At 41.2% G+C, this 62,334-nt stretch overlaps 3 protein-coding genes across 3 annotated transcripts; 2 read left to right on the top strand and 1 right to left on the bottom strand.

Annotated features, from left to right (window-relative positions):
• Positions 1-1,726: 1,726 nt before the first annotated feature.
• cdk2 (cyclin dependent kinase 2) lies at positions 1,727-18,468 on the bottom strand. Its single transcript, XM_083971876.1, has 7 exons — positions 18,060-18,468; positions 15,765-15,842; positions 14,979-15,099; positions 12,475-12,645; positions 4,283-4,384; positions 3,448-3,651; positions 1,727-2,005 (listed from the first exon to the last, which is right to left on the bottom strand). Exons 1-7 carry the CDS (start codon positions 18,173-18,175, stop codon positions 1,901-1,903), a joined length of 897 nt encoding a protein of 298 aa, XP_083828002.1. The 5' UTR covers positions 18,176-18,468; the 3' UTR covers positions 1,727-1,900.
• A 7,616-nt stretch (positions 18,469-26,084) lies between these two features.
• pmela (premelanosome protein a) lies at positions 26,085-46,171 on the top strand (the record flags this gene model as incomplete). Its single annotated transcript, XM_083971218.1, has 14 exons — positions 26,085-26,093; positions 26,205-26,326; positions 27,964-27,977; positions 29,292-29,534; positions 31,046-31,180; positions 31,683-31,844; positions 33,154-33,438; positions 34,889-35,010; positions 35,251-35,740; positions 36,377-36,562; positions 36,667-36,769; positions 43,477-43,682; positions 43,787-43,877; positions 46,015-46,171. The coding sequence occupies 14 exons, from the start codon at positions 26,085-26,087 to the stop codon at positions 46,169-46,171; spliced, it is 2,325 nt and encodes a 774-aa protein (XP_083827344.1).
• A 7,727-nt stretch (positions 46,172-53,898) lies between these two features.
• Positions 53,899-61,606, top strand: LOC310985699 (plasticin-like; the record flags this gene model as incomplete). Its single annotated transcript, XM_083971320.1, has 9 exons — positions 53,899-54,476; positions 57,666-57,726; positions 58,353-58,448; positions 58,674-58,838; positions 58,941-59,066; positions 59,917-60,137; positions 61,030-61,082; positions 61,286-61,359; positions 61,520-61,606. 9 exons carry the CDS (start codon positions 53,899-53,901, stop codon positions 61,604-61,606), a joined length of 1,461 nt encoding a protein of 486 aa, XP_083827446.1.
• Between the last annotated feature and the right edge of the window lie 728 nt (positions 61,607-62,334).

Genomic DNA, 62,334 nt, shown 5'->3' with positions numbered 1-62,334 from the left:
TCATGCTTCATCTTTGTTCTTTCCCCCCTACAAGCTGAGTTCAGTGTATTTTGTCGTGTTTTTACCAAAATAAAAAGCACCAAATGTAACAAAAAGCACCACTAAGTCGTTAATGTGTCAAATATAAAGCAGCTGTTCAATTCTTAATTTATGTCTCTAACATCTGTTTTACTGTCGTTGGCTTATAAGATGCTCATTTTCCTACTTACAATGTCCATCTCTTCTCGTAACTGTTCATAATGAAAATAAAAGGAAAAATCAGACTTTTTTTTATTCTTTCTCTTTCTGCATCGCTGTTTCATTCAAAGTTAAACTTTTGTTTTGTTTGACATGGCGTCTAATTATGATGCCATGAATAAAAACTTACTTCACTCAACACTTTGGTTTATTGGCTTGTATGTAATTACAGAAGAGCAGCTTTAGATTTAAGAGAAATATTGTAAATATTATGATTGAAACATGACGTACAAAGCTTTAATTACAATCAGATTTTAGTTTAAAGCCTTTGACTTTCTCCTGCTCTCTCTTTAATTTCGGTTATTTCTTATTTTTCTGTCTTGAAAACAACTAAATTGTCACTTTTGTTGTTCTCTCACTGTCAGTGCGTTTCAGTGTTTCTCTTCACATATAGTAATTTGATTTAAACACATTAAACTCAAAGAGCTTGTTATCGTTGCCAGTTCGCTACATAACTTCTCAGCCTCGCAGAACTATTTGTGTATGAATGTGTTAATGTGTGTTCAGTCATCCACGGACAGACAGAGCGCTTAAGTTGTTCAGAGTAATTCAGATTTAATGAGGTGAGGCTTCATTTCACTCTGGTATTTGGCTGCAGGTCTGAAGAAAACACAAGTCACAAGTCACGAGCCATGACTCAGCGGATTTGTTTCAATCTGTCGACTTTCAAAAAAAAAAAAAATCCCCAAAAATCACCAGCGTTAGTTATTTGAACAAGTTTTATTTTTTCAAACTGTTAATAAACAATATCCATAAAAAACAGCTCATTAAATTTGAATAAAATTTTTGAATAAGAAAAAATGCAAACAGCACATTCAATTGTGTAAAATCTGAATTAGAACAGGGAACATATGAATATTGAAAACTGTCTGACTGTATGTACAAAGCTGAGAACTTCAGTTTTGGTGGATAATGATGCCGGAGAAGCAGAAAGGTGCAGTTTTTTGTTGCTGTTTTTTTTTTCATATATAAAATCACTTCAAGACACTTTGGACCCAAATGTAACTGTAAGAATCAAATGAAACCAGAAGAACATGATTAGAAATCCCACGTTATTTAACTGTTTTACATCAAGCCTACGATGTCGTACGAGTCGTCGCTCCGCCTCTCGTTCACAAAGCATGGTATCTGTTATTTGCACTATCCCACAAACGTATGCGACAACATTTAATCCTAAACTAACCTGGACTACTGTATATTCGAATGTGGACAATAATATCCTGAAGCCACCATACCTACCAAAACATTACATTTGGGCAAAATGTAGAAAGAAAAAAAAAAAGATGGCACGTTAACTAGAAAGACGACCCCGGTCACAAATAACATATACATAAAAAAAGAAAGAAAGAAAAAGGCAGTTGCACATAAATATGAAAAATGATGATATTGATACTTACAGTTAAACATTTATAACTATTACAACATCAGAGGAGGAGGAAAATAAACAGCAAAAACCTTCAGGAGATCTATTTCTCTATATAAAGCTGGTTTTCAGTTTCAAATATCCATTAAAAGGATCCAACACGTCCTGTAGTGTCCGCTGTCAGAGTCCAGGGAGCTCCTTATTATTGCTTACTCACCGTTCGGCAGTGAAAATAATAATAATAATATTAATAATGTTGATGATAATAATAATGGCCTGATATTATTATTAATACTCAACTCAGAGTCTCAGGTGAGGAACTGGCATGCTGACGTCCCGGAAGAATCGATGTACGAGGGCGTTTTTGGCAGATAACCTTTTGTTTGGGTCGTAATTCAGCATCTCCTGCAAAGAGGAAGGAAAAAACAGAGAAATTACTATTTTAATAATAAAAATAAATTGGATTTGTCTGCACCTTTCACAACACAAAAATAAAATACAATAGCACAAGAAATACGTATAAAAATACAATGTGGCTAAATGAATAAATAAGGAGGATAAAACATTTGGAAGACAAAGTGTTTTATAATTTAATTTTATCAAAATAGATTTTTTAAAGGTGTGTTTTGAGGTCTATCAATAGAGTGGAACTATAGAGGGAGTGATTAATATAAACTTCATATACTTTTTACTTTTCCTGTTAATTAATAGAGCTGCGTTGGAAAAAGAAGTTTTTGTTTTTATTTATGGGCTAATAATCTTTTTTCACTTGAATATGAAGTCAGAAATATATTTAATATATATTTTTAATCCATGTTTACAGTCTGCTGTGTGGTGTTGCTATAAAAAATGATAAAATCAAATCCAACTGAAATGCATGAACGGCATCACTGCAGCATCTCATGCAGGAGATCTAATCAAAACAAATAAAAATTTTGTAAATGTCGACATTTTAAAGGAATAGTTCAACATTTTGGCAAATTAGCCCATTGCCATAATCCCTATAGTCATAGCAGTAGGTTCGTTATCTTTAATTGTTGGTGCAGGCTATTTTTAGAATGGCGGAGCAGAGCCGTGAGCTGCTCAGAGCTACGCTACGGAGGCTCATGGGATTTCTTGGTTTCCCTCATCAAACTCATCAAATACACAATCCAACAACTCCACAACGCTCTGGTGGACAAGTTGTGAGCTGCACATTCACCACGCTATGAGATAATAACACAACGTTACCAGACAGAGTTGTTTTAGAGGGAAATTCATGCAAAACCACTGATGCGCGTTGCCTTCAGGGACAGTTTTTCATCAAGCAGTCTCTGCATTTCCCTCTAAAACAACTCTGTCTGGTAACGTGCTGTTATTATCTCATAGCGTGGTGAATGTGCAGGTCACAACTTGTCCACCAGAGCGTTGTGGAGTTGTTGGATTGTGTATTTGATGAGTTTGATGAGGGAAACCAAGAAATCCCATGAGCCTCCGTAGCATAGCCCTGAGCAGCCTGCTGCTCCGCCGTTCTAAAAATAGCTCACACCGACAAATAAAGGTAACGAACCTACTGCTATATAGCGATTATGGCAATGGGCCAATTTGCCAAAATGTTGAACTATCCCTTTAAGTGTATTGATTAATTTCTATAAAGTAAACCACGACCTGAAATATCAAAGTTAAATCAAATCCAATTGAACTGGATCTAAAAATAAAATAAAATCTGGACTTCATGAAATTGAAGCTGAATGAACACCCAGCTCTTCTAATTCATAAACAACTAGCTAACATGAATGTGAGCTCCTGGACAGATGTGTTACAGATGTGTTGCGTTAACAAAATGTATGAATTGCAGATGTTCTCACCCCGAGCAGCTCTCGTCCGTCCTCGTCCAGCAGAGGAACCACTTTGGATAGATCCTGCCTGGCCCACTTGGGGAACGACGGCTTGTAGTCGGGCATCGACGTCACTCCGGGCCACACCGTCTCGTCCGGCGTTCCCAGAGTCCGGAAGATCCTGAACAACTGGTCGATCTCCGAGTCTCCGGGGAACAAGGCTCTCCTGGTGATCTGGAGGAGGAGGAGGAAGGAGGAGGAAGGTGCAGACTGTTGGTGAGATTGTGTCATTATTATTATTATTATTAGAGTATTCCTCTAATACAGGGCATTAATAAAAGGCATTGAATTCATTAATCTAAAAACAAGGCCTTAATTGGCATTAAAATGTCTTAAATCAATTTTTCAAAAGTCTTAAAAATGTTAACACATGGTGAGTGGTATTTTATGATTGTAATTAGGCTCAATTCTCAAAATAATTGGTAACATTTCGACATAGAGAAGTTAGTGGCGGCCGTCAACGCTAAATTTCTCACCGCCTCCAGCTCCCGAGTCAGTGTTTTTTGTTTTTTTTCGGACTTTTTATGCATTTATTTTGAAAGGACAGCTGGAAAGAGACACAATCCAATGTTCATGTAGCAGTCACTTTACCTTGGATCACATAGGAAAGTGGGTAAAATTGTCCCTAACCCTATGTAATTGATGTGGTGTTCTTTTTTTCTCTTTTTTCTGCATTTGTGTTTATTATGAAGTCGGTCTTAAATTTCATTTCAAGTGGCTTTAAAAAAAGTCTTAAAAAGTCTTAAATTTAACTTGGCTTAAGCTGTAGGAACCCTGTAATAATAATAAGCTGAGCGTGTTTTACCATTTCTGCAAAGATGCATCCTAAACTCCAGATGTCGACAGCTGTGGAGTAGTATTTGCAGCCAAGGAGGATTTCTGGAGCTCGGTACCAAAGTGTTACCACCTGGAAAAAACACAAACAAACAGAAACAAGTTAGAGAAGGAAAAGTTTGAATATTTATTGAACTTTCTGTGCAGACTAGAATAAGAAAAATGATGCATTTCCCGTCAGGTACAGTTAGTTAAGTGTATAAGTATAAACCATCACCCTTATTTCTCTTATTGTGTATGCTTCAAAAAGACAGTTAGGGAGTCACGTGGGTGCAGCATCCAAGATGGCCGCGCGTTAGGGGAGCTCCCGTCCTGCACATGCTAATACTTTGAGTTGATAGTGTAAAACGCACATTTTCAGGTAATTAAACGCTCACTCCACGTTCTTTAATTGACGGAAACGAAATACTGTCGGTAAAGAAAAGGCTTCGAAGATATGACGACATCGAAATACTTCGAGAATTCTTCTCGCATGCCCACCCGGCAAACACCGATGCATGAGGACGACCACGCTGCCGCTGCTGACCCCCCCATGACCGGGAGTTTTGGAAAGCTGCTTACGCAAATTTCAAAGATGAATGACACACTGCTGACCGTCGCAACCGACGTTTCGGCAATTAAACAAACAACGACGGAGCTGAATAACACGGTAACGGCCATGCAGGAGAGGCTGGGCGAGGCCGAGGTGCGTATTGCACACCTGGAGGAAACCTCGGAGCTGCTGCTGAACGACAAGGGGAGCAATGATAAAAAGATGGAGGACCTGTGGAATAGAGTGCAAGTCCTGGAAAACCATAGCAGGCGAAATAACGTGAGGTTGGTGGGACTTAAGGAGACCTTCGGCACGAATGGGACGCTGCCTGAATGTGTTCAAAAGATTCTCGCGGAGGGGCTCGGGATTGAAACTGACGGAGAGATGGAGATCGAGAGGGCGCACAGGCAACTGGCACCGATGCCAAATGCAGATCAGCCCCCGAGGCCAGTGTTGATCCGCTTTTTGAGGCAATCTGCGAGGGACAAGGTGATCAATGTAGCCAAGGAAAAGCGAGGATTTGTTTGGGAAAACTGTCGCCTTTCTGTATTCCCAGATATGTCCAGGGAGCTGGCGCAGAAGAGGAAAGCGTTTACACCGGTGAAGCGCAAACTATATGAGCTCAACATCAGATACACGCTGGCTTTCCCCGCAACGCTGTACTTCAAATGGAGGGGAAAAAACGTGAAGTGCAACACTGTCGAAGCTGCGGAGAAGATCATTAATGAGTAATGATGGAGGAGACGTGGATTGAGATGGACGGAGTGAGGTGAGCTACGGTTTACACCCAATGTTGGATGATGCGTTTTGTACTGAACTGAATGGACTCATTACTATACACATGTGCAGGTCAGAGAGGGCCTTCTCTTGACACGGGACGGTTACCATGGGAGCGGCGTTAATCCCACGGACCTTATGCGTGTTACTCTTTTTTTTCTCTCTTCCTTTTTTCAACAGCGAGGAGCGGTCAGCACTCGGACACTGGTTGCGTTATAGCAGCCGGACACTTTTTGTTTCATGTTTATGTGCAAGTTCAGTTTGCATTGTTACATGGTTGTTTAGTCATATGTGTTCAAAAACAGGCAGGTACAGAGCAATAAGTGACCATATGGAATCAAAAATGATAACATTCTCCACTACAAATGGTTGTGGTTAGACATTTATGGCATAGAGTAATTATCCATCCTCCTTCTCCTTTTTGTTTTGTTTTTTATTTTTATTTTCTATTGATATTATCATCATTATTATTTTTCTTTAATCTAGTAAGGAAACAATGTCATGACAAGCAGGCCAGTTAAGTTTATTTCTTGGAACATAAATGGTTGCAGTAGTCCTATTAAAAGGAGGAAGATACTATCATTTTTGAAAAATAATCAAGCAGATATTGTTCTAATACAGGAAACCCACATGCAAGGTTTAGAAGCAGAGAAATTTAAAGTGGGATGGGTGGGTTATATTTTCCATAGCTCATTTTCAAGCAAACGTAATGGGGTCTTGATTTTGGTTCACAAAAACATAAGTTTCATCTTGCGAAAACAAACTAAGGATGCAGAGGGAAGGATTATCTGTGTTGAAGCAATGGTAGAGGGAGTGCCCCTTGTATTATGCAACATATATGCACCTAATAAGGGAGATCCCAATTTTTTCCACAATGTGAATAAAATACTAGGAGATACTGAAGGTGAAATTGTTCTAGCTGGGGATTTTAATGAAGTTATGGATCCAGTACTGGATAGGAGTTTATTCAGACCTCCTCTCATGACCAAGGAGAGAGAGGCCTTACATATGTTAAAAAGAGACGTGGGACTAATAGATATATGGAGGTTGACAAACCCAAATGCAAATGATTTTACTTTCTTTTCCCACTGCCATAAAACTTATTCCAGAATAGATTTTTTTCTAATAAGTACTTCCCTGGCAGACAATGTGGCTGGCTGTGACATAAAGACAATCACTCTTACAGATCATGCTCCTGTTGAGCTGCTTATCAAGGCCAGTCTAAAGACTGAAAGGAGAGGTAGATGGAGACTAAATACTGGTTTAATGTTAGACTCAACTTTTAGAAAGACAATAGAAGAGGACTTAAAAACCTTTTTTGAAATCAACATTGGTAGTACTGAAGAAATAACTACTGTGTGGGAAGCCTCAAAGGCTTATGTAAGGGGAAAATTCATAGCACAAGCCGCTAAAAAGAAAAAAGAGAATCTCACCAAAATTAAGGATTTAGAGAAGGAGATAAAAGATAAGGAATTAGATCTGTCGAAACACTTTTCTAATGGGAAATTTCAAGAACTCTGTAAGCTTAAATACTCTTTACATGAGATCTATAATAAAAAAGCAGAGTATGCACTTTATAGATTGAAAACAAACTTTTATGAAGGTGGAGAAAAAATGGGGAAATTATTAGCAAGACGGTTAAAGGAAAAATTCTGTGCTAATACTATACCAGTTATAAAGCAGGGGGATGTACAATTTTTTGCTGCTACAGATATAAATAGAATATTTCAACAATATTATGAGAAGTTGTACACATCCTCCATATCTCCAAATGCTTCACAAGAAGACATAGAACAGTTTCTCCTTAATATAGACATACCCAAGCTCCCACCCCAGGAGGCAGCCGGATTGGAATTACCCATAACTGAGGGCGAAATAAGAGCGGCAATTTCCTCAATGAAAAATGGGAAGTCGCCGGGTTATGACGGACTCCCAGTAGAATATTATAAAGCTTTTGTAGATACTGTTGTGCCAGTATTACAGAGGGTATATCAGGAGATGTTTGATAAGGGTCGTGTAGCTCCAACTTTTAATGAAGCGGTAATTTCATTAATCCCTAAAGCAGGCAGAGATGCAGCAGATCCCTCCAATTTTAGACCTATAAGTCTGCTCAACCTTGACTGTAAGATTCTTACAAAAATTTTAGCAACACGTTTGCAACTGGTTTTACCGAGTATCATCCACCCAAACCAGGTTGGTTTCATGAAAAATAGAACTTCTACTGATAATGTCAGACTCCTGCTACACTTGATGTGGCTGAGTCAATCTCAAAACACTCCGATAACTGCTATTTCTTTGGACGCAGAGAAGGCTTTTGATAGGGTGGAGTGGCAGTTTTTGTTCTCCACCCTATCTCATTTTGGCTTCAACACTAACTTTATTAAATGGATAAAGATGCTGTATAAAGAACCTAAAGCAGCAGTGATGACAAATGGAATAACCTCCCCCTTCTTTAATCTAACCCGTGGTACTCGACAGGGATGTTCATTGAGCCCACTATTGTTTATCATCTTTTTAGAGGTTCTGGCGGTGTCTGTTAGAGCACACCCTGGAATAAGAGGAGTAAGGGGAGGAGACAATGAACATAAATTGTTATTATACGCTGATGATATTTTAGCAGTTGTATCTGAGCCTTTAACTTCCCTACCACATTTGATGAACACCATAAAAGCCTTTTCAAGATTTTCGGGATACTCCATCAACTGGAGCAAATCTGAGGCAATGCCTCTCTCCAAGACATGCACTTCACCTATGGTAGAGAAGTTTAATTTTAGGTGGGTACGACAGGGAATGAAGTATCTTGGCATCAAACTTTCTGAGGATATAGACAAAATAGTGGCACTTAACTTAAACCCCTTACTTCAAAAGATAAAAACAAACCTTGATAAGTGGGGAAAACTAAAACTGACATTGTGGGGAAAAATTAATGTTATAAAAATGATTACTGCCCCACAGTTTAGTTATGTGGCAATGATGTTACCATTAAACATACCATCCACCACTTTCAGACAACTGGATGATGTAATAAAACATTTTCTGTGGGGAGGGAAAAGATCACGACTTAAACTGAGAAAGTTATGTACACATAAAGAGAAGGGGGGGCTGGGCCTCCCAGATCTCAGATTGTATCATTTAGCTTTTGAGATGGCCAAAATAGCAAGGTATTGGCCAGCCGCAGAGGATAAAGCAGCCTGGATGGAGGTAGAAATGGAGATATGCTTGCCTTTCCAACCAATAGAGGTGTTATCACAGAAAAGGTCTAACATTACAAACCCAGTACTTCTACATTCAAAGGATGTTTGGAGCAAGGTACATACAATGTTTAGACTTAAACACACTCTTCAAAGGTATTCATCATTGTGGCATAATCCTGATGTCTGTATTGGGAAGAAACCTGTGTTTTGGAAACAATGGCACTCTAAAGGTTTAAGTACCATTAATGATTTGTTTGTAGATGGGGTGTTTTCGTCATATGACAAACTGTTGCAGAAATTTAAGTTGACGGAAAAAGATAACTTTTGGAAATTCTTGCAAATAAGAAGTTGTATCTCATCAAAACCATACAATATTACTGATAATGTGGTGATAGATTATATGAAACTCCCACTTGGAAAACGAAAAGCCTCACAATTTTACAAAATTGCTAACTCTTCTCTTGGTAACGACTCTAACCAGTTAAGGTTGACTTGGCAGAGAGATCTGGGTGTAGAGATTAGAGATGATAGATGGGAAAGAATTGTGGCTGAATGTGGTAAATATGTGAGAGAGGCAAGGGGTAAACTCACACAATATAATGTACTACAGAGATACTACTACACACCATCTAGACTGTATAGGATGAAGATACTGGATAATGATTTGTGCTGGAAATGTAAACAGGTAACTGGAACCCTTATACACTGTATGTGGGAATGTGTGTTAATCAGACCCTTTTGGACTCAGATTCTAAATATACTGAGCAACTGGCTCGGAGCAGAAATCTCCTTGAGCCCAGAGCTTTGTTTATTGGGAGATAAATCTCAGTTACCCAGTATTAGTAAATGTGACTTTTCTGTAATTTCAGTAGGCACAGCAACAGCTTGCCGAGTCATTTTAAGGCATTGGAAGGCACCAGATATTCCGCAGTTGAAAGAATGGGTCAGTACAATGACTGCAACTGCATCATATGAATGTATGCTCAGCAGATTAAGTGATGATAGGGGGGAGGGGGTGACCCCTTGGGACAGGTTCTGGGATTACATAAAGATAAATGATGACCCCCACTAGGATTTAATATTCTGCTTTTCTTGTTTTGTTTTGTTTTGTCGTACTTCCCTAGGGGTATTTGACAATACTGTATACACCAGAAACAAGTCTTTATGATTTATGATGTACGGGTGTGTATAGATATGTTACATGTCTAGTTGATATTGTTGTGTACCCTTTGAGAGACAAAATATGTCTGTCATGGTTATGGTTATAATTATATAATTTAATAACAACTACTTGTTTTGTATGGAGAAATACTCTATGTTTGCCATGTACCGAGCCTTAAAAAGTTCAATAAAAACTTGAATTCCAAAAAGACAGTTAGGATTTTGGACAGGAAACCTCTTCATTTTCATTATTGTAATGTTTTGAAAAAGTTTAACATTCTTGACTTAGACAGTTATCAGATTTTTATGGATGTCTGTCTCATTTTCAAAGTTTTAAATGCACTTGCCCCCCCACCACTGAATAAATTCATTCAGAAAAAAAAAAAGAAGGACGAAGAACCAGCGCCTTAACAAGAGGTGATTGTAATGTACCGAGGTGTAGAACAAAATTTTGTCAAATGGTTGTTTCTGTAAGAGGAACTCAGTACTGGAACAAGTTACCACCACACATCAGAAACTGCGACAACTACTTACTCCTTAAAAAAAAATCTCAAACATTGGTTAAAAACAAATCAGTCATGTACTCATATAGCTTAAATACTGTTTAATCTGATGTCTGTTCCCGGGCATATGGTATATTGTTCTTTAACTGTGGGTTAAAATTGTCTGTTCTTATTTTGTTTGTCTGCGTCTGTTTTGCCTTGATATTGTCTGTCTGTGTTCTGTCTTGTAATTGTCCACTGTATGACTTGTCATCACAAGGTTTTAAAGTTTTCTGTATTTATGTCTTTTAGAAACCTGCCTTCACAAATTTAGCAGTTGTGCTAAGTCCGGCACATTTACACTAATGCTTAATGCGTCAGTGTTGATGAATGTGCACTGTCCCAATTCAATAAATAAAGAAATGAAATGAAATGCATTTAAGTTTTGTCTTCATTCTTCTGGGTTTTTATACTTTGTCTGATCTTTATTTCTTAAAGAGGAACTAAACCCCTAAACCACTTTTTTCTGCTGAAAACAAATATATTTGGGTATAAGGTAGTGTTGTCAGTTGATTCTGGTCCAACTTTTGACATTTTAGTCAAAATATTTCAATTTGGTGTATTTTGTAGTAAAAATGTAGAGTGACTGCCCTCTATGGGTTGAAACACGGCTATTACAATCGAATTTTTCTATTGGCTGAGATGGAGGCAGATGATGTTTTGGAGGCAGCTTTCGTCACCGGCCACCAGCTCCCCGACCAATCAGCACCGGCTGCTGCCTGCCGCTAACGGTTGCTAGGCACTCTAGCTGCTCTGCTGCGGCTAACGGCTGCTAACAGCTGCCTGAACGGGAATCATTAGTGCGGCCGCCGCTGGCGCTAACGAGCCGTTAACGAGCTAACGAGCCGGCGGATCAGCTGTAGATGCTGTGTCAGGGCTCCTAGTAGTGTCCACGCTACTAGTGCTGTTAGAGTCGCTCGTTAGTAGCTCGTTAGCGCTAGCAGAAGTGTTGATGTGTGTTTATTGCTTTTTTTAAAAATCTTTTGTGTGATTTCGCGGGTGTGAATGGGGCGGAGGGGGGAGGGGGGATCGGAGAGTGCTCCTGGAGTCCCGCCCATAATCAAGGCATTTTTTGAATTTCAAGCTTAGAGCACGTCATCCAAAACTGAGGGGTTTAGTTGCTCTTTAACTAAAAGTGAGACAGGTTGGTTCTACGTGGATCAATGCAGGAGGTGTAAATATTTATTATTTATTCATTTACTCAGACATGGCTCCTGTTGCTGCCATGTCTGTGTTCATGTCACTGACAGAGTGAAGTGGTGAATGATGTGTTGTTCTGTCTCTCTGTTTGTTTTTGCTACTGTAAACCAAGTTCGTTTGCATTGACTTAATATGTAAACTCATCTTTAGCAACAAAAACAAAAGGTCCGGTGTGAAAGCACCTTTAAACTGTTCTGAAATAAATAAATAAAGATATTTTTTGAAAAAAAAAGGATGCATCTCCTGTATTTAAATGTCAATAAGACTGCAACAACTGTGAATATGCATTGACTTTACTGTTGTGACCTACATCAATAATAAATAAAAAGCTGAACTGTCGTTTGGAGTAAAACTACTTTTGAATTTAGTTCATATTCATCATCTAAAATCTGATCATGAGGCGGCAACGTAACAAAATGTGAAAGAGCTCAAGATGTGTGAAATAAAGGTCGACTGACAGTGGATTTTTAAAGCTTGACAGAATAATGAAAAAGCCGATAGCCAACGTAAAATAAATTACTTGGTTCTAAATGAACAATTTTAGATTTTAGATGAACTGAGTCCATTTAAAAATAAAAAAAATCAGAGTGTCTATTGTGTTATTGCTCCAGATGTTCACACAGATGTACGGCCAGAGTAACAGCTCTGTCACTGACACAACTTCATTCATAAACTATCACCATGATCAGGTTTGTTGTTGTTTTTATACAACATGACTCAGCGACGGCCCGGGGTGTGTGTGTGTGTGTGTCATCACCTCGTGTGTGTACGTGCGGACAGGAACGCCGAAGGCTCTGGCCAGGCCGAAGTCGGCGAGCTTGATCTCTCCCTGAGCGTTGATGAGGAGGTTCTGAGGCTTCAGGTCTCGGTGCAGAACCCGGTGGGAGTGGCAGAAGGCCAGACCCTGCAGCAGCTGGAACAGGTAACTCTGCAGGAAACACAGCAAGGAAAAAAAAACACACACACAAGTGAGTCAGAGATTCAGACAGAGTCCAGAGGCCTGTACTACGAACGAGGCTCCACAGATCCAGGCTTTGTGTTCATAATGCAGCTCAACTAAACCTAAACCGTGTTAACACGGTGCTACGACGCTGGTTATCACATGGTTTGTTTAGTCGGCTCTCAGCTTTGTGCGCGTTCACATCACAGGAGGCGTTTGGTGTCATATGATTCTACTTCTGCACGAAATGGACCAATCACAGGCCTCTGATTTCAGCCAAGAGGAGCAGGTTGTTTTAATGGAGAGAGTTTGAGCGATATGATCTCAGCCTGAAGCAACAGTGTTGCTGCAAATATGACTTGAGGAGGCTGCTTTTAATTTCTGACAGCTTTTAAATACTATGAAGCTTTATCCATTTAAACTAGGGATGCACGATAAATTTTTTTTGAAACCGATACCGATAACCGATAACTTTCCGCTTCTGAAGGCCGATACCGATAACCGATAACCGATAACATACCTGGAGATAAGAAAGACTAGTCAGGACCTAACATCGTGACAGTTTTGACTCTTTAAATGAAGATATTCTATTAACAAGCCTTTCAAACATTTGCTAAAAGATATCAAACAAAACTATTTGATATCTCAATGAACATATATTTAAATAAGGTGCATAACTTATTGATATAAAAATAAAATACTCTAGAACGGATTTTATTATATTATTTATAATCATTATTTTATTTATTTATTTTACTAATTTAAAATAAATACCAAGTGGGAAAAGTGCATCCCACAAGTTAAAAAAGCCTGGCTGGTTCCATACAAATGAATAACTTTTCAGAGAGAGAGAGAGATTGTGTGTCTGTGTGTGACAGACAGACAGACAGACAGACAGACAGACAGAGTGTCTGTGTGAGAGGGGGGGTGGGGGGGTGCAGGGGTGTGTGTGTGGTTGAGGGAGAGAGAGGAGAGTGTGTGTGTTTGTGTCCCGGTGGCTTCTTACAGTTAGCTTTATGTTGCTAGCGTCGTTAGCATCGTCCTCGTAGCTTTAAAAACTCCGTCGGAGCGACGTCATGTTTCAGGTGACTGACCAGGTTTGCTCGCGCTATTTTCCCTCCTCGTGGAGCTTCATTTGAACATTTATTACAGATATCCAGCGAACTGTCTTCTTTATTACCGTCCCACATTAGCGCCGTCATGTTGTGTTTACAAACCCAGTACGCACATTGTGCTGCGTTCATGTGTTGACGGGAATTCCCAGTTCCCGTTTTGCGAGCCGTTCTTCAGACCTTTTTATGTTCATATTTCTATGGTTTATGTGTAACATGGGTAATTGGTAAAATACTGTGGGTAAGACGTTGATCAAGTCAAGTCGGCAACTACCAAAATTATGACCGAGTTGACGAGTTGTTTTCCAAAATGAGGGACTATTCTGATTTCAGTCAGAAAGTTGTTTTTCCGATTATAGGGAGGCCACATGAACGCAGCATTCACTGCAGGTCGCAGGTCTCATGTAGGAGTGAGAGCAGAGCGCTCTGAGTGCTGACAACGACCCACACCGCAGTGCTAACAAAAAATAAATACTAAATCTTATCGGGCCGATAAGTTATGATATCGGATTTATCGAAATGACATCATAATTTCCTGATATCGGGCCGATAATTATCGGACCGATAACTATCGTGCATCCCTAATTTAAACTAAATAAACTACAGCAACAACAACAACAACTGTCTTTTTTAAATTGTGTTTTATATTGTTTTATTTCACTGATCGCAATTATTGAATGTGAGTGTGTTTTATTAAAAGCGAGGCTGGATGTGCTGTGAAGATAGGCTACAGTGGGTTTTTTAGCTGCTGTACCTGCAAATCTCATATTGTCTCTGTACAGTGACGACAACAGTGACCAGTGGCTGCGCGAGATTTGCTGTGAGATGTTCTTCCGTGTTTACATCAAACATCCAATGGTTTACAACGACGAATGAACATCTCGCAGCAAATCTCGCGGATGCGCACAAACACCAACAGAGCCACTGGGAGCTGCTGCTACAACAAGGATAAAAACAGAGATCAACTTTTCCATGTGGCGGCTTCAGGACACTTGGGTCAGTACAGACGAGCAGTATGGAGGTATCTGGATGTTTCATAGTGTGTGTTTTGGACGATTCAAAAGCGTTTTGATGACTCTGAAAGTTCTCCAAACCCTTCCTTGGCATGACGGGGAGTAGATGATTAGTGAATTATCGATTTTTTGGGTGAAGTATCCCTTTAAAAAAAAACAAAAAAACAAACAGAAAGTGGATCTGTGTGTTATTCACCTTCACCAGCGGCAGTGGGATCCCGTTGACGGAGGACGAGTCCATGAACTTCTTCAGGTCCTGATGCAGGAACTCAAAGACCAGGTAGAGCTTGTTCTCCGTGTGGATGACGTCTCGCAACCTGAAACACACCGACAGGAAGGTTGGACTGAAATCTGACACACACACACACACACACACACACACACACAGGGCCGTTGCTAGGAATTCTGGGCCCCCTTAAAGAATACTAAAGTGGGCCCCTCCCCCTAACTTTTCCAGTTTTTTTTTCTTATACTACGTATGTATTATCGTTTTTTATTTAGCCTTCTTTGTTTTGATGCTAATGCAGCATTACACTGCAAAAACTCAAGTATCTTACCAAGAATATTTGTCTTATTTCTGGTCAAAATTTAATTTCTAGTCAAAACAAATATCATTATACTTAAAATAAGACACATCATATTAAAAGTAGCTCGTTTTTAGACACTTTTTACTTCTTTCAAGCGTATTTTCACTTGGAATAAGTAGAAAAAATCTGATAATGGAACAAGTTTTTTTCTTTCTTATTACAAGCACAAAAATGTGCTTTCACTGACAGATTATTCTACTTATTTCAAGTGAAAATTTGTTTGAAACAAGTGAAAATGATCTAAAAACAAGTTAATTTTTAGGTTATGAGTCTTATTTTAAGTGGAAAGAGATTAGTTTTGACTAGAAATGAGACATTTGGACAAGAAATGAGACAAAATACAATGGCCCTGCACACATACACACACAAAAAAAGTTGTAACATGCAGCTCTTACTTGACGATGTTTGGATGACTGAGTTCTTTGAGGAGTGAAATCTCTCGGATGGCCGTGCTCGGGACGCCTTCTGTTTCCCTGTGTGAAATCCACACTTTAATTAACTGGTCACACACTACACACACACACACAACAAGTTATAATATTTGTCTTTTTAAATGTTTTTATTATGTTGTTGTAGTTGTTTTCTGCTTCTTTTCCATATCTCGAGAGCAAAAACTAACTTTATTAAATCTAACCAACCAGACACATGGTTTTCCTTCCTGTGGTTTGATAAAGGTGATTAACTAGTGGACACAGTGAGACTCACTGACACCACCTGCTGTAATTAATCAATCAGAAATATTTCATATCAATAAACATTTCATTTCTTTACTAGAATTAAATAAAGAGTGCACTTCATTTACACAATGCAACATGAGGAAATACACATTAAATACAGCAGTTGTGTCTCCTTATAATTAGGGGTGGGCCAAAATATCGATATGGCAATATATCGCGATACTTTATCCCGCGATACGATATCGATATTCAATATTTAAATATCGATTTTTTTTTTCCAAAAAAAAAAAAAAAAATTCAAAAAAAAAAAAAAATTTTAATTTTTTTTTCAATTAATAAATCATGTTTCAGACCTAAATCCAATTGAAATATGTTGTTGTAACTTGCACTTGTATAAAATGGCATGGATATTTTGAATTACATTGTTTTGACTCAGTTTGTCCCATGAATTATCACTATCGTCTGATGTACATACAACTCGGATTTTAAGTGACACAGATATCGTGATGTATCGTGGATGAAATTTCTTGCAATATATCGATAATCGCAGAATCGCTGTACCGTGATATTATCGTTATCGTGGGTAAAATATCGTGATAGTATCGTATCGTGGGGTACCTAGTGATACCCAGCCCTACTTATAATAAAGTCTGTTGCCAATTAATCTGATTAAATCATCATGTCCAGTTAATCTGATAATTACATTACTATTTAATCTTATCATACATGAACTGTCAAAGCTTAAAGGACATGTTATTAAACTTTAAAGTACCCCAATGCTCAGATATATGGATAATAAGCTTTATAAAATAACTAACTAACATGACTGACCACTTATTTAGATGAGTCTGCAATTAATTAAGTGGGTATTTATTTCTCTTCTTTACTGTATATTTGATTTCAAACAAAACTGCAAAGGAATACATATGACAGCAATGCAGAAAATGTTTCTTGGGTAACCTACTGTATGATCACCTATTGGTTTTCTAGGTCAACCTGTTATGTCATATTTCTGTTCATTCATTTTGACTGGTCCCGTTATTTCATGTATCTGTTCTGTAATCAATGTGCCTGTATGACCAATATAAAAGACATCCAGATGAAAAACATCTGCAGAACTTAATAGTTTATACAAAAAACACAATAATATAAGGAGACATTTGTTACTATTTTCTTTACATGGCTGCAGCTTAAAACAAGCATCGATTTTGTAATATTTATCATATCTGATGTCAAAACTACAAAAATCACTTAGTTGTGGAGTTAAGCTAGCAGCAATTTATTGCCAATTAACGTCCAGTTATGACAGTTCTCATGTCCAAAGTAACTATTATAAGCTTATTATAACTATAAACTTATTCAATAATTAACATGATTGATGATTTATAAAGATTTATTTCTCTTCCTGGCACAAAAAGTAGGTCAGAAGCAATTCAGAAAATGTTTCTTATCTATGTGTTGCTTAGGATCTAGGTCAAAAACACCTGCAAAGCCTATGAATTTCTATTTTGATGATATAATAAACTTAATTAATGTTGTATGGTGAGTATAAAACACTATTGTCTTATCTCATATCAATAAACATTTCATTTCTTTGTAGGATTAAATAAAGAGAGCATTTCATTTACACAATGCAACATGAGGAAATACACATTAAATACAGCTGTTGTGTCTCCATAATAAAATCTGTTGCGATTTATTGCCAATTAATCTGATTAAATCATCATTTACTTTACTATTTAATCTTTGTGTTGTTTAGGATCTAGGTCAAAAACACCTGCAAAACCTAGGAATTTCTATTTTGATGATATAATAAACCTAATTAATGTTGTAAAACACACATAACATGAGAGACATTTGTTACTATTGTCAGTTTAAAGCAAGCATCGGGTTTGTAATATTTGTTATTGATTATTATTGGATGTCAAACTCGTATAAACCACTCAGCTGTGTAGTTTAGCTGCAGCAGCTCATCACACACTCTCACACACAGACACACACTCAGTAACTTACGTGTCGAGTCTGATTTTCTTCAGAGCCACAGTCTCTCCGGTCACCTTGTTCTTGGCTTTATAAACCACTCCGTACGTCCCCTCTCCGATCTTCTCCACTTTCTGAAACGTGTCCATGTTTTCTGTTGTAGCTTTAGCCGCTTAGCATTAGCATTAGCAGCTCGCCGCTCTCTCTCCACCTCTCTTTGTACCGGAGCTAACGACGTTAACTTCACCGAACCAACCAACCGCCAACCAACCGCCGCCGCTGCTGCTGCTGCTGCTTCTCTCCCCGGTCGGCTACACCCTCACAGCCCGACGACGGAGCTCCAGTTGCGGCTGAACTTTCTCAGGTCGGAGGAGAGGAACCGGTAAAAGTCGTTAAAAAACGGCTCATTAGTGACGGTGGAAGTCGGTGGATGTTGAGGATTATTAGCGCTGCTGCTGCTGCTACTTGCTGTGGTGGAAAACAGTGAACCAACACAGCGGCGTTTCCCGCGTTACACCGAGGAGCGCTCGGTTTACGTCATGGAGACACACCGTCTACTACAGGAGCCGGGCGGTGTTTCTAATCCACGTTTTTCTAATCGCTTTTTTTTTTTTTTTTTTTTTTTTTGCTCACCGGGGAAATCGACAGCTGTTAAACCGGAAACACCGAGGTAAGTGGCGGAGCTGTTTGAAATTCACCATTTACGTGCGTTCACTTGTTGGTTTTTAACGTCAACGGGCGGTGGAGTCGTTTTAATGTCGGCACGTAAAACAGATTTGAACAAACGTACCTCGCAGGTCACGTGACAAGACGTTGATGACGTTTTTCGTATTCAATACGTCAGAACGTAGCGGGCGGAGAGGCGGAAGTTGTTGGTTTTCTTTTTTAATGTTACTCTTAAAAAAAAAGTTACTCTTAAAAAAACAGAAACAAAAGAAAAACGTTTAGAATTAGAGTATCTTTATAATTGAACCCATTTAATTCTAATGTTTTTTTAATTTCATTTTGAAAATAGTGAATAATTTCATGTTCCAGCTATTTTGCTGATAGTAACTAATTTATTAAAGTGTCACGTAGTTTCTATTCTTAATTTTAGTGTTTATTCTTTATCCTTACTACATACTTTCTCCATACATTTCAAAACTGCCTCACAATTTGTAAATTTGAAGTGTACAGTAAATAAATTAGATATAACAATTAATAGTTTTGAACAAAATAAGTCTATTTATAATAATAATTAATAAAAAAAAACAAACAGAGGAATACACAATACAAGGCACAATATGTGGTCTAATCTATATTTACCTAATTATCAACTGAGCAATGTTTCATATAAATAAATCACAGAGAATAGTGAAAAGCACTTTCAAAAAATACCACTATACTAATTAAATGAATGACTTGCTGTGTGTTTGCGGCCACTCAAATGATTCAATGTGGTTTTCTGGTAAATGTCAAACTGATAAATAATCTCTTCATTGTTTCACTGCGCTGCAGAGATTGAACTAGAAGCCCAGTGGCTCCCTCTAGTGAAAGAAAAGTGTATCTGTGCTGTTTCTAAACTTTCTCTGTCATGTGTTTTCTATAGAAGCCACAAAGTCATCGTCCTTTTTTTTCACAGCAGACATTTTTCAATTTGCATATTACTTCCAAATATTATCAATGGCTTTGTTCCAGAAATCATTACAAGCAGTATTCAGTACCCACATGCAAGTGTAAATATATGGACATATATTGGTTTTCTATGTCCTATATATGCACGTACGAAATAAAAGCTCATTATGTAAAAAAAAAAAAAATAGGAAAACTATTAAAATTTGGAAACATTTCACAGATTTGACATAGTCTAGTCCATACAAACAGACTTATGTTTCATAAATATATTATATAGCCTATCCATCCTTAAACCTGTCAGTGTATAGGTATAATATTATATACAGTGGTTTCCAAAAGTAGCAACTGCTTTGCACAGAAACAGGCATAAACATATAATACTAAATGTGTGTTGTTTTATGTAATAAAGTAACATTTATAAAGCATATAAATATCACCATATACCATATAAAAAAGAAATCATCATACAGACATTTGACATACACAAATGTTATAATGGATATTTCATATATTTCATTATGATCATATGTATATGCGAATTTAATAGAAGTATTTATTTATTTATATTTATATTATTAGTATTTATATCATACAGTATATCACATTACACCTCTATGTGACAAGTTAGCATGATAACCAGGAAAAAAAGATGAATTCAACTTTGTGAAAGCGGTGACAGCATACAGGTTAATGTAGGTAAGTGTGTTATGTGGCGTATATCACATCTTTTTTCCTCTTATCTCATGTGTGTGGTTGTATTTGTGTAGATTGCACTTAGTAATGACTTCTCCTATTAGATGCAGATAAACTCTGAGGCTTTGTCATGTGACATCAGGTGTCTCCTCTGAAAACAGCCTTTGTTGATGTGTCAGGACGTGAAAGCTCAGAGCTGCACATGATCAAAGCCCACAGGGTCGACGCGTCCCCACCCACTGGATTTACACGTGAAGTCTCTAAGTGTCTGCAACAAAGAGACTTAAAGACAGAAACGCTGTGCAAATGTTGGTACAAAGAGTTTGAATTCAGCTCCATTGAAAGTTTCTGAGTGAGTGAGTCAGTGTGTGTGGACTCTGTCTGAACCTTTTAAAAGGATCAAAGTATACGATTGAAAGTTTTTCTATCGTCCCGTTCGTTCTGGGACTCTGGGACTGAGTTCATGAACTGATGTGACCGTCTGGTCTGATCTTCAACCGGCTTTTTACAAAACCAGATTGTCTTATTGATCGGACTTCTGGTCGATTGCAAAAACAAAACACTACTTTTTTCTGTGAGTTAGTGTTTGGAAAGAGAGACAGGGAGAGACAGAGTCATGATAGTTGATAGTTCACTTCAACTTTGTGTAATGTTGTGGATTTTCAAGTTTGTGTTTATTCATTATTGGGATGAAAACTACCAGAAATCCTTAAAACAGCTGCAGTAAACTGGTTCAGCAGTGAAGCCAGACTGTTGATCCATGGATGAAACCTGAGTGCTTTATCAGATTCACTCTGAACTCCAGATGTTGACAGCTGTGGAGTATCTGCATAATATGCACAGTACCAAAGTGTTACCACCTGCAAAAACCCAAAAAACAAATCACAAAATTATGTTATAAGAAAAGCAAGAACGTATATTTCTAACCCTAACACTGTGTTTTACTTTACTTTACTTTAACACAGAACATCCAGTTCAGACTGTAACACAATGAAGTATTATACAACTGAGACTTATGAATATATACACTGGTGTAATGCAATATAATGAAAAATCAATAGATTTTATTCCAAAAATGAAAAAACTAAAAGTGTCAGAGAAGTTTTGTTTAGTTTTTTTTCTTTCCTTTTTTCCTTGTGTACATGCATTTTTTAAAGTGTAAGAGAAGAAGTGTGAAATAGACAAAACAACCTCTGCCGTCATTTGGAGTAAATTAACTCTTCGGTTTAGTTTATTATCAGTGATCAATGAGGACGAGGCTGCAACATAACGCAACATGACAGTTTGTCTCAAAGGTTTTAAAGTTTACACAGCATCATATCAACATCCTCTGACCTCTGACCCCTGACCCCTCACATCGACCGAGGAGAAACTCCAAAGAAACAAGAAACAGGAGAAACCTCAGGGTGAGAGACAGAGGAGGGATGTAGATGTTGTACACAGACAAGAAAACAGTTTCCAACACGGAATATGGAATAAATGTTGAGTCAGGGAAGAGCTGATGGAGGCAGAGAGGAGAGGAGAGGAGAGGAGGGGAGAGGAGAGGAGAGGAGAGGAGAGGAGGGGAGGGGAGGGGAGGGGGGGGGAGGGGGAGAGGAGGAGAGGAGAGGAGGAGAGGGGAGGGGAGAGGAGAGGAGAGGAAGGGGAAGAGAGAGGAGAAGAGGAAAGGAAAGGAGGAGAAAGAGGAGAGGAGAGGAGAAGAGAGGAGAAGAGAGAGGAGGAGAGGGAAGGAAAGGAGGAGAAAGAAGAGAGGAGAGGAGGAGAAAGAGGAGACAAGAGGAGAGGAGAGAGGAGGAAAGGAAAGGAAATGAAAGGAAATGAAAGGAAATGAAAGGAAAGGAGGAGAAAGATGAGATAAGAGGAGAGGAGAGGGAAGGTAAGGGGAAGTGAGAGGAGGAGAGGAAAGGAAAGGAGGAGAAAGAGGAGGAAAGAAGAGAGGAGAGGAGGAGAAAGATGAGATAAGAGGAGAGGAGAGGAGAAGAGAGAGGAGGAGAGGAGAGGAAAGGAGGAGAAAGAGGAGAGGAGAGGAGTAAAGAAGAGAGGAGAGGAGAGGAGAGGGGGTTCTGGTTGAGAGGAGAGGAGAGAGGAGGAGATGAGAGGAGATGAGAGGAGGAGAGGAGAGGAGTAAAGAAGAGAGGAGAGGAGGAGAAAGAGGAAAGGAAAGGAGGAGAGAGATGAGATAGGAGGAGAGGGAAGGAGAGGAGGAGAAAGAGGAGAGAGGAGGAGAAAGAGGAGAGTAATGGAAAGGAAAGGAGGAGAAAGAAGAGAGGAGAGGAGAGGAGAGGAGGAGAAAGAGGAGGCAAGAGGAGAGGAGAGAGGAGGAAAGAAGAGAGGAGGAAAGAAGAGAGGAGAGGAGAAAGAGGAGAGGAAAGGAAAGGAAGAGAAAGATGAGATAAGAGGAGAGGAGGAGAGGGAAGGAAAGGAGGAGAAAGAGGAGAGGAGGAGAAAGAGGAGATAAGAGGAGAGGAGAGATGAGAGGAGGAGAAAGAGGAGAGGAAAGGAAAGGAAAGGAGGAGAAAGAAGAGAGGAGAGGAGGAGAAAGAGGAGAGGAAAGGAAAGGAATGGAAAGGAGGAGAAAGATGAGATAAGAGGAGAGGAGAGGGAAGGTAAGGGGAAGTGAGAGGAGGAGAGGGGAGGAAAGGAAGAGAAAGATGAGGAGAGGAAAGGAAAGGAAAGTGAAGGAGGAGGAAAGAAGAGAGGAGAGGAAAGGAGGAGAAAGATGAGATAAGAGGAGAGGAGAGGGGAGGAGAGGAGTAGAAAGACGAGGAGAGGAAAGGAAAGGAGGAGAAAGATGAGATAAGAGGAGAGGAGAGGGGAGGAAAGGAGTAGAAAGACGAGGAGAGGAAAGGAAAGGAGGAGAAAGAGGAGGAAAGGAAAGGAAAGGAAAGGGGGAGAAAGATGAGATAAGAGGAGAGGAGAGGAGGAGAGGGAAGGAAAGCAGGAGAAAGAAGAGAGGAGAGGAAAGGAAAGGAAAGGAGGAGAAAGAGGAGAGGAGAGGAGGAAAGAAGAGAGGAGGAGAGGACCAGCTCTAACTAAAAGCTCTGTCACAGACGAAGGTTTTCAGCCTGGACTTGAAGGTGGAGACAGTTTCTGCCTCTGACTCATGGAGAGATCTGACTCCACAGTTGAGGAGCCCGGGGGTCTGAAAACTTTCTGAACACAGTTATAATTCTGCATATTTAATATTATAATCTATAATAAATATCCAGGAATTTTCCTAGAAAGTTTAGAGTTTACATGTAGAACACAAACTTTTATCGATTCGTATCACCACCATTATTATTTCCCATGACTTCCTCGGTGTGAAGTGAAACTCAGACTGTGAGTAAACTTCATACTAATCCCCCTGAAACAAAGCTATTAAGATCCTATAGAGTCGGAGAGACTAATGAGGAAAGAAGCTGATGGTCGACTTACTATTTGTGGTATGTCGGGTCAGGTGCTCTGTGGGGCGGATTTATTTCCCCCTGAACTCTGCTGTTAGCACATGAGAGGTCACATGTAGCAGCCTGAGCAGACTCACTGACATGAGACAACAGCAGCGGTGGGAAAATACATATTAACCAGCTCTGTTATAATACGATTTATCCTAATTACAAACATATCAGTGTTCAAACATCTATTTTATTATTATTATTATTATATAACAATGTGCACATTTTAAAGTTAAATCAAGATCTAAAGTAAAGTAAGTGAAATGAATTGGCCCTTTAATACTTTTAGAAGTATCTGGTTATGCCTTTCTTATTAATTGATTGCCTGTCTTTATCTTTTTAAATGACTCTCTTCTGTGTCTCTTTTCTATCTATCTATCTATCTATCTATCTATCTATCTATCTATCTACCTGTATCTTTTAACTGCTGCTTTAAATGCTGTTTTGCGATAAATAAAGGTTTCAATCAATGAAATAATAAACCGATAAAGAATTAATACTAAATATAAAAACAGAGAAGATCAGAAAAGTTTCTGTGTTTTATTTTTCACTCATGTTTCATACAGTTATATTTTTACCTTTGTTTTTAAAATGCACATTGTTTAATTTTGAATAAACAAGTGGCAATTATCAGTTCTGCCTCTTTTATAGCGAGTTATATTATTATTAATTGAATTTAATGAAGGATATTATGAAATGTATTATGATGTAACACAGTATAAAACATCTATAATGTTTCAGATGATGAATAAACACATCTAAATGTTGCATTTCTGTTTTTCCGGGTTACATAGCACTCACAGTTTAGACTCAGGCCACTGGAATTACATAAATAATTAAGTAAGATGTATCAATGATATCTTGTTTCAGGATTTATTGACTTTTTTTGAGGCTCATTATGAACTCAGAAGAGACCGAATGTGCACAAATTAAATAAAAATAAATAATAATGTGAATGAAAATTGTTTCTGTCGTGTCTTTATGATCATTTCCAGACTTCCCTCTGCTAATCTCCTGAATGAAACAGTGCAGGATGCATGCGCCTCACACAGCGAGCACGGGTGTGTGTGTGTGTGTGTGTGTGTGTGTGTGTGTGTGTGTGTGTGTGTGTGTGTGTGTGTGTGTGTTACCACCACGAGGACTCGGGTTCTCAGAGCTGCAGCAGCCCGGAGGTTGGACGACAGGAGGCTGAGTAGAGGAGGGAGAAAACAAAAAAAGGATGCCATTGATTTTGCCGTGCACACACACTCATCTTGTGACGTCCACGCACACATAGCTGTGAGGTCAGACGTCACACACTCACTCACACACTCACACACACTCACACAGGCATGACTCGGGCTTGGCCTCCAGATCTCCCCCCTCCTTCATCCGTCACACGTACAACATTCACTCTTCATATTGTGTAGAAAACCATTTTTTTGCACCCAGAAATGAGTGAAGTTGTAAAATCTGAGTTTACTTGAATGCACCTTTATCTGAATTACATTTATTATAGACACTTTATTGGAGAAACTCAAAAATAAACAGTTAAAATGAGGCTCAAACAGTGAAGTAAAAGTTATAAAACTGACTACAATAGTGATAAAAACAGAAAAGTTTCTGCGTTTTATTTTTCACTCGTGTTTCATACAGTTATACTGTATATTTACCTTTGTTTTTAAAATGCCTATTGTTTAATTAGGAATAAACGAGTGGGTAGATCATCAGCTCTGCCTCTTTTATAGTGCGTCATATTATTATTAATTGAATTTAATGAAGGATATTATGAAATGTATTATGCTGTAGCACAGGATAAACATCTACATAAGGGCGAAGGGGAAGTATGAATGGCAAAATTCAGTAGCTTTCCCATGAGAGGATCTGACTCAGACGATGTTTTACAGCAACCAGTTCACTAATGTTAATAATAAAATGTTGCGAGGCGGCTGAAAAGAAGTTGTTCTTTTTTTTTTAAAGCAAGGAAACATGGGTACAGTGTGATAAATGTGCAAACTGACCGAATACAACACAATGTGTAAGTGATGTTACAGTGATGTCAGATATGGAAGATTAAAAATGTATGAGTATACTGTACATATTAACCAGCTCTGTTGTTAACGTTTTATAATTAAAATCACATCAGTGTTCAAACATCTATTTATTATTTATTATCACTTTATTGGAGATACACAAAACTAAACAGTTAAAATGTGTTAAAATGAAGTTGAAACAATGAAGTAAAAGTTATAAAACTATATAAAACAATAGTGAGCACACAACATATGTTTGTGTTTTTTTTTTAAGGTGGGTGGTGCCAGTTCACAGACTCAGAATGATGTCAGAGGTGAGAGGAACTCAGGGGCCGCCTTAAAGAGCGTGAGGAGGTTTCTCCTCTTAAATCGTCTCGGTGGGAGTTCTGGTCTGTTCTGGTCTGTTCTGGTCTGTTGGGGTTCAGGTTCTGCCGGGTGAAGAAGGATCTCAGGATGAAGGCAACGACGACGAAGACGACGACGATGACGACTCTGGTGACGGTGGTTCTGCTGGTTTGGGCCTCGATATCGTCCACCGATGCCTCAAGTGAGTAGGGTTACATGAGAAGATATTGATAATCAATCAAACAATCAATAATCTGGTGGTTTTTAATGTTTTTTTCCTGTTCATTTGATCACTTCCTCCTTGTTTCTTCACTAAAAACAACTTTTCAATTGATTTTTTTCCACTTAACCTTATGAAATGTAAAGATTTTAAGACTAAATTACCAAATTAGTATTTTTTTTCTGTGTGGGTGTGAGGTAAAACCAACAGTGAGTTTAAATAATCATTTTTAATTACTGTGTCTAATGTAATTTTCTGCTTCCCATTAGTTTAGGCAGCTTATGTGTGTGGGTCTTTAGTGATTATATGTGTGTGTGATTGTGCACATCAAATGGTCTGATGAGTAATTTTCTGCCTCTTTCATGCCTCTGTTAGAAAAAGGAAGGAAGTTATAGGCCAACAAACATCGTTTACACACCAGTTTCACACCATCAAATTGTTTCTTACACTGATTTTGCAAAGGTGTTTGGTGTAAATCAGGAAAATACTTAAGTCCATAATGTTATTTTTTAAAATATTTTTATACTTATGGTTAGTTAAATGTGAAAATAATTAGTGATTATGTAACAATTTCATTTTAAAGTAGTACATCTCTCTCTCACACCCACACCCACACACACACACACACACACACACACCCACCCACACACACACACACACACACACACACACACACACACACACACACACACACACACACTCAGCCTCAGTCTGGGATTACTGATGCTGCTGCTCAGCTGATGGTCACATGAAAGGGATTGGAGGAGATTGTTTCGAGTCGCGTGACTCTCACCACCAAGAACCTCGACTTTCCTGAACGCACCCTCGACTCCACAATCAGAGCTGAACATATTCTGATTTAAATGTTGCCTAACATATCACATATACGTCTTTATTAAAGTCAAGAGGGATGTGGACGTATATGCCGCTTATATCACAAGAACATCCTCAGGATATAATATGAAGATAAAAAATGAAATACCATGGTATATTTTGCATATTTGGATATATCCAGATGATGATTTTTTAAATTTGGAATAAGATTTTGTGTTAATGACGTCTAATTTGAATATAAACAGCACATATTTTATGTTTCTCTTTTTTAATGTTACTCATAATGGGACTGTGGAAACATTGGTCTACAATATTAGCATATTAGAGGTGGAAATCACCATCATTATAACGATACCTGTGTTTCAATACGATATTATTGCAATATTAAAAATATGCTGTGATATATTGTGATTTATTAGCTTTGTTCAACTGCAAATTATGACGTCTCCAATTGAAAACTTTGTTAACATCTGTTTTTTTTCCAATAAGATAATCTTTATTCTATTCAGATTGATACTTGGCGTCCGTGCATGATAAAATATCGCCAAGTAAAATATCGCGATACTATGCTGGATCAATTTTTCCCCCCAACCCAATTATAGATGAACATAGTAATTCAATGTACATACATATATATTACATTTGCATGTGGGTAATGTAAAAGTTAAAGCTCCCAAATAGAAAAATGTAACAATACATAAGAGAAGGGGAAAAAAACTAATGAATGAACGGGCAATGTGAAAAAAACGTCTACTTTTTGTATGTTTGACGTGGTGTCCAATCAGATTGGAGTATGGAGGTTAGAGTTTAGCAGAGTGAGGAGGAGTGACTTACCCTGGGGTGAGATCAGCTGTTGCAACTCGGTTGGATATTTATTGTCTGTAGGCCACAGTAAAACATCTTTCACACTACAGATAAATGATCGTTGTCTTCTACAAACAAAAAAAAAGTACAAAAGTAATTGTTGATAATATTAGTTTGGTTTATTAGATTTTTTTTTTTGCAGATGCATTTTAATTTCCTGGTAAATTGGAGTTCATTTTTTCTCTTTTACCTTTTAAATCCAATGATAATCTATGAGTTGTAGTGTCGGCCGACGACCTGAAGTCTTAGGTATGTTAACGCTTCTGTTAAACGTCTATTGTACTGAGCACAAAAAGTTGGAAAAACTGATTAAAATCTGTTCAGGAAGCTTCTTTGGCCTAAAGGCTGTTTTTACATAGGGAAATAGTTGGGTTGCACCGTCCAGTAACTTGCAAAATAATCAAAAAGCAATAGTTAAAAATCAATGTAAAAACTTTGATGTACTAATCTCTTTCCACTTAAAATAAGACTCATTACCTTAAAAATTTACTTGTTTTTAGATAATTTTCACTTAAATTCACAATAAATAGAAAAATCTGCCAGTGAAAGTAAGTTTTTTGTGCTTGTAATAAGAAAAACTTGCTCCATTATCAAATTTTTTCGACTTATTCCAAGTGAAAATCTGCTTGAAAGAAGTAAAAAAGTGTCTAAAAACAAGCTGCTTTTAATAAAATGTGTCTTATTTTAAGTATAATGAGATTTGAGAGACAAATAACTAAGTCCAGTTGCTTTCGATTTAACCTCCTTTGAAATACTATGACCTGGACAAATGAGAATATGCACCGGCTATAATGAGATTTGTTTTGACTAGAAATTACATTTTGACTAGAAATAAGACAAATATTCTTGCTAAGATACTTGAGTTTTTGCAGTGTAATGCTGCATTAGCATCAAAACAAGGTAGGCTAAATAAAAAACGATAATACATATGTAGTCTAAGAAAAAAAAAGGAAAAGTTAGGGGGAGGGGCCCACTTTAGTATTCTTTAAGGGGGCCCAGAATTCCTAGCAACGGCCCTGCACAGTATAAAGATATTCCCAACCTCAGCAAATAAACAGTAGGCTATTCACATACTTACATGATTGATGAAATTAAAACACAATAAACACAGATAAATAAAATAAAATATAATTCCACAGCAGAAGCAGCTTGGGGTTTTTAAAGATAAATAAAAATCTCATTATGTTTTATAATATTTCTTTGTTTCAGTGTGTTATGAACCCTTGTTGACTGTGGTTTTCCCTCACAGAGCCGAGGAGTCAGTTCTCACGCTACCGCTCCTGGAACTCCAGGATGTATCCGGTGTGGAGAGACGGCGACGCCAGGTTCAGGAACTGCTGGTCCGGCGGCGAAGTGACCTTTGACCTGAAGAACGACGCCCCGACTCTGACCGGGGCCAGAGCGACGTTCAGCATCAACCTGAACTTCCCCCCCAACCAGACGGTGCTCTCCGACGGACAGGTGGTCTGGGCACGAAACTGCACCATCGATGGTGAGATGATGATGATGATTTCTCCTCTGAATATTAAAGGGATAGTTCACCCAAAATTGAAATTTCACTCATTATCTACTCCCCCTCATGTGGACTAAGGGCTGGGAGAAGTTTCAGAGTCCTCCGTGGCTTCTCTGAGTTACAGGGGGTCTCGGCGTAGCAGTGCATGTCCATATAACGGTTGCAAATGGATACCAACTGTCTTCGTAACAAAAAGACACACCAAAAAACATCCAAACACCTCCATGCTGCTCGTATGTAATGTCCGTCTTGTATTGAAGCCCCAAAATGCGAAATTGCTCCGAAAAAAAAAAGAAGAAAAAAGTCTATTTTTCAAGCTTGTTTGTAGCTGAAGCTCCTCTTCCCAGTTCGTCCAAATTTGACGGACCAGGAAGAGGAGCTTCGAGGAGCTTCCGCTACAAACAAGCTTGAAATATAGACTTATTTAATTTTTTCGGGACAATTTCGCATTTCGGGGCTTCAATACAGACGGACATTACATACGAGCAGCATGGAGGTATTTGGATGTTTTTTGGTGTGTCTTTTTGTTACGAAGACAGTTGGTATCCATTTGCAACCGTTATATGGACATGCACTGCTACGCCGAGACCCCCTGTAACTCAGAGAAGCCACGGAGGACTCTGAAACTTCTCCCAGCCCTTAGTCCACATGAGGGGGAGGAGATAATGAATGAAATTTCAACATTGTGATTTTGGGCTTTTTTTTTGCTTTTTTAACATGTCTTCTTTCAGAATAATAGAAAGAAATGGTAGAAAATCCACATTAAGGATTTTATTTTACTTCATTTGTCTCTTTCGTCGGTAGATTTCTCCTAAAAACCAAACCAAAAGTTAGTCTGACCCATGTAATGTCAGGTGTCATTGTAAAGCTCTCTCTCTCTCCTGCACAATGATCTGGGTTCTAAAAACTCATCATTTCCTTTGCATTGATCAATAAATAAAAAGTAAAAGTAAAATTGACAAATAACAATTCATGGAATTTTACAACACTTTTTTCTTTAAAGGCTTAAAAGAGTTTTTCCTCAGACTTTGAGCTAGAAATCTCCACTTCAGCAGCACTTACAGACATCAAACCTTCCAGTTTGATCCCTTTCTATATTCTGAAGGTTTTTACAGAGGGGATTGTTGATATATCATTCATAGCCTGATTTATACAACTTTTTATGGAGAAAATTTGTATTTTCTCATTTACAGAGTGATAAAAAGAGATCCAAAATCTCCTCTGTAAAAACTTCTGATTCTAAATTATGTCGACAAAATAAAGCAAGAATTTTGAAAGTAGCTTTATCCATTGTTCAGATTTCTGTTCTGGAAATGAATGCAAATTAGTGCATATTTGATTAGATATTGCCTCATTTACATATTTAAACATAAAATTTGACAAAACTTGTAACACAAAAAATATTTGTTTTAATGTAAGTGATAAAATTGGGAAGTTTCGTGATGATATCTGTGATCAGTGATGAATGCTGCATGTGTCTTGTCTCCCAGGGCGACAGTACCAGGAGGGTCAGGCTGTTTATCCCGACCAGGACGCGGAGCAGACGGGATGTTTCCCCGACGGCACGCCGTTCCCCCGCAGCCAGAACAAGAAGCCGCACTACGTGTTCGTGTGGAAGACGTGGGGTAAAAAAAAAACACATTTCCTGTTTCATTTTCATTAAATAGCTTTATTTGAATAACACATAATGCAGCTCAAAGTGCAAAATGTGCAAAATGAGGTAAAAGAAATGATTTTCTTTTGGTAACTGAATCTATTTGAAGCAAATAGTATTATGTAGGAGAATTATTTTTTGTTAATCACGGATCATCACCCAGAGGCAACAGGTCCTTTATTCACAGATGGTGCAAATTTTAATATAAAACCATGTCCAAAATCCTCCCAAATCCTGACTCAGCTGATCAGACCGTGCATCAAAGTCAAAAACAACTTTATTTAAATGAAGAGAATGTAGAACTTTATTTAAGATGTTAACACAGACACAAAATCTGTTCCTCATCATCCAGTTTTTGTTTTCTTCATCATCATCGTGAATCTCTCCATCCTGTGTGAATGAACTGAGCTGTGCATTGATCCCCAGTCTGGTTGTTTATAATCATCACATTGTGTTTTTTTTCCTTCTTGCAGGACGTTACTGGCAGGTGGCGGACGGTCCGTCCTCGTTCCTGACGATCGGCACCGACAACATCCCACTGGGCTCCTACAACATGGAGGTGGTGATCTACCACAGCCGCAGCCGAGACAAGTTCATCCCTCTGGGCTACGCCTCCACCATGTTCACCATCACAGGTCACACTCACAGTTCATCCTCACTTTATTACTTCTATCCATTTATTTGTGTGGTAACACTTTACTTGAATAGGTATTCATAAGATTGACATAACACTGTCATAACCATGACATAACAGCTGTCATAAACATCAGTGAATACTTATGACAGCTGTCGTTAAGTGTCATTCAGTAAGTTATGTCACTTTTGATGCAAAGTTGACATTGTTTGAGATGTCCTTGTTATGAGAAACTTGACATATTTTTTAAAGTTTGTCCATTAGGTCTGCTATGACAGTTTAATTGTCTTTATGTCAAGTTGTCAGAACAAAAACATCTCAAACAATGTCAACTTTGCATCAAAAGTGACATAACTTACCGAATGACACTTAACGACAGCTGTCATAAGTATTCATTGATGGTTATGACAGTGTTATGTCAATCTTATGAATACCTATTCAAGTAAAGCGTTACCATTTGTATTTCTACAACAATCCCCATGCAGTGATGGCAAGTAACAAAGTACAAATACTTTGTTACTGTACTTAAGTAGAAAAATTTCTGGTACTTTGTACTTTTAGAAGTTTTTCTCATTTGTACAATACAAATGCCTACGATTGACTATAGTGAAGTACTTTAGGATACATCTTGTGTCTGGAAGGTAAACGTAATGTTTGTTCAAACAATAACATTGATGAAATGGATTCCAGATAAATTATCGTGTGGTTATTAGCTTTGCAGTGAATCGTGCAATAGAAATACTTTTTACTTTTAGCAATACTTTTGAGTAAATTTCAGAGCCTGTACTTTTTACACTGCAAAAACTCAAAATCTTACCAAGAATATTTGTCTTATTTCTATTCAAAATGTCACTTCTAGTCTAAATAAATCTAATTATACCTAAAATAAGACTCATCACATTTTAAAAAGTCGCTTGTTTTTAGACACTTTTTAATTTTTTCAAGCAAATTTTCCACTTGAAATAAGTAGAAAAATCTGACAGTGGAGCAAGTTTTTCTTTCTTATTACAAGCACAAAAAACTTGCTTTCACTGGCAGATTTTTCTACTTATTTCAAATGAAAATTAGTTTGAAGTGAAAATGATCTAAAAACAAGTAAATTTTTAGGTGATGAGATTAGTTTTGACTAGAAATGAGACATTTTGACAAGAAATAACACAAATATTCTTGGAAAGATTTTGAGTTTTTGCAGTGTACTTTTACTTGACTTTTACTTCTACCCAAGTAAAGAATCTGGGTACTTTTGCCATCTCTGTCCCCTGTTTTATTTTTTAACACCTTCCTCCGTGTTCCTCCTCCTCCGTCTTCAGACCAGGTTCCCTTCACCGTGTCTCTGGCCCAAGTCGACGACGTGAACCAGAACGACCAGAACTTCATCCAGAACCGCGCCGTGGCCTTCAACGTCCAGCTGCACGACCCCAGCCAGTACCTCGACACCGCCGACATCAGCTTCAGCTGGGACTTCGGCGACAGCACGGGGACTCTGATCTCCAGAGAGCACAGCGTCACACACACATACCTGGCCGTCGGCACCTTCAAGCCTCAGGTGGTGCTGATGGCCAGCATCCCCAACGGCTGCGCCAACCCCACGGCCGGTGAGATTTAAAATTGTTCAGGGGCCATTTTAGTCTTAAGGACAATTCCAGGCAAATTCTACCTACCCAGGGGGCAAAGCAAAAAAAACAGACACGGAGCGTTGTAAAAGGTTTGACACCAGAAATGATATCTAGGAACTTCAAGGATTAAGACCAGAGTGGACAACCCAGTCAACCATCTGCTGGAAAGCTACAGGGGACCAAAACCCCTTTCTTGGGTCATTTTGCTGGCGAAATTATGTAAATGCAAATATTTAGGTACTACAATGGCATAAATAGTCATACAACTATAAAATTTGGCAGAGAGTATCTTGACACATAGGGGGAGGCATGAAAAAAAGATTCTGGGGTTTGTTGCAACTCAATTTTAAGATATCACCCTCAACATCCCAAAAAAGACAAAAAAAAAAAGAGTCCAAGATAGCCTTTCTACTAGCTACTGGAAAGCTACAGGCTGTCTCCAAACAATGCAACACATATTGTGAAAAACTCCATGTTAACTGGCATGATCAGAAACCATTCTATTTCTGGTCTCCCCAAAGTGAACAGATAGACAGAGAAGACCGTTGGCCACAGAAAGTGGGGCTTTTGAGATAGAAAGGCTATCCTGGACTCAAATGGAAGCTTAGGAATGAAGGAAGTTTTCTATATACATGTTAAGCATAGATATTCTCCATAAAGTGCTGAAAAATAATAATTTTCATGAGAATTTGTCAGGTGAACAGTTCTTTTTCTTTTTGTCTTTTTTAGGATGTTGAGGGTGACATCTTAAAATTGAGTTGCAACAAACCCCAGAATCTTTTTTTCATGCCTCCCCCTATGTGTCAAGATACTCTCTGCCAAATTTTATAGTTGTATGACTATTTATGCCATTGTAGTACCTAAATATTTGCATTTACATCATTTCGCCAGCAAATGACCCAAGAAGAGGGGTTTTGGCCCCTGTAGCTTTCCAGCAGCTAGTTGACCGGGTTGTCCACCCAGGTTTTAATCCTTCAAGTTCCTAGATATCATTTCTGGTGTCAAACCTTTTACAACGCTCCGTGTCTGTTTTCCAAAAAACTGGGATTTGATTCATTCCCAATGTAGCCTATATATTTTGTATTATTTTGTAGTTTACGGTCAAAATACGGTTGAATGTAGGCTACACTCCCATCCACCATTCAACTGTTCTCTGAGATATTTCTATATTCGTATAGCGATTGGTCATTCCTATAAATTTGGAAGTGACGTCATCTAAAAACATGGTGCGATGGTAACTCAGCTCTGAGACTGACACTTCAGATTCAGTCCTACTATTCACTAAAAGTGTGAGTGAGATGCTTGATAACTAACTTTTAAGTGCAGCTTAGATTCTAAGAAGCTTGATAAATACGACCCCAGATCTGTTTCACTGTCGCTGTCCTGAATCAAGTTTTACTTAAGTTGTTTTCTAACTTTTCTCTCTCAGCGGGTCCGGTCGTCGACGCCTCCATCGTTCCGGCCGTCGTCGTGACGGCAGCAGCTCCTCCGGCCGAGGGAGGAGACACCACCGCTGTGGAGGTTCCTGTGTCTGACGCCACGGCGCTGGACGTAGCTGCAGAAACAACCGACGGAGAAGCAGCAGCAGCAGCAGCGGAGGTTGCACCTGCAGAAACAGATGCTGCTGCAGCTGTAGAAGAAACAGATGCTGCTGCCGTAGAAACAGATGCTGCTGCTGCCGTAGAAACAGATGATGCTGCTGCTGCCGTAGAAACAGATGCTGATGCTGCCGTAGAAACAGATGCAGCAGCTGTAGCAGACACAGATGCAGCTGCAGCCGTAGTAGCAGATGCTGCTGCTGCTGCTGCAGAAGAAGCAGATGCTGCAGCTGGAGACGTGGCCACCGCTGCTCCTGTTGCTCCTGCAGCTGAAGATGCTGCCACAGCTGCTGCAGATGAAGCTGCGGTGGTGACAGATGCAGCTGCAGAAGACGTCGCCGTGGTCGATGCCGCCGTTGCTGCTGCAGCTGTTGCTTCAGTTGCACCTGTTGTTGCAGAGGGAGAAGAAGGAGAAGCTGCAGTCGAAGTCGCTGACGGTGTCACAGTCGCTCCTGTGACAGAGGAAGTTGAAATTATCACGACTGTTGATGCTGAAGCTGAAGCTGCTGCTGCTGCTGCTGCTGTTGCTGCCACGGCGGTCGTCGTGGTTGCAACAGAGGCTCCTGCCGACAACGCCATCGCCGCTGCTGCCGTCGCCACCGAGGCCGCGGCTGCTGCAGCTGAACCTGAGGCCGAGGCGGTGGAGACGGAGAACGCAGTGGCAGCGACTGCAGCTGCAACAGGTGAGACAGCGCTTACATTCACGCGCATCCCTTGGCTGCACACACAGAGAGGACCGCCCCTTTATGCCGTTCTCTCTCCTCATTGGATAAAGGTTGTAGGATACAAGGAAAGTTTTCTCCTCGGCTCAGAGCAGAGCAGAGTGACTGACAGACCCGTGTTTCAGACCAAACACTCTATATAAGTGATTGCTGTCGGAAGATACAACTATTTAAGACTTATATTAACACAAACATTCACCTTACTTCTGCTTTAACTGAGATGTTAAATAGACAAAATTTGCACAAAACAGTAAATAGAGATACAGACTTTATTTATCCCCCAGTAGCTAATCTATTAGTATAATGATGAAGAAGGAGGAAAAGAAGACGAAGAGAAGGATCCAAACAACCTCAGGACTTTCTTACCCTGTAACAGTGATACCTGACTTCCTGTTTTGATCACATGATCCTCATGCCAGCCAATCGAGGGCTTGAACCAAGCAATATTTGACTTTTTTGTTCTTTGTTTTTGTGTATAATCGTTAACATAAAGACATGATTAACAAAGTCATTCTTATTCTTATTCTTCTGAACATTTTTTATTCTTATTCTTATTGGTTGTCATTGATCTGAACTCTTATTTTTTTCTCCTCCCAGTGCAACCGGCCGGTGAGGAAGCAGAAGCAGCGGCTGCAGCTCCGGCCGACGCTGAGGTTCAGGCCGAGGTGGAAACAGACGCAGCACAAGTTGCTCTGGTCGTGGCTAAAAGACAAGCTCCAGAGCTGACGGCCGACTGCACCGTCTACCGCTACGGCTCGCTGGCCACTTCTCTGGACGTCGTCCGTGAGTTCACATGGATCTCTTTTAAATTATTATTATTATTATGGCAAATTAGACTTTGAGTACGGATAATAAAATATCTCTTCTTTCATGTTTCCATCCTGCAGAGGGGATTGAAAGTGCAGAGATCGTTCTGGTGTCCAACGTCATGTCTCTGGCCACTGAACTGGAGCAAAACGCCGTGGACCTGACGATTTCCTGTCAGGGAAGGTAAAGAGAAACCATCACATGTGGCTGTTTTCTTTCTTTCTTTCTTTCTTTCTTTCTTTCTTTCTTTCTTTCTTTCTTTCTTTCTTTCTTTCTTTCTTTCTTTCTTTCTTTCCATTCAAACTCACAACATGGTTATCATAGTTTAGACTTATTTTGTAGGGACTACAGATGGAAATTAGCTGCGCCAGTAAAGGAGGACGACACATGAATCACACAACGCAGCAGGTAACGTTCGGCAGCAGCCGTTTACTGAGAACGGGGCAGGGATAATAACAAACAGACCGGAGGTGACGCCCGGTTACCATAGCAACTACACACACTACTGGCGTCACCCCTTCTTCCCACAAAATAAAGAGAGTACACCCCCCCCCCAAAGCCAAACAGCATACCAACAGTAGCACAAAACAGCAGGCATCACAAGAACTGGGGCCACCTAACAGACCCACAAGGCACGGGAAACAACAGTTCACAGATACACCTCAAAGTCCTCCAGATACTGCGGCGCACGCCGCTGACGCCCAGAACGTCGGGGCGCATCAGCAGAGGCACAAGCAGGCATGTCCACCCCTGAGGGGTTGTCCCCAGACCCACCGTCATCGTCCAGACGTGAGCAAGGAGCAGGCAGGGGCCCGGCAGCATCATCACCATGAGAGGGGAACAGAGCAGGTGGGGGCTCAGCAATGACTGGGGGGGTGTCAGGGCAGTGCGGAGCAGAGCCGTCCACATCCTCATCAGGCGCGGGGTCCACCGGGGGAGCCTGAGAGGCCAACTCAGGACCCACCACCTTGTAACAGTCACTCAACCTGACCCTGTAGGAGGTACGACGAAGTTGAGTCCCCGTGAACTTCTGGATATTGCACCAAGACCCGTCCACGCTCGAGACAAGGTACCTGTCACGTGCCCTCGACTTGTTCCTATCGCCGTACAGGTACACCAGATCACCGGGCTGGACAGCAAGGGGCATTGCCACACGACCAGAGGGCACTTTCGACTTCATACTGTACTGGTGGTTGGTGACACGCTCCGAGTGTTGGTCCAGGATGAGGTCCTGGTCCACCACAGGCAACTGCCTATGGGAGAACTGGTCACGCTGCAGCAACATCTCCCGTGACGACAATCCACGTGATCTGACACGGCTGTTCAGGCGGGCCGTGGCGATAGAGAGTAGCAGGGGAGTAACAGCCCTACAGTTAGGCTCGAGACGCAGAATTTCCCCCTGGATCTCCTGGATGGCTTTCTCCGCCACTGGGTTTTTGTTGACATTCTTGGCATTCCCCACTTCAATAACCAACCTGTGAGCAGCGAGGCCCGTGTCCCCGGCCAGGGCAGCAAAACCAGGAGCAGGGTCAGTCCTGACCACTGCAAAGGGGCCATCGAGAGGGCACAGGCCCACACACAAGCGGGTCAGGGCGTCCCTCAGAGTCTCTTTACGTTCATCGTCAATGAGGCAAGACAGTGTGAATGACGTGACACACTCCCGGACAACCATAATGAGCTGGCGGTCCCGCTTGAACACATCAGCCGCAAACGAGGAACCGACAACCTCCGGCGGGTCACAGGTAGACTGGTCAGCCACAAACACAGGGGTCTTTCGCAGTGCCGCGCACTGGTGGCATCCAAGGGAAGCACGTTGTACAGCGGCGTCCATATCCAATGCGTAGAAGTAGCGCTGCACGACAGTCTTCAACTGCGAAGCGGTGGGGTGGTCGAGCTTGATATGGAGGGATGTCAGCAGGCCATCAAGCACGGACCGCGGTACAACGATACAGTCCGTCGAGGCAGCAAGGGGGGTGTGCCGGCGGACAACCAGGAGGCCATCCTTGGCCACCGTGGCAACATTCAAGTACCGTTTCACATCACGAATGTCCGTCAGCTTCCTAGAAGGACGTGTGCCCTGACGGAGATGAGCACGGGTCCGTCTGATGTCGGAGCACTCCGCCTGTAGGCCCAACCACGCTGACCTGCTCGTGAATGGCAACTTAGCAGTCCCACGCACCACATCTTCAGCCGTGACCTGGCGCACGACAGAGTTGGAGCTCGAACAGATAAAGGCACAAACTTGGCAGGTGGGGCTGTCACACTCAGGTGCGTTACGGCTGGCAAAATCAGACGGTAAGATAGCCGCCCCTGCTACATGCCGTACGAGCACTTGGAACCGACTAGCGGTGGATAGGAAGGAAGTGACGCGAGGGCTTGCAGAGAATTCCCCCCTGCACATCTTCTCAAATGCCTGTACACATGGCTTGCTGTCTGTCAAAACACAAGCCTTCTGGGATGACTGGGTTATGTAAGGGGCAAAGTGTTTCACCGCCGCAGCTATGGACAGAGCCTCGACCTCACAAGGCAGCCAGGAACTCTGGTTCTGGCGCAACTTTGCGCTGAAGTAGCCTGCGACCTTCACAGTGTCCTTACAGGTGACATACAGCGTAGCACCAAGGCCCGGTACTCTGACAGCACCATCGGTTACAATCCACAGCTGGTCGGCAGGGCGTGGAAGTGTGATAGCACGCGCGGAGGACAGCGCCTTCTGAGCAGACTTGAAGGCGCTATGCAGCTCGTCCGACCACAGGATCGCGTCCTTCGACTCACGCCCGGCCACTGCGTCGTCCAACGGGGCCAGTACTGCGGCGCAGCCCTTTAACACGCGAGCCAACACCTTGTATGCTCCAATGAATGAACGCAAGCCCGTCACAGTCTTAGGTGGGGGGCACGCAGCCAGAGCAGAGACACGGTGAGGGCTGGCCCGGATTGTACCCAGACGCCAGACCCAGCCCAGGATGGAAGTCTGTACAGGGGCAACAGTGGTCTTGGTTGCGGATAGGTTCAGATTGCAGTGTTGCAGGGCAGAGAGAACTCGCCTCCAGACAGTTAGCAAGTCCTCGAGAGTGTCTGCGCCGCAATACAGGTCATCAGCCACCTTGGCTACTTGGCCCTGTTCGAGGAGGTCTCCAAAGACTCTGCATGTTAACTCCTCCAGCGCCGTCTCGGACCCCGGCATGCCCATGGCACTCCGTACGTACACACGGACGCCTTTGAAGGGCGTGACAACCCCACAGTACTTCCATGAGTCTCTGGACAGAGGGATCTGGTAAAAAGCTTTGGTCAGGTCTGTGGCAATGATATATTTCCACTGGGCAATGAGGCGCAAAGTGGAGTCAACATCAGGCATAAGGGAGGGCTGGGGCTTACTGTACCGACCAACATCTGCAAAAGCTGTGACAAGGCGAAAACCACCGCCAGGCTTCTTGATGAGGAATGAAGGGTTGACATATTCCACCGTGATGTTGACATCCTCAGGCTTCCTGAAGACGCCCATGCCCTCCAGCACGTCAAACTGAGCCTGGAGCTCTTGCAGCTGACCCCTGGAGTACTGTGGAACCCTCCCTTTGCGTTGCGGTGGTAGAACGGGTCCCATGTTCACTCTGGCCTGGAAAGGGCCCACGGCGCCATTGTACCCTTTAAAGTGGGGATCAAACACACTGTCAAACTCTCTGTGTAGTGCGTGGAACTTATCTCTGATGTCAGGTGGTATGATGTCATCAGGGTCAAGAGTGACAGGGCCAGAGTGTAAGGCTGATTTAGTTTTCACAGCCAGTTTAGGGGGGCCGGCTGGCGCGGCGGCGCCACTGAGTGGGGGGACATATGTCGTGCGGACACGACAAAGATGGCTGCTCTTCTGAACCAGCTGTGGCACGCCAGTGAGATTCGGGACACGGATCTTTCCTGAGACGCCCCGCAGCAAGGTGGGGGTGGGCCACTGGTGTGTATGTGGCAGGTCACATGAGGAGTCAACGTGAGGTTCAATAGCCAGTTCACAGTCCACATCACACAGTTCAGGCGGCAGTTCAAGTTCGATGTATTCCCCTGGCCACACAGCATATTTATCTGGAGCACGGAGCACATGCGCGCGCCGCACCGCATGCCTGTCCATTGGTGTCTTGAGGGTGCCATAGCTGTAAGTATCCTCACCCAAGCATATTTGGTGTTTGGCCGGCCTGATTGAGACATCATTCTTCTCCATGAAGGGGATCCCAGCCAGAATGTCAGAGTCAAGGTTTTCAACAACGAGACCTTCGAAGTACAGACTGTGACCGCCTCTGTGGAAGTTTGCCCGCGTTTCTCCCACAACCTTCAAAAGGGATGACCCATCAGCTTGGAAAGCAGACTGCGTACTTCCTGTGACGGTAACGCCCAGCCTGGTAGCACATGAGGCTCTCATCATGTTGCCTGTAGCCCCGCTGTCGATGGTGAGACGCACAGGACAGTGACTGTGGAACGCATCCAAGTAGGGGGACTGTTTGATGAGTACACGTTTTACGCCACTAGGTGGAGTCGCCTCCTCACTCATGCACTCACCCACCTCATCATCAGTTTCAGCCTGCTCACCCATCACTTGCCGTGTTTTGGCCATGAACATCCTGTCTTGGGGGGGCAGGAACGTGCATTTGCTAAGGAAATGATTATCAGGTCTGCCAGCACATTTGCACAGGGGACATGACCTCCTCGGACGGGCGGGCAGGGTTTGCTTTGACCTGGGGAGCTCAGACACGGCTGCACGCATAGCACGGGCATCCTCTGAGGCATGTAACTCATCCAGTAGTGAATCAAGGGCCTGCGAGATCTCTGGTTTAATGGATGCCAATGTGCGGGACCGCAGTTCAGTGCCATACCTCTGTTTGACGAGCCTTGGCAGATCGGTGTGTATGAGGCGAAGCCACGTGAGGACAACAAAGTTCTCAAGTGAGGGCGTTAACTCCTCATCCTCAGTCACAGCGTCTCCCATGTGACTGATGCCAGAATCCTTACGTAATAAATTGTCCTCAGTAAAAGCCATCAGACGTTGATATAAATCCTCTGGTCTCTCATCAGGTTCCCGTTTGATAGCAGCAAAGTCAATGAAGTGGGCTCCAGTGCACTGAAATCCATAATGTAGGCGAATAGCTTGCCAAATGCTGTCAACGGACGTGGAGTTTCTGACTATGCTGTGACGAGAGATGACAGGACAGTAATTAGCAATCTGTCCCAGCATGAGTTCTAGCATAGCCGCCTTACGTTCTTTAGTGCGACGCTGGACAGCTGGAACCGGGTCGGCGTCATCAGTGAACCCACGGCATGGAGATGTTTTGGATTTTTTCTCCCATTCTGCACCATTGAGTAGGAACGGGGCAAACTCACCATCAAGTGACAGTGTGTACAGCAGGTTCTGACGCCAGTTTTCAAAGGAGTTTACGGTTTCAATCTTGGATAGGCACCATTGCTTCGGGGCTCTGTGTGAATTGGCCATGCTGCCCAGTTAGCCACGTTAGCTCCGCTGCGTCTGATTGTAGACTACACTACACTGTGATTTCCCCGACGGGGTAGTTACCGCTATGACGTCGGCAGTTGATAATGTCCTCGGGTCGTGTGTTCGGGAAGCGCTGCCACCACGCCAGTAAAGGAGGACGACACATGAATCACACAACGCAGCAGGTAACGTTCGGCAGCAGCCGTTTACTGAGAACGGGGCAGGGATAATAACAAACAGACCGGAGGTGACGCCCGGTTACCATAGCAACTACACACACTACTGGCGCTGGGAGCTAAATCTGGTGCAACCATCTTTTCATTTTTTTTCCTTTAAATGATTAATGTAATTGCACATTGTCCCTTATTAAACTAATAAACTAAACTAAACTAAACTAAACTAAACATTTTCATTAGTTTTTACTTTTATTTAGTTTTTCAGGTTACTTTTTTTTTCTGTTTAGTTTTAGTTCAACAAGTGATAAATCAGTCTTAGTTTTGTTTTTGTTTTTGAGGAATTGGTTAGTTTTTATTAAGTCTTAGTCCTAATTCTAGTTTTATTTTTTATTTTTAGACGAATTAACTCATTTTTATTTAGTCTTAGTCTTAGTTGTAGTTCTTATTTAGTTTTTATTAAGTCTTAGTTGTAGTTTTTCAGGTTTTAGGAGAAAGCCTGTGTCAGACCTCTGAAGATGAACTTGTTCCCTTATAGTTGCATCCATCCCATAATGTTCCCATCAGTCCTCATCAGGTTCCATTCACTCTTATCTACATGTGGGTCGTACTCCAAGTCGTCCCATATTGAGCTGTGGCGTTTTCTTCCTGCAGCTTTAGGACATCTCTAAGAAAACTACAACTAAGCTGATGTTACCTGACTGAACTCTAGTTTGAGTTAGTTTTACATTATTCATTGTAGTTTTTATTTAGTTCTCTTAAGTTTTTTTTAATTATTATTATTTCAGTTTACTAGATTACTTTTTTGCTGCTAGTTTTCGTTTTAGTCTTAGTTTTAGTGTTAGTCTTAGTTTTAGTTCAACTATAATAACCCTGACTCACATCAGATCACACCCTGACAGAACAAACTAAAATATTGCACTGTAACCACTGGACAGCGTATGAGCCTAAAAGCCGAAGCTGTCGGGGAATGGAAATGGAAATAAAGTGGCTCCAACTCAATAAATAGAGCAGACAGAGCGGGTCAAGAGGTTCACTTACTGTTCGGCCGTACACCATTAGAGGTGTATTGATTTGATCTTATCTTGATATTGTAACTAATGCATCATCACTTACTTCCTGGTTTGGATTCATGGAAACTGTGTCATGTAGTGTTATTAGTGGATAATGTTTTGCAGAAGAGGTGAAAACAAGTTTTTATTTGCACTAATCTTTGGTCTCGTTGTTTCTGTGTCTCCAACTTTTACCAGTTTACCCAGTGAAGTTTGCACCGTGGTCTCGGACGCCGACTGCATCACCCCAGTAGAGACGGTGTGCGGCGTCGCCACGCCCTCTCCAGACTGCCAGATGATCCTCCGCCAGTTCTTCAACGACACCGGAGTGTTTTGCATCAACGTCTCTTTGACCAATGACGTCAGTCTCGCTGTGGCGAGCGCCAGAGTCAGCGTAACAGTCGGTGAGTAAAAAGAAACACTAAATAATAACTAAGCTAAACTTCATCTGCAGGTTTTTTTTATTCTCTCTCATCGATGAAATGTGTTTTTTTTTTTTGCTCTGCAGGATCCGTCGGCTCCCCGGCTGGAACCGCCGCCACCGTCCTGGGCGTCATGGTTCTCGCCTGCGTCGTCTGTTGTATTGGTTTGATGTACAGGTGAGTGCTTAAAGGAGACGTGTTCTGTCCATTTTTCACAAATTAAAATAGTTCCCAGGTGCCTCAAAGACAGGTCTGTGTCATGTTTGGTCAAAATCCCCCAAGGATCAAACTTTACAGCACTTTTCATCCTCTCAAAACAGCCCTGTTCAGAACGGCTGGTTTCAGTGTCTGTCCCTTTAAATGCAAATGAGCTACTGCTTGCCCCGCCCCTTCTACCGGTCCCAGGCAGGGGTGGTATTATGCAAATTTGAAAACTAGTTACATCATTGTCAGACAACTGAGGCTCTTAAAACCACATGGATTTCAACCTAGGGAGCCCGAAAATTACAGATTTATTTGTCGATTCTTACATTTTAGGGGCCGAAAGGCAAAACAAACACCCAAATCTATGTTAAAGAGCCTTCAAAAAGTGATATTTGCATCATATGTCCTCTTTAATGTGTAAACCGATATAGCTCTGGAAAATATCAAAAGACCACTTCAAAATGTTCTTCAATAAATCAGCTACTCTACATGTTTGGTAGCCGTTCGATTCAAGTGTCTTTTGAATTTCAACACAAGCACAACTCACTGATCATGTGATCACCCGAACCAAAACATATTTAATGAAGGTTATAAAAACCACAGCTGCAATAAAAAATTGGGGTTATTCCACCAACTCTTCTTAAGTTAAAAAAGAAAGAAAGAAAATGAAAATGAATATGAACTTATTTTCTTTGCATTATTATTATTCAAGGTCTGAAAACGCTGCATCTTTTTAGTTATTTTGACCAACTGTCATTTTCTGCAAATAAATACTCTAAATAATAATATTTCTATTTCAAATTTAGGAGAAATGTTGTCAGTAGTTAATAGAATAAAACAAAATTGTTAATTTTACCCTTAAACACATACATATAAATGGTAAAAACCAGAAAAACTCATCATTTTGAAGTGGTCTCTTGATTATTTCCAGAGCTGTAGGCCTATACTGTATATATATATAGTGTGGACAACAGATTCATATAGTGACATATAACATATCTCATGAAGTATTGGAGACAGTAAAGGTCCATTGCTGTCCACTGCAGCAGGCGGATGCTGGAGTGTTTTCAGAGTATCAGATTATCTCAGTCACTGTAGAGAGAAGACCAACAGGCTGTTTATTAATAGAGCAGTCAGTGTCTCATGAGGGTTTTAATACTAAGTGGTGGAGCGACATTATCACTGTCTCTGTAATATATTGATTTTTATCAATAAAATACTCCTGTGTACATGTACATGTATATAATGTGCCTCTAATGTACAGATACAACCCATACTGTATATATACAGTATATACACACCAAAGCCCATTGACATATGTTCATATTATATGTAAATATAAAACACAGATATGTATGTAGCATATGATTTATATTGTTTTGATATAATGTTAAAGGGATAGTTCAACATTTTGGCAAATTGGCTCATAGTAGGTTCGTTACCTTTAATTGTCGGTGCAAGCTATTTTTAGAACGGCGGAGCAGAGTCGTGAGCTGCTCAGAGCTACGCTACGGAGGCTCATTATGGGATTTCTTGGTTTCCCTCATCTAACTCATCAAATACACAATCCAACAACTCCACAACGCTCTGGTGGACAAGTTGTGACCTGCACATTCACCACGCTATGAGATAATAACACAACGTTACCAGACAGAGTTGTTTTAGAGGGAAATGCAGAGACTGCTTGATGAAAAACTGTCCCTGAAGGCAACGCACATCAGTGGTTTTGCATGAATTTCCCTCTAAAACAACTCTGTGTGGTAACGTTGTGTTATTATCTCATAGCGTGGTGAATGTGCAGGTCACAACTTGTCCACCAGAGCGTTGTGGAGTTGTTGGATTGTGTATTTGATGAGTTTGATGAAGGAAACCAAGAAATCCCATAATGAGCCTCCGTAGCGTAGCTCTGAGCAGCTCACGGCTCTGCTCCGCCGTTCTAAAAATAGCTTGCACCGACAATTAAAGGTAACGAACCTACTGCTATGACTATAGGGATTATGGCAATGGGCCAATTTGCCAAAATGTTTAACTATCTCAGTATGACTGCAACATATAGCCTACGTATATATGTATATAACTCACCTGTCTCACCTGTCCTGTGTGTGAACAGGCGGTTCAAGCAGTACCAGCCTCTGAGAGACGACCACGACCACGGCGACGGCAGCGGCAGCTCCGCGGTGACGTCGATGCCTCTGTTGTTGTGGAACCTGCTGAGTCGACAGTCGCCCGGAGAAAGTCGTCCTCTGCTGCAGGGTCGGATCGTCTGAACTTCATCATCATCATCATCATCAACTCAATGCACTGAACATACACGACACACACTCTATAACGTATTGGCTTTATACTCCTAACACTCCTAGTAATGTCCTGAATGTATGAAACCAGAACCAGAGTCGTGGACCGGCCCCCCGTGCACAGCCACATTTATACGAAATATATAAAAAAAAAAAGTGTAATAAAACATGTTGAAAGTGATATTTATTTTGACCTACATTATGTTTTATTAATTGGCACTGACATGATTAGTTTGTAGAACTTATTGTCTTGTTTCTCTTATTTTGTGGTCGACAGTATTTACAACTAAAACCAATTGGAGAAAAAAAAAGTAATAGAAATCAGTGTAAATTCAATTAAGCTCCATTTATTTACAACATAATTTAAATCACGTTCGCCACAGAACATTAACAATGTTTGATACCCTGAAATAAACGATTAAAATGGAAACTTTATCACCATCGTGTGTGTGTGTGTTTCCTTTGTGCTGCTGCAGTTATTTCCAATATGATAATAAACATGCAAAATAAATGTCCACATCATTGCACAAACCTTGAGGTAAATACAAAACACATATTTGAATATTAGTAGTCTGGTCGGCTCTGTTTAATACAGTATTTCTGCAGCTTTTGCTTTTAAAGGGATAGTTCAACATTTTGCCATAATCCCTATAGTCATAGCAGTAGGTTCGTTACCTTTAATTGTCGGTGCAAGCTATTTTTAGAACGGCGGAGCAGAGTCGTGAGCTGCTCAGAGCTACGCTACGGAGGCTCATGGGATTTCTTGGTTTCCCTCATCAAACTCATCAAATACACAATCCAACAACTCCAAAACGCTCTGGTGGACAAGTTGTGACCTGCACATTCACCACGCTATGAGATAATAACACAACGTTACCAGACAGAGTTGTTTTAGAGGGAAATACAGAGACTGCTTGATGAAAAACTGTCCCTGAAGGCAACGCGCATCAGTGGTTTTGCATGAATTTCCCTCTAAAACAACTCTGTCTGGTAACGTTGTGTTATTATCTCATAGCGTGGTGAATGTGCAGGTCACAACTTGTCCACCAGAGCGTTTTGGAGTTGTTGGATTGTGTATTTGATGAGTTTGATGAGGGAAACCCAAGAAATCCCATGAGCCTCCGTAGCGTAGCTCTGAGCAGCTCACGGCTCTGCTCCTCCGTTCTAAAAAACAGCTTGCACCGACAATTAAAGGTAACAAACCTACTGCTATGACTATAGGGGTTATGGCAATGGGCCAATTTGCCAAAATGTTGAACTACTGTATCACTTTAAGTAAACCAGTTTATCAACAAATTGACATTTAACTGCTGTATGTGTGGCGCTTTAGTAAAATCTTGTTTAAAAACAATAGTGAACTGGGATCCACAGATCAGTTTGAGACGTAGAAAGAAAACACATCAGAGAGATCCATTAAATCTGAAAATATGCAGACACAGCAAATTACATGTCTATAATAATAATAAAATATATACTGTCTATGTGCAGGAACATGTGGATGCAGTCGGCCTGTGCAGACGCTGAGGAGCAGCAGCGATGTGTGTGGAGCTGCTCTGCTCTGCCCTCTGCTCGGTTCAATATGATTTATTATTACAATATGTTTCATGCACAGAGCTGCTGCTGCTGCTGGTTGCATGTTCAGTTCAGTACATTATATGACACGCTGCAGTGCAGGAAACCAGGCTGACGTCACTGCAGCAGAGGAAACAAAGACGTCTGTCGGTCGGTCGACGTGCATATAATCAGATGGAGGAAAAAAAAAAAGTTTGGCTGCAGTGAAAAATCTGTTGTGAGGAGAAGAGTGACAGAAATCACCATAATGTCCTCTCTTTGTCTTTCTCTCCTTATTAATAGTCTAAATGAATATCCCTCTATCCTCCTCCACTGTTTAAGGGATAGTTCACCCAAAATTGAAATTTCATTTCTCATTATCTCCTCCCCCTCATGTGGACTAAGGGCTGGGAGAAGTTTCAGAGTCCTCCGTGGCTTCTCTGAGTTACAGGGGGTCTCGGCGTAGCAGTGCATGTCCATATGACGGTTGCAAATGGATACCAACTGTCTTCGTAACAAAAAGACACACCAAATTAAATGGAAGCTCCTCTTCCCGGTTCGTCAAATTTGGACGAACCAGGGTCGAGAAGCTTCCGCTACAAAACAAGCTTGAAATATAGACTTATTTATTTTTTTCGGGACAATTTCTCATGTTGGGGCTTCAATACAAGACGGACATTACATACGAGCAGCATGGAGGTATTTGGATGTTTTTTGGTGTGTCTTTTTGTTACGAAGACAGTTGGTATCCATTTGCAACCGTTATATGGACATGCACTGCTACGCCGAGACCCCCTCTAACTCAAATTCCAATTTTGGGTGAACTATCCCTTTAACTCTGTCTCTCGGTTTCATGCACCCAGCGCTGCTTAGTCATTTTTCACCCATGATCTCCATCTCGGCCCTGACAGCTCTCCAGCTTCTGCAGCTTTTTATAGGCCGCAGCGCTTGGTTTGTCCACAGGAAGCAGAACAAAGAAAAAGTAAAAAAAAAAACAATGCCTCGAGAGGTTTCCTTCTTCCTTCTTTTCCATATTTGTGCCTCTCTTCTCTTCTTCCCTGAGCTGTGAAACTGCAGATGAGTCAGTGAGGTAGGTGAGGCGGTGACATCATCCGGCCACTGATTAATCTGAGCGACACTTTATTGCTCAGCGCCACCGCCACCACTCCCTAGCAACAGATGTAAACCTGAAGCTGTTTCCTTCATCTGTCCTCCAGGCTGCACAAACCCACCGCAGTGAACATCGCTTTGTTATGCAATGCATGTCGTGCACGTCTTCTGCAAAAACATTTACTACAGTGGTTTCCCAACCTTGATTGGCTCGTGACCCCATTTTGACATCACAAATTTCTGGCGACCCCGCAATCACATGATCGTGGCCGTCAATCAAGATGAGCCAGCCCAGATATTTTTATATCCTGCATTTTATTTGAACTCGATTTATATTCAAGAAAGTGAAAGTAGCCTACAGAATGCAGCTGGTTAAGATTGTATGTGGTGTTTTTAAACATAATATTTTTATATTTTTATCAGTAACTTATTTTTTAATCAATTACTAGACATTTCAGGTGACCCCATTTGAATTCTAGGCAACCCCATGTGGGGTCCCGACCCCAAGGTTGAAAAACACTGATCTACTACCTTTATTATTATTTATTTACTTTTTTTTTTTTACCCTCGAAAGAACATTTTGCACACAGAGGCCCCGCCCACTTTGTCAATCAAACACTCACACCTTGCAGTGATTTGCTGTGAGCATTATTATAGGTCAGACTGTCCAAAGATATAAAAATATACTGTATATATTATAAAAATATTAATATAAACAGTTTTGCATTTATGAAACACAGCAATGCACTATTGAAACGATTATTATCACGTATATCTACTAGATATATGGTGGTATGATTACACATATATGATTTACCCATTGTAAAATGTGTATATTTGGATATACATGGAAAATAGCAACATTAAACATTTTTATATGCTATTTCATAAGTCACAAATATACATGTTAAAAGAATATTAACCATTTTTTCAAGTCAATTTTAAAAATGTATGTGTGTCTTTTCTATTTACTTACTGTTAACATAAATCAATGAGCTTTGGCTTGGACATTATCATGTATGTGTGTAATATACTGTAAGCATTAACTACATATATAGGAGATTTATACAGGTAAAATCTATAGGACAGTATATACTGTATATATTAAGTGATATATGAGATAAATGTGAATATTACACTCCATGTATGTGTCATATATTATGTATATATCATAGATATGTTTTTATTTCTATATTTATTTAGTTTCTGGAAATTCAACAAATGTACAGTCAATGGAAATTATGTACAAATAAACCATAAATTAACCATATCCTATTGTTTTCTTTTCGATCACAAGTCTTAAACTTCATTTAGGAAATAGAGGAAGTGTTTAACTTTATTTTCCTCTATAAATTAAACTGGTGTTTATGTCCTTATGTCCTCGTTTCCACTATAAGAAATACTGTGAGTGTAAATCTAAATGCCTGTTGTTCAGACACACACACACACACACACACACACACACACACACACACACACACACACACACACACACACACACACACACACACACTGTGACTATACAACGTGTGGAAACGGGACCAGATCTTCTGTCCTGACTGGATTTATGGCTCCTGTGGGAATTCTCCAAGAACCAGAGGGATCAATGTCTAATGGTGACATCTGTCCGAGGGTTTGTGTTACTGATACAGTCCAGCCTCAAACCACTCACATGGATGTTTATTTGTTCGTTTTATTTATCTATTTATTTATTTATTTATTTTTCCACATATCCCTGCTGCCTGTCTGTCACATGTGAGTCCAGATATTGTCTAAAAACTCTGAACGAGGCCGAAGAACGAGCAGCTCAGAGCAGGAGAGGAAGGAAGGAAGAAGAGGAGGAAGGAAAAATAAAAGTAAGTGAAATGAGCTCTGAGCAGAGAGGGTGAGACAGGACGTGAGATGGAGGGAGGGATGGGGGGAGGGAGGAGGGGAGAGAGAGTTACTGACCATAAAGCAGGTTGATTAGATTACACAGCAAAGACTAACATGATCCATTTATGACAGAGAGAGAGAGAGGGAGAAAGAGAGAGAAGAGAGAAGCAGCAGCAGCAGATCTAGAAACAGGGAAACCATGTGGTGGTGGTGGAAGTGAGTGGTTGTGACTGACAAAGAGATGATTTTATTTCTACTGCAGTGTGTAAGTGTGTGTGTGTGTGTGTGTAAGTGTGTGTAACAGACGCTCCGCTGCAGAGAGGAAATCCACAATTAAATTCAATCAGAAAAGACAGTTGAGCTCTGATGTTGGAGCAGAAGCTGCAGATTGATAAACACCAGTGTGCATGTGTTTAAGAGAAAAGGAAAGAAGAGATTGTGTTATTAGATCGTGTGATTGTGTGTGTGTGTGTGTGTTGCATTTGATACTACAGTATGTGTGTGTGTGTGAGAGAGAATAAGAAGCCTGTATAACTGGACAGGATGAATGTTTCCCAGCATCCCTCACCGGGGACACAAAGGGCGGCCAGCGCCACACCCAGTCCACACTGAGCATGCTCAGAATTACATCAACTAGTTACAGTGGACTGGAGGCCTGGGTCAATTAAAATGACTATAGACCTCACACACATGCACACACATGCACACACACACACGCACACACTTACACATGAACACGGCTTTCTGTACTTGTGAGGATCTTCGCTGACGTAATGCATCACATCCAACCTGAACCCCGACAACTCTCCTTAAAACCTTTAAACACTGCAAGACATCGTTCTCATGCATCTTCAGTCTCACCACAGCCTTACAACTAAATAATAATAATAATGCCTTTAATTATATATCACCTTTTAAAACAAGGGTTTACAGGATGCTCAGTCATCGAGTGGTTAGGAAGTATGTCCGTTGTTGGCATAAGGCATAAAGACAACAAAAAGGCCCGAAAATATATATAAAAATAAAAAAAATGGTTTACAAAAGGCTTTGATATAAAAGCAGAAACACACAAATAAAGAAGTAAAACATTTAGTAATTCATTGTTGACAGTTGTAAAGTAACACTGTGTCACTGTTTTTTTTACCTTAAAATAATGTTTCTAAACTCATTTAAGTGGTAGGAAAACGTGGTTCACAGGATGAATCTGAGCGGGGTCGTGCCGACTGCAACTGCACTCTGTAACTTTCCTGTTCGGGTAGGAACACAGCGCCATCGTGGTCCTGGTCCACCGCAGGTTCAAGCCCCGTACTCCCTGCTCCTCTCACCCACACACGAGCGCCCTGTGCTGGGCTGCACGGCCGACCAGCCTCTCCTCCAGAGCTCTGGAGACACACACAACCCTCTTTGCTTGGCACCGGCACTGGCAATGGCAACCTCGTTCAGGCTGCAGCAGCGGCACGATTCATCCCAATAACCGTTTTTCTACCCCTTAAAAGAGTTTAGAAACATTATTTTGGGGTAAAAAACGACTTATTGTTGCTTTAAATCTGATCTCTCCAGGTCTGGTGTCTCCTCCTCTGTGTCTCTAACCCTCTTCTCCTCCATGTGCATTTGTTTCCAATGAAGAAGCCGGTGAGAAATCAATCCATGGAGCGGTGGATAAGCCATGTCACCATGTGTATATCTGATCTAGTCTTATCTGTCATCAACAAGAGATTACGGGTTACGGGGCGCGTTACGTTTGTGTGGCGGTGCCGCAGATATGACTTTAACCAGAACTAGGACTCTGGAGCTGGAGACAAGGGACAAATGGAGCTGAGTTCCTCTTTAAATCGGAGTAATGACTGCACCGGCACATGGTCCTATAAAGTTCTGTGTTGTATTATTCCTTGATCACACTCTTTTGTCCTTTACATTGCGCCGTGTTTCATGATGCAAGATGCTGTTTTGTCAGATACAGTAATGTTTGAAATCCTCATCCAGGCACTAACACCTTGGACTCAACTTCATCTACTCTGCAGAAACTACCAGAACGGGGTGCGTTAACAACATCCGCTCTGAACTGTGCTAATAGGTTGGTTTTATGCCGCTGCTTCCAGGATCCCATCAAATGCCAAACTATAAAACTAATATTGATGATGACGCCACCGGGGGAAAATAAAGTCATTGAGTTCATGAAGCTGCTGCAGCGTCGGCCTCCTCCTCCTCTTCTTCTTCTCCTTCTTCTTCTTCTGTGACCTCTGACTCAACACGATTCGAACAATCTGCACCGAAACCACCCACAAAATGTTCATGGAAAATATCTGGAGCCATTTTCTTTTTTTTTGCCATGCAACTCGTACTCTGACAACAGGGATTAACTGGATCCAGTGTGTTTGAAAAGGATAGAGGATAGAATAACTGCAGAGTCATGGCTCTAACCCCAGACGCCCAGAATATCAATAAAGTATTCCATTACTGTAAAAGGAGAGAGAGACAGACAGATAGCAGAGAGACAGACAGACAGAGAGGGTAGAGAGGGAGACAAATGGAAAAGAGACGAGGGGTGGGGGGGAGAAAAAAATCAAATCAATGAATCCGTTTGATTCAATTTTAGGCTTGAATTTCACATTTTCTTATTGGGAAGCAGGTAACAGAATCCTTGATGTTCTTGAATTGAAGTTTCACGTTGGAGAAACTACAACGAAAACTGAGAGAGAGAAGTGAGTAACGGTGCAAAGTGTCAATGAAGGATTAAATCAGGGAGAGGCAAAAAGGAAGAGACATCTTTAGTTATCAAAGCAGCAACCGATGTGGAAGCTGCTCTGGCCTTCAGCCAAGTGCTCTGGTTAAAAGGGTGGAAGAGTCGAGACGAAGGAGGAGGAGGAGGAGGAGGAGAGTGAGACGGAAAACACACCGAGGGAAGGGAGGGTAGGGTATAGGGAGTGGCTTGTATGCTGATGAGTGATTGAGGAAGGAAGGGAGGGGAGGGTGAGGATGGGATGATGGGATAGCCAGCAGCTTGAGTGCATAAAAACCCCCAGCAGCCTCCAGTCGGATGTCCTGTTGCTTCACGACGAGCATCATCACCGAGCTCTCTCTTCTCCTCTCTCTTCTCTTCTCTTCTTCCAGCTCTTCTCTCCGTCCGTCCGTCCTTTTCCTCGCCGGCAGAGAAAACCGAAATCATGAGCCACTCTTCGATGCAAACCTCCACCTCCTACCGGCGCACGTTTGGAGGCCCTCACCACATCTCCATGAGCTCCTACTCCCCGGTCTCCTCCAGGATGCCCGGCGGCCCCGGCGGACGCTACATGATGCGTTCGTCGCCACCCGTAATGGGCCGCCCAACCGTCGGCAGCACCACGTTCCACCACCACCATGCGCAGCAGCAGCGTTCCCGGCCCAGCGCTCAGCCGCCTCGCCTCTCCTACGACAAGGTGGACTTCACCTTAGCCGAGGCGGTCAACCAGGAGTTCCTCGCCACGCGCAGCAACGAGAAGGCCGAGCTGCAGGAGCTCAACGACCGCTTCGCCAGCTTCATCGAGAAGGTGCGCTACCTGGAGCAGCAGAACGGCGCCCTGCAGCAGGAGCTCAACACCTTCAAGGGCCAGCAGCAGCACGGCCAGCCCAACCGCGCCTCCGAGATCTTCCAGGAGGAGCTGAGGGAGATGCGCCGCCAGATGGACGGCATCGGCAAGGAGCGCGACCAGTACCAGCTGGAGAGGGACAACCTGGCCGAGGACATGGCCCTGCTCAAGCAGAGGTTGGTGATACGAGAGATAGGGAAAGTGTTGTTGCATGAAGGCGTAACGATCACGACTTCTAGATACGTAGATGTTTGGACCAACAGGTACAGACTTGATTTGTGCTTGAGTGGTAACGTTAGAACGATCAGAACATTTCCAAGTGTTTCCCTCCTGTTGATCCCATAATCGCCCTGTTGTGGCTTTGTCCAGTCGATATACAAGAAGACGAAAGGCGTCACTGCCGCGTCACATCCATCACTGCACCGACACACTCGTAATGTCCTGTGCTGCACACAATGCACTTTTATGAGACAGGGAAGGCCTTAGGGGTTTTGCACATTTGCTTTATCTACTGTATACTTTGTATGTTTTTTTGTTGTTGTTTCACTTTTTAATATGCTGCTAATGAAATACAATACAATACAATGAGACAAGGAAGTGTTGCATGAAGACGTAACCATCACGACTGAAGCTCGGTGCTCCTCTAGATATGTAGATGATACGACCGACAGGTACAGACACGATCTTTGCTTCAGTGTTTAACGTTAGAATAATAATCTGAGGACGTCTCAGAATCAGAACGATCAGAACATTTCCAAGTGTTTCCCTCCTGTTGATCCCACGATCGCTCTGTTGTGGCTTTGTCCAGTCGATATTTGATTGATACTTTATTGATCCCGCATTGCTGGGAAATTCAATATACATGAAGACGAAAGGCGTCGCCGCCACGTCGCATCCATCACTACACCAACACGCTCGTAATGTCCTGTGCTGCACACAATGCACTTTTAAGCACAGAGCAGGTAAAGAGTCCCTTGGGGGCGTCCCGGCAGTAAAGACGGTGGCGGTGGTGGGTGGTGGGTGGTGGGTGGTGTAGGGCGTGGCACAACAGCAGCAGCAACGATAAACGACAATGATACAACAGGCACGTTGCACTGCATCACGTGCACCAGACTGATTCTGTGCACAAGTTGCAGGAAAGTGACGAGAAGGGAAAAGAGCAACAAGCTCCTTGATGTCTTTGTCTTTTTTTTAGTCTTTATTCAAACAAAAACAACCAAAAACAAAAAAAAATAAAAATAAAAGTGGTCATCTAACCACAAACAATATAATATATGTATATTTCATATAAGAAAGGAGTGAGAAGAAGTATGAACTTATTCAATCCCACCCCCTAATTACAAACTTCCTGGTCACTGTATCATTATGTAATAGGTTTTTACTATGTAATAACTAATATATTCATTATATTTCTAATTTAGGTATAAATTCATGTACATACTTATTATATTCAACATACACATAAATGCCTATGCCTGCTATATACATACAGGTATGCTATTGGAGACAACACAAAATTACAAAAGTAAGAGATAACTGAGAAAAAACAAACAATAAGAAAAAAAAAGACAATTTTAAAAGACAGAAGAAAAGCTTTGGTGTTGGTCAGTATTCCTCCTCCCTGTATCTTTTTTTTTGAACAAGTTGATGCTACAGTAAATAAAGTAAAGAAGGTGACGCACGAGTTCCTTAACGATAACGAATGTGCACAGTTGTGTTGATGCGAAAGGAAGATGGAAAAGAAGGGAAAGGAGGATGAAGGATGAAGGATGGACGAGGAGGATGGAGAGACTGGACACAGGGTGGGGCCAGCGGAGGAGGAGGGAGGGTGGGGTGGGAGATGGAGAGAGAGAGGAAATGGGAGCAGAGCAGAGCGAGAGAGAGAGAGAGGTTGGGTATCAGGCGTTGGTGAGAACAGCGTCAGGAAAAATCAATGTGACTCGATGACTCCATTAGGTGTGTGTGTGTTTTTTTTTTTTTTAAATCTGATGGGACGGTGCCAGAGACCCCATTAGGACAAAAGGTTCCCCGCGTAGCTGCACATGAATTAAAGATGAGGGAGCAGCCCCATCCCTTCACCCCCTCCATCCCTCCTCTTCTCTCCACCCAACACTAATCTACTTTATGTCCAGTCTGGACACGAGTCCTCCTGCGTCCAGACAGAACCATCGGTCAAAAGGGGAAAAGTTATTTGCAGTAATGGTCCGATTCATTCATGTGTTGGTCACATTGGGAGATAATTCAGCAATGAGTCACTGCAGAGTGTAAGTGGATTTGCAGAAACATTTAGATTTATTAAAGGGACATTGTGCAATGACATGAATCATTTGCAGAAAATAAAGGGATGGTTGCACCAGATTTAGCTCACAGCTAATTTCCATCTGCAGTCCCAACCAATGTAACATATAGCCTAACAAATACATAGGAAACACAGACCACAAGACTACTATACAAGAGTGATACACAAATAGACAGTAGACAACACATAGACAATGCAAAAACACAGTTTCCACATCTAAAAAGACCTAACACACCTGAGAAAGGTGTACCCTATCCTATATAATCAATGGAGAGAGAAGCTAAGTCATACAAGATCCAAAATACGATAAAACATTTTAAAATTCCACAATTCATATTCCATAAGATTTTAAGATAATTCCATAAATTGAGTGCGTTACAATACATAAAATACATTTTTTAAGAGACTAACTGAGTAACAAGTGCCCTGCTTTTACACGTGCTGGCAACTTTTGGTTATCCAGTAGCCATTGTTTTAGATTATGAGAGAAATGTAATTATGATAATTTAATTATGATAAGACATCGGGACTGAAATAGAATTAAAAATCATATTAATCATATTAATTAAATCTCCAGAAACGACATCTTGTGTGACGGCAGATCAAACTTCAGACGGTCTACTAGTACTAGTCGCTGCCGGTGTAACGACTATTTAAAAATCTTTTAAAAACACAAAGAGAGAGGAGAGGGGAAGTGTGTGTACATAACCTTATTGAGTGTCTGGGTGACCTTATTGACCTGTGGGAGGGGGAGAGGGAGGAGGATGGAGGGGGAAAGGAGGGGGGGAGGGGGAGAGGAGGGGGGAAACCACATTAGTTTGAAAGGAGCAGCTTCTGATCCCACTGGGCGACCTCCCAAAACCCTTTTTACAGGAGAGTGAATTAACAAATTGATCCAGGAAGCTTTTTGCCAGCTGATGCCCCGGTGCAACCTCACGACAGGCCGACAGAGAGAGAGAGAGAAGGAAAGAAGAAAGAAAGAAAGAGTGTTCTTGGTTTAAAACACACACAAAAAAAAGAAATCAACATGTTTTGTCTCCTTTTTGTTTCCTCTTTGTCCCTGAAGGTTGGATGAAGAGACCCAGAAGAGGGCAGATGCTGAGAACAACCTGGTTGCCTTCCGCAAGGTAAACACATGCTGCTGCTGCTGCTGCGCTCACCGTGTGAGGCTGCGATGATCGTATCGATTACAGCGTCCTTAGGCTCATGTAACAGGTCAAAAGCAGCTGTTTAATAATGTAACATGACAGAGCAGATTTATACAGATGTCACACTGACCCAGGACAAAAACATCCACCTGAACCCCTGTTTGTCTGTTCATTTATCCTGAGAAAAAGAAAAACAAGATCCCGTAACTCTGCTTTTTCTAATGTAACAGTGTTTAATAATGAACAAAACTTCAGTTTCATCATTAAACAGTGATGATTTGCAAGAGCAGTGTCACAGGACCTCCTTCTTCCTTTTCCTATGCACCTGCATCTAACATTTTGGATGTGCAAATACTTTTCTGACTGTTAATTTATCCTAAAAAAAAAGTTGTTGAATCATTGTAAGTTGTTGCCTGAAGTTAGAGTTGAATTTTTAGCCTTTCCAGACTCTTTATACTAAAGGAAACGTATGATATTTCAGGTGCCGATTGTTCAAGTTTTTTGTCACATCCTCTAATAATCATTTCAGCATGATGAAATATATTCTATGTGGTCAAAGCATAAAAGAAAATCGAGATACTACAGTTATTTTTGTTTTTTTGTAGGATGTGGATGATGCGACGTTGTCCCGTCTGGAGCTGGAAAGGAAGATCGAGTCTCTGATGGACGAGATTGAATTCCTTAAGAAGATCCATGATGAAGTAAGTGATGCTGCTTCTTCTGTGCTTCAGAAAGTATTCAGACCCCTGCATCACGCTGTTGTAAAATACCTGGACGCTGACGGAGATGATCATCAGTGGTGGAATTAAGAAGCTTAAACCACATCCTAATTTCTGTTTTTGGGGTGCATGCATGGTTTTTTCTTTGAGCATTTTTGAGTTTCTGGTTGTATTTTGCTCATTTTGCATCCATTCATGAATTATCAGGAGATCCAGGATGTGCAAGTGAGCGTCCAGACGCAGCAGCTGAAGATGGAGGTGGACAGCACCGTCAGACCCGATCTGACCGGAGCTCTGAGGGACATCAGGGCTCAATACGAGAACATCGCTCAGAAGAACATGCAGGAATCTGAGGACTGGTACAAGTCCAAGGTACAGTAGGACATCATCAGACAATCAGAGGGAGGAGGAGTGTGTGGTGTGGGGTTGGGGGACAAGATGGTGATTGATTCATCATGTGTGTTTCATCTACAGTTTGCCGATCTGACCGAGTCTGCAAAGCGAAACACCGACGCTCTGAGGCAGTCCAAGCAGGACGCCAACGAGTCCAGGAGGCAGATTCAGTCTCTCAACTGTGAAGTCGATGCGCTGAAGAACACGGTGAGTTTCTGTTTATACTTAGCTGTTATGCATGTATCATTACCTATCCACCACTGACGCTGGGTGTCGCCATGACACTCCATTCCACCGTTAGGCTACTGTATTGTTGATAGCATAGACTGGTTGATAGACATCGGCCCTGATGACTTTATTTATAATCATCACGTAATTTTAATGAGAACAATACGGACGAGGTTTTAGCTTTATGTCACATTTATAGTCACTATATCACTGTTGCGACTATACTCTGATGTTTATGAAGTCTATAAAACGAATTGTTGAACAAACATTTTAGATGAGCTGGGCTAACCGTTAGCTGTTAGCCGTTAGCAGTGTCAATAAACAATAACTCAATAAACGGCTCATGAAAAAAACATTTTTTCCAGCGGATATCCTAGTTCCAACATGACTGAGCTAACTGGAGTAGTTTCATGTCGTGTCCGACAACGGGAGGGTTTTGACAGCTGACGTCCTGATGTTAGTTTGCTGCTGCTGTTAGCTTAGCTGCTGCTCTTAGCTGTCAGCAGCAGCAAAGCTAACAACTACGATAATGATAACCATGACTAATTACAAAAACGTGCACACAGAAATAGTAATGTTTGTTCAGTAATTCGTTTTATAGACTTAACAAACATCAGATTTAGTCAAAACGGTTTTGGCAGCCCAGAGCCCCCACATTTGGTGCCTACCCCGGTGGCTAACGCTACCAGTTAGCTGCTAACGCTACCAGTTAGCCGCTCGCTAGAATGCTACTAAAACCGACTTCCGTTGTGGTGCGACGCAATGGATCATGGGAAAATAAAGTGGTGGATATGAGAAAAAAAACTGTTTCACATGTTTTTGTCTCCAGAACGAGGCTCTGCTGAGGCAGATGCGCGAGATGGAGGACCAGTTTGGCAACGAGATCGGCAACTACCAGGACAACGTGGGCCGGCTGGAGGATGAGATCCGCCACCTGAAGGAGGAGATGGCTCGCCACCTGAGGGAGTACCAGGACCTGCTCAACGTGAAAATGGCTCTGGACATCGAGATCGCCACTTACCGTAAACTCCTGGAGGGGGAGGAGAGCAGGTGAGGAACTGTACAGTACTCTCTGTGTTTTAGTTTTACTTTTATGCTTCTTATGTGATTCAGATTTTAGTCTACATAGGCGCGTTTCCACTGCAGGAGTTCCTGGTAAAGGGAGGCACTGCAGACAGGACCCACCGGGCTTTTATGACAATCATCGCAGCGGGTTTTTTTTTTTTTTACTGCTCTTGTTGTTGTTTTTTCCGGCAGTATAGACGCTTTCTAAAAGAAAAAAAGAAAAAGCAAAAATCTTCGCACATCTATTTCCTTGGCAGGTGCGTCGGAGGGTGACAATTAAGTCCAAATTGAACAGAGAAGAGTTCCCGCACACATAGCCAACTTGCAGAATTTATTGCAACGTTTCGGTACTAGACCTTTTTCAAGCTTGAAAAAGCTTGAAAAAGGTCTAGTACACTTTCAAGCTTGAAAAAGGTTGAGTACCGAAACGTTGCAATAAATTCTGCAAGTTGGCTATGTGTGCGGGAACTCTTCTTTGTAAAATAAAAAAAGAAGTGTTTGCAGCCTCGATCGTCACATAATCCAGTGATCGCATATTTATCACACTTTTTTTTTACCAGGCCTACTGCTACTCTCGTCTTTTACTGACTTATTCTCTCTTTTTCCGTCCATTTTCCCATTTTTAGTAACGTTGGCTTTTAAAAATGCTGCTTATTCCGGGGATTTCTCTTTCTCTCGCGTCACATCCTGCTTTGAGTCTGACCAATCAGCACAGTAAATCTCAAACCCCACTGGGACTTTTTTTTTTTCGATCTGGCCCCGTAAAATTACCCCTAAGTTCCTGCAGTGGAAACGCACCTCATCTGTCAAGTTAATAATCTCAGAGGCCTTTTTAAAAAAATTTTTATAACAAAATATTCCTCATATTCCTGTTTAGGATCACTGTCCCCATCTTAAATATCGGCATGAGCAATCACCTTGGAGACCGAGGTAAGACAGATCTCAGATCAAATATAAGATGATAACAATCTAACAGCTCCATTTCACTCATTTCATTTTCACTCATACATCAACTCCATCAAATTGATCATTTATGATTCAACTTTTGGAGCGAATCATAAATACATATATATATATATTGTATTTGAATGTAAGAAAAATTCTCAGCGACGCTTTAATCTGACTTTTCGTAGACTATGAACAGATTCCAGACAGTGGGAGCAAGAGGACTGTGGTGATAAAGACAGTAGAGACTAGAGATGGAGAGGTACAAACAAATGACAAGACATAATGCAAAAATAACTAGTTTGATATTGTTTGCATTATGGAAATTGTAAGGAATATATAATAATAATAGCATCAGTTACTTACAAATACAGTATATGAGATTAAAAATGATCTTATCTGACTGTTTCTCTTCCCGTCAGGTGGTGAAGGAGTCCAGGAGGGAGACCGAGAGGGATTCAGGCCGCACTGATATAAAAGACAAGGACGACGACGACAAGGATGAATAAAATGATTAGGAAAAACTGTAAAAGCCAGTGCCATGGTAGCAAAAAAATAAATAAATAAAAGGAATAAAAAAACATGAAAAAATAAAGAAAAACATTGCAAAAAAAACAAAAAAGAAAAGACAGACTGATGCATATAGCCCTCTTTCCCACTAGTTATGTGTTTATCTGTCTAGCAGAGTCTCTCAGTATTTGGTGCAATGTTGACGAATGAATCCCTTTAGACAGTGTCACTCTGGTGCTATTTCAGCCACCCCGACTGTTTTGCTTAACACGTGTGTCATCTTGTAGGGCTAGGCAAATAAAAAAACACTTTATTAACGAACCACCTGAGGCCTTGATTTACAGTGCAATCCCGTGGACTCCTTAGACGACCACACATTTGTAGCCAAGTATTAAAACTGCAGGCTTGAAAGTAGCTAGTTTAAAAAAAGAAAAAGAAAATAAAGAAATACATTAAAAAAAAGCAGGATTTTAGACGTTTGTGTCGTAGATATGACTTACTAACAAACTGTCAGACACTGCCCTTTAATCAACACACACCTTACAAGACAGACTGAGAATACTTTAACACGTTCGCATTATTTATTTTAGACGCTTCGCTTAATAACCTCTTATTGTGCAGACGAACCTCCGAGTCTCACTCATGATGAACATGTAACGCACAGAGAAAATGTGACAGTGAAAATGTGACAAGTCACCAACTGAAAAGGCTTTTGCTGAATGTGCTT

Source organism: Trachurus trachurus (assembly GCF_905171665.1).
Source record: "Trachurus trachurus genome assembly, chromosome: 5".
Classification (NCBI taxonomy): Eukaryota; Metazoa; Chordata; class Actinopteri; order Carangiformes; family Carangidae; genus Trachurus; species Trachurus trachurus.
This window is presented reverse-complemented; position numbering and strand designations above follow the sequence as displayed.

Bases quoted from the DNA above. Each gene is read 5' to 3' on its own strand.
- cdk2 (XM_083971876.1), bottom strand. From the start codon at position 18,175: ATGGACACGTTTCAGAAAGTGGAGAAGATCGGAGAGGGGACGTACGGA. The intron at 15,100-15,764 runs GTAAGAGCTGCA...GGTGTGTTTCAG, and splicing joins AGTCATCCAAACATCGTCAA to GTTGCGAGACGTCATCCACA. The intron at 12,646-14,978 runs GTGAATAACACA...TGTTTCCTGCAG, and splicing joins TCCCACTGCCGCTGGTGAAG to AGTTACCTGTTCCAGCTGCT.